The sequence below is a fragment of the Carica papaya genome, chromosome 9 (genome assembly GCF_054855325.1).
Source record: "Carica papaya isolate Zhongbai chromosome 9, ASM5485532v1, whole genome shotgun sequence".
Taxonomy (NCBI): domain Eukaryota; kingdom Viridiplantae; phylum Streptophyta; class Magnoliopsida; order Brassicales; family Caricaceae; genus Carica; species Carica papaya.
Window position 1 is genome coordinate 31137513 of NC_142317.1, and position 71361 is coordinate 31208873.

General features: G+C 32.6%; 9 protein-coding genes and 1 non-coding gene across 11 annotated transcripts; 3 read left to right on the top strand and 7 right to left on the bottom strand.

Annotated features, from left to right (window-relative positions):
• Positions 1-4420: 4420 nt before the first annotated feature.
• On the bottom strand, positions 4421-6301 carry LOC110823604 (GDSL-like Lipase/Acylhydrolase superfamily protein). The gene is made up of 5 exons (XM_088211909.1): positions 5932-6301; positions 5708-5838; positions 5344-5583; positions 4865-5114; positions 4421-4742 (listed from the first exon to the last, which is right to left on the bottom strand). Exons 1-5 carry the CDS (start codon positions 6173-6175, stop codon positions 4501-4503), a joined length of 1107 nt encoding a protein of 368 aa, XP_088068035.1. The 5' UTR covers positions 6176-6301; the 3' UTR covers positions 4421-4500.
• Positions 6302-7794: 1493 nt separating this feature from the next.
• LOC110823599 (Pyridine nucleotide-disulfide oxidoreductase family protein) lies at positions 7795-9747 on the top strand. The gene is made up of 2 exons (XM_022054008.2): positions 7795-8553; positions 8907-9747. The coding sequence occupies exons 1-2, from the start codon at positions 7861-7863 to the stop codon at positions 9606-9608; spliced, it is 1395 nt and encodes a 464-aa protein (XP_021909700.1). The 5' UTR covers positions 7795-7860; the 3' UTR covers positions 9609-9747.
• An 807-nt stretch (positions 9748-10554) lies between these two features.
• MDH (malate dehydrogenase) lies at positions 10555-13181 on the top strand. The gene is made up of 2 exons (XM_022053996.2): positions 10555-10775; positions 11616-13181. Exon 2 carries the CDS (start codon positions 11622-11624, stop codon positions 12855-12857), a length of 1236 nt encoding a protein of 411 aa, XP_021909688.2. The 5' UTR covers positions 10555-10775; positions 11616-11621; the 3' UTR covers positions 12858-13181.
• Positions 13182-14417: 1236 nt separating this feature from the next.
• Positions 14418-17072, bottom strand: LOC110823621 (Pentatricopeptide repeat (PPR) superfamily protein). Its single transcript, XM_022054048.2, has one exon. It carries the CDS (start codon positions 17028-17030, stop codon positions 15099-15101), a length of 1932 nt encoding a protein of 643 aa, XP_021909740.2. The 5' UTR covers positions 17031-17072; the 3' UTR covers positions 14418-15098.
• Positions 17073-17686: 614 nt separating this feature from the next.
• Positions 17687-19686, bottom strand: LOC110823582 (protein RKD1-like). Its single transcript, XM_022053983.2, has 4 exons — positions 19364-19686; positions 19081-19238; positions 18633-18988; positions 17687-18219 (listed from the first exon to the last, which is right to left on the bottom strand). The coding sequence occupies exons 1-4, from the start codon at positions 19480-19482 to the stop codon at positions 17866-17868; spliced, it is 987 nt and encodes a 328-aa protein (XP_021909675.2). The 5' UTR covers positions 19483-19686; the 3' UTR covers positions 17687-17865.
• Positions 19687-20927: 1241 nt separating this feature from the next.
• Positions 20928-23811, bottom strand: LOC110810089 (DCL-like protein). The gene is made up of 2 exons (XM_022036155.2): positions 23304-23811; positions 20928-21421 (listed from the first exon to the last, which is right to left on the bottom strand). The coding sequence occupies exons 1-2, from the start codon at positions 23679-23681 to the stop codon at positions 21095-21097; spliced, it is 705 nt and encodes a 234-aa protein (XP_021891847.2). The 5' UTR covers positions 23682-23811; the 3' UTR covers positions 20928-21094.
• A 4995-nt stretch (positions 23812-28806) lies between these two features.
• On the top strand, positions 28807-34283 carry LOC110810108 (uncharacterized). 2 transcript variants are annotated; one of them, XM_022036181.2, is made up of 8 exons: positions 28807-28954; positions 29857-30137; positions 30556-30627; positions 32072-32139; positions 32491-32647; positions 33040-33120; positions 33201-33290; positions 33751-33890. In XM_022036181.2, the coding sequence occupies exons 2-8, from the start codon at positions 29859-29861 to the stop codon at positions 33766-33768; spliced, it is 765 nt and encodes a 254-aa protein (XP_021891873.2). In that variant the 5' UTR covers positions 28807-28954; positions 29857-29858; the 3' UTR covers positions 33769-33890. The 2 variants fall into 2 exon arrangements, with proteins under 2 accessions (XP_021891873.2, XP_021891872.2); XM_022036180.2 differs by having other exon boundaries at positions 28808-28954; positions 33773-34283.
• A 2752-nt stretch (positions 34284-37035) lies between these two features.
• Positions 37036-40570, bottom strand: LOC110810114 (Exostosin family protein). Its single transcript, XM_022036186.2, has 3 exons — positions 40410-40570; positions 38899-40194; positions 37036-37794 (listed from the first exon to the last, which is right to left on the bottom strand). Exons 2-3 carry the CDS (start codon positions 39847-39849, stop codon positions 37276-37278), a joined length of 1470 nt encoding a protein of 489 aa, XP_021891878.2. The 5' UTR covers positions 39850-40194; positions 40410-40570; the 3' UTR covers positions 37036-37275.
• Positions 40571-45577: 5007 nt separating this feature from the next.
• On the bottom strand, positions 45578-46214 carry LOC110810102 (uncharacterized). Its single transcript, XR_015816232.1, has 4 exons — positions 46060-46214; positions 45936-45971; positions 45791-45824; positions 45578-45646 (listed from the first exon to the last, which is right to left on the bottom strand). It is a non-coding gene; the product is annotated as an uncharacterized LOC110810102 (transcript).
• Positions 46215-62741: 16527 nt separating this feature from the next.
• LOC110816952 (mini zinc finger protein 3-like) lies at positions 62742-63428 on the bottom strand. Its single transcript, XM_022045338.2, has one exon. It carries the CDS (start codon positions 63162-63164, stop codon positions 62886-62888), a length of 279 nt encoding a protein of 92 aa, XP_021901030.1. The 5' UTR covers positions 63165-63428; the 3' UTR covers positions 62742-62885.
• Between the last annotated feature and the right edge of the window lie 7933 nt (positions 63429-71361).

Consider the following 71361-nt stretch of genomic DNA (forward strand, 5'->3'; position numbering starts at 1 on the left):
ACTAGAATCAAACACTTTTGTGCAAGATAGCATCAGGGACCAAGTGATGGGTCAAGATAGCCTTGATATGGAGATTAAAGACCTCACATAGATAGAAGAAGTATCCAACAGTCAAGAAATGATTGATGGGGAAGGAGAAAGAAGAAAAGATCGTATGAATGACGATGAGATTCCAAAGAAAAAATCAACGAAGATAAAGAGACCACCAGAGTACTTAAAAGACTATATATGTGATCAGATTCAAGGGAACAACGATTGCATAGAGCTGTATAAACCACAAGTCCGTAATGGTGGTGTCGTTCCCCTATTAAACATAGTTTCATATAATAGACTTATGGGGGGATATAAGAAGTACATACTTACTGTAGCATCCCATAATGAACCAAGTTCATATGAGAAGGCCAGCTAGGACCCAAATTGGAGAAATGCCATGAAAAATGAACTCCAAGCTCTTAAAGAAAATAAGACTTGAAAATTAATTGATTTACCGACAGGGAAGAGAGCAATAAGATGTAAGTGGGTCTACAAAGTCAAATTCAAAGCAGATAGAATCATTGAAAGACACAAAGCTAGACTTGTTGTTAAGGGCTTCACTCGAAGAGAAGGTCTAGACTATCACGAGACATTCTCACCTATGGCCAAAATCGTCTTCGTAAGAGTATTGTTGGCTCTGGCTGCAATCAGAGGATGGCACCTTCAACAGTTATATGTCAACAACGCTTTTTTACATGAAGATATAAATGAGGAAGTATACATGGAGCTTCCTCCTGGACATCTTAAAAGGAAAGAATAGAAAGTATGTAGACTTCAAAAGAGCTTGTATGGCCTTAAGCAAGCATCCAGATAACGGTATGTCAAATTTTCTGAGTTTATTACTCAACAAGGATTCAAGCAATCCAATGCCAACTACAGGTTGTTCGTGAGGACCAATGGCAAAAGCTTTACTATGCTACTCGCATATGTTGATGACATTATTATGGCAGGTAATGATGAATCTGTTATTAAAGAATTAAAGATAACATTGGATAATAAATTTAAAAGGATTTAAGAAACTTAAAGTATTTCCTTGGTATTGAAGTTTTTAGGTCAAAGAGAGCCAAAGAAAATATGCCATATACCTTTTCAAGGATACAAGGGTTCTAATAAGTAAGACTTCATCGCTCCCCTTGGACAAGAATATTAAACTTTTGAAGAATGAAAGAGAGACAATACTAGATCCAACGATGTATAGGACGTTGATTGGAATGTTGATGTACCTCGTATTGACAAGACCTGATTTGGCTTACTCTGTTCAAGTTCTAAGCCAGTTCATGGAGAGTCCTAGAGACTGTCACTTAAGGGCTACATACAAAGTCCTAAGGTATGTTAAGGGTACACCAAGCCAAGGTTTATTTTACTCAAATACATATGAGCTAAAACTAAATGCTTATATTGACAGTGACTGGGCGAGATGCCCGGACATAAATAAATCTATTATAGGATATTGTGTTCTTTTAGGAAATTCATTGATATCTTGAAAATCTAAGAAATAACAAACAGTTTCTAGATCTTCAGTTGAAGCAGACTATGGAGCCATGGCTAGTGTGTGTTGTGAGCTAACTTAGATAAGATACTTGCTTGATGACCTTAAGGTATGTAATTTAGGGGCAACAAACTTATATTTTGATAACAGGGCAGTCACACACATAGTTGCTAATCATGTGTTTTATGAAAGAATCAAACACATTGAGATAGATTGTCATTTAGTTAGGGATAAGGTACAGGAAGGGAGTATAGTTACAAGGCATGTGAACGACAAGCAATAACTAGCAGATATTTTCACTAAACTTAGTTGGCTTCTTAAGGAGCATATGATCAAGATGGGAGTAAAAAACGTCTATTCTCCATCTTAAGGGGGGATGTTATCAGGCCTGTATAAAACAGGTTGACCCTGCTCGCGTGATAAGAGACTAAAACGCACCAATTCACTAAAAAGTGATCTGGTGCATTTGAGCTCATGTAAGCTCGGGGATAGAACTGGTATTTAAACTCGTCTTCTTCCCCGAAAAACCCTAATTTTCTCTCCTCTCTGCTACCGTCGACGAACACCGAAAGCTTTTAGTTTGCTTTATTTTCTTGTATTTTGTTTTTGGTTGTTTGCCGGATCCAATCAGAACTCCGCAGTTAAGTGTGCTTGGGCGAGCTTAGTACTCGGTTGGGTGACCTCTTGGGAAGTCCTCGTGTCGCACCAATTTTTTTTCAGACGGGTCGTTCGACGTTACGCGCGTCTGGAACTAGGGTCCGCTGGTTTATACGCAAATGTGAGTCAAGAAGCAGGGGCATTTTAATCGATATTAGAACGAGAATGAGAGGTGAAGTGTGAACGCACAAGGAAAGAAATGACGAGAGGGGGAAGAAAGGGGAAGGAGTGTATGTATTTGCAGCGCAAAATTAAACAGGTGCGATCATACCAGCACTAAAGCTCCGGATCCCATCAGAACTCCACAGTTATGCCTTCACCGAGCTTCTCTCTCCATTCGCTCGCCTCTACACCTTCCGCCTTATTCAAGTTTCTCTCTCCATTCACTCGCTTCCGCGTCTTCCGCCCTCACTGAGGACCACCTGTGCAATGCAGTATTTTACTTCAACTTTGTTTGTTATTTTTTATATAAAAACGTTGATTTCTATATAGCTTGATTGACGAACTTCATTTTCTTTCATTCAGCCATTCGATTCATTATGCTCGTCATTTTGACACAAAGGTAATTTTGAAAACTCAAGCTCAAAAATAGAGGTGTATAAACGCTCTTTGCTCTGCCATTTTCACTTGTCTAAGTCCATATTAGGTGCAGCCAACTGAGAAATAATTTTTCCAAATTGCATGGAGAGTTTTAACATTGTATATGATAAATAAACTTTAGGATTTTTCTCTTTATTTGTTGTGCGAGAAGATTACTTCAAGGTATTGTCTGAAGAGTTTTATCTAGGCTAACTAGAGTGCATATTTTGAAGAATTAAGCTTAAAGATAAAGATTAAAAAGATTTTGTTAAGACCTGTATTTTGAGTTATTTTGTTAGACTTTTTACTTTTGCTATGAGTTAGATATAAAATCATATTTTATTTTTTTATTTTGAGTTTTATTATTTGAGTTTTGGGTTTTCCAAATAAAATTGTGGCAATTTGCTATCTGTCACGAAAGCTCTTAGCTACTAAAAAACTGTCGCTAAAAGCCCAAAACATCTGTCGTTAGTTCTCTTCTTTCTTGTAGTGAGTGTTCACATATATAATAAACATATGTGTTGGATAAACTTGCATTAACATGTAATTAATGGCAAATTAAAAGAGCCTGAAGTGAAATCAATTAACTTTTATTAGTGCAAAACATAGTAGGAGTTGTCAAATTGATTTTCCTAAAGCTTGATTACATATATTCGGTAAATATATACAAATTTAAAGCTCTTAAGGTTAAAAAAAAATTAAGAATGAAGTATAAAATTAATTATGTAAAGTTATTTAGCATTTTCAATGCAATTGAAGATGAAAGATACTTCAAAAAAGGTTTTAAATAACATGAATAAGGAGAAAAATAAATCTTTAAATCAATACCTTCTTATACGCGTTATTAGACACAATTATTATATTCCAATTTTATCTACCATAATAATAATAGAAATTAAATGTGCGACGAATTAAAAACCTAATTTTGTGCTTTATTTAAAATATCATTTGAATGACTTGTGGAACGGGAATAAATAGATCTATTGACCTATGATGAATTATATTTTTTCGATACACTATTTATATTGCATTGAATGCTAGGCCAATCATTAAAGATAAAAATACATCAAATCTATACGAAGTTTTACCATGAGTGGATTAAACCGAATTGAAAATCTTGAGCCCAAAACAAAAAAGAAAAAAAAGACCCAACAACAAAATATTAATGATTAAAAACCCAAAATCAAATCCCTTATTCAAGCTTTTACTTTTGTCTGGTCTAAACCTCTAATTCAAACTCAACCCAACCAAAAGAGCAAAAAGACTAAACCATATGTCGCTTAATCCAATTTGGAATCAACTCAGACCTACATGCAGCTTGGCCCAGTCCAAAGATTTCAGTAAAATGGCGGCTTTTAATTCATCTTCCTTGTTTGGCCATCGAGCTTGAGAAACACCAGATTCTATGTCTCCTTTTGGAGAAGAAGACATGATAGCAAAGGTAGCAGAAAGAAGTGACAGAAAGGAATTTGGTGGGAGAGGAGAATTCGTGACAGAGCATTTAGAGCTTAATCAAACAAAGCTAGTCTTGCCTTAGACGATCATGATACTTGTGTTTTGCCTCAGACAACAATCACGCATATTGATTTAACAGAAGAAATTTTGTATACTTTCATTTCATTCTATTTATCGAAAATGTTCAATTAATATCTTTAAAAAATAACCGAAATGCAACTTAATTATAGAACAGCAAGATAATATTAGTTGTTTAAACAGTACAGATAAGTTGACAGACTAAAGCGTTATTCCTCTGGAGATGGAGCAACTTCCGGTGGTGAGGAAGGAGTATTTGCATCCTCTCGGAGAAATCCAAATTTCTTGATGAGCTCATTAGCGATTAGCTCGTTAGCTCGATCAGAGGGATGATACTCATCCCAAAACACATACTTGCTTCTATCTTTACACAGTGTTGATGCCGGTATACATGTGAGAGCAGGTCGAATCCTTCCGAAAGAACAGCATGGGGAATCTGAATTATTAAATCCTAACAACAAAGAAAACAAATTAAACTCATGATACATACATATTAAAGTGATTCTCAATATTATAAGAGCTACAAATTAATGTGTGTATATATATATATATATATATATTATATACACTGACCATATTTTGATGGATTGCTAATCACATCACTAACAACATCGTAAGCATCACCAAATTTGTAGCTTGCATTAGGAAGTCTACTCCCAAGATCTTGCAGTAATTGGCTTGCAGCTTTGTTGAAACTGATAGCAAGTTTGTTTGTCCTTTCCCGGCAATCCCCAGAAGTACTCAGGACCCTTTGTAGGGGAATGCAACCCATTGGCCCCAACCCAAACACCATCAGCTGCCTCGCTCCTAAATTATGCAATATCTGTACATATACATACAAGGATTTTAATGTACAATTTTTCCAAATTCTGATAAAGTTTATCTTACTATTAAGTTGTTGGTATGTACAAACTTTTCGAATCCTAATAAAGCTTATTTTACTTTTCGAGTTAAAAGAAAATACTAGTTGAGTTGTGGGTGCATACAAACTTTTCGAAATCTGATAAAGCTATCTTACTTTTTCAAAAATATATTGATAGATAGATAGATACCTTGAGTTGTCGAGCAAGTGTTTCCATCAAGTATTCGACAAAAGTTTTATCATTATAATTCCAAGAATCACTGTAAACAGGCATCAAGTAGTTGTTGATGAAGTCATTACTCCCTAAGGCAACCACATATCGAGCTTCTTGAAAGAATTTATCAGCTGCTTCTTTCCCAATCTTGGCCTTGATCAGTTTTTGTGTCCCTTGGAATAACTCAATTTGTTTGTATAGACAAAATCTTTGAATCTGCAAAATAAATTACCTCATGAATTTTTCTCTTTTTAACCTTAGGATAAAAAAGTTTTTTGCATGATCAATATCTGGAATGTAATTATAATCGATTGATTGCAAAAAGGATGAGGAAACTTACGAAGTAACCTCCAGTTTCATTCAAAATCCCACCACCTCCAGAGGCATAATTCACACCATTTTCCAATATTACATCTTCTGTAAGAGATGGATCAAGAAATGCTGGTGGCCTTGGAAGTCCAGTGTTGTCACCTGACATAATTATCACCATGCCAGTTAAAATTAGCCAAGTTATTACAACTCTAAAACATATATTTAGCCCATAAAAGAATTTATAGACCTTACCGATTATATCAGCAACAGTGCGACCATTAGTGAATCTGCCATTAGGCAATCCATTGCCAAAATCAATACCATAATAAGGAAGATTAGCTTGAGCAAGGCTCCGGCGGAGGTACCAGTTGTTACCCACATCGGAAAGCGAGTCTCCGAAAATGAACTGCACAATCTTGCAATGGCAACCATTGAAGCCAGCTGCATAAAGAGTCACAGTAAATAATAATAGACTGAGAGCTCCACTAGGGTTCATGTCACGTATGATGAGCTCCACGATTCTTTCTTTTTCTGAGTTCAAAGTTGATGAAGTGAAACAAACGACTTTCTTTTGGATTTAAACTCATTTATGTCAAACAATTGACGAAGGAAGACCTGGATTAGTGTCTGGAAATTAAGGTAATAGACTATCGTTTGATCAACCAACTATTATATATTCAAACCTACTTCCACCTACCTTGTTAGGATCCTTCTTGTTTTTCTTTTCTTTTCTTTTTTTTCAGCTAATTTTTAGTCAGTTTTCGTAAAATCAAGATTGAAGTTAGAATATTTCGAGTTAATACTCAGTGTAATAAGATTATGTTCTTTAGTCTAATTAAAAACGAAATATTTCTAAGTTATTTTTTATGTACTAAGATTATATCTATTTTTATTCCCACCAAACTATACATACAAAGATTAAGAATGGAGTAATGGGGTAAGAGTTAAAATTATGGAGGAGGAAGTGGGTGAAGATTGGTTTTTGTGAATTGTTATGGTGAGTTTACCTAACACTCTGGTTTTTCTTGAGAACATAACTTGTTGGGTTTTCTCTTTTAAGTTGTTGTGCTACTAAATAAAATATCTCAACAATCAAGAACTGAAATTTTGAAAATTAAAATTAAAATTATATATATATATATATATATATATAAGAATTAGATTAACCCACTGTGGACATTTATATACAATTTTACCTATTCGTTTACCCATTTCCCTTCCCAAGCCTACTAGCCCAATTGACAATGTTAAGCATCAGATTTTAGTTAAAATTTTTAAGCCCAAGATAGATAGATAAGGCCCAAATAGTTTGTCTGGCTCATTTTTTATCTATATATAAAAGACAAAAAAAACATGATCATAGTTTATGAATATACTATTTGCCTTAATTTTTTAATTAAATACAATAATTATTATTATGAAAAAGCTGTCAAATTAATTTATAATTTCTATAATTTTATTTTATTTATTTCAAACCTTGAGTTTTTTTTTTCTATTTTCTAATTAAAAAATTTAAAATGGTTAGATTGTATTTTGATACATGAAAAAACAGTTCAAAAAAATAATTTTGATTAATTACTTCAATTAATAAAAACAAATATATATATATATATAATGTTATTACTAATTTATTAATTTAATTCATTAGTAAAAAATATTCTTTTAAATTATTTTTTGAAGAAACGAAATATAGTTGAATATTTAAAACTCTTTTTCATTAAAGAACCAAAGAAAATTAAAATTTTGAGACAAATATAAAATATTATTGATCAAATTATAATTAAAAAAATATATAAATATTAAGTTTAAACGTAAAGTTTGTCTGAAAACTCTTACCGAATAAAATCAAATATCAGACGCTGGAAGATATTGCACGTGCAGTGTCTGCACTTGCATGTAGTAAGGTGACGTGGCTTAAAGTACATTAACAAGTCAATGACGTGTCAAAATCTGAACCACCCACCATAAATACATCCCACATACTGCCAAAATACCTGCACTACAAATCTCATCTCATTATCCAAATCCGATCCTCACCCTTCATTTCCTTAATCCAACGCTCCATAATCATCCTGAATCTCAAACCATATCCCAATTTATTACTAAAAAAATCACTTCATTCTCATAAACCCTTCTCTTCCTGCACCACTATTCACAGATACTCCCACTCTCTCCACTCCAATGGCGTCCATTTCGCTCAAATCCTTCACCGGACTCCGCCAGTCCACCGGAGAACAAACCCATTTCGTTACCCAAACAGCGCGCATCTCGCGCCCACTTCCCCGGCGTCTCACAGTCATCGCCGGGAAGAATAGCCCCAAGTTGACTAACCGGAATCTCCGTGTGGCGGTAATCGGAGGTGGACCGGCGGGAGGAGCGGCGGCTGAGACGCTTGCCAAGGGAGGAGTGGAGACGGTTCTAATCGAGCGGAAACTCGACAACTGTAAACCCTGCGGCGGTGCGATCCCGCTCTGCATGGTGGGGGAATTCGACCTGCCGCTGGATATAATCGACCGGCGAGTGACTAAGATGAAAATGATATCACCTTCGAATATTGCGGTAGACATCGGACAGACCTTGAAGCCCCACGAGTATATCGGAATGGTGAGGAGGGAAGTGCTGGATTCCTATCTTAGGGATCGAGCAGCTCAAAGCGGTGCCAAGGTCATCAATGGCCTGTTTTTGCAGATGGATATGCCGAGAAGCTGGGACGAGCCGTATGTCCTGCATTTCACCGAGTACGACGGGAAGAAAGGTAGCGTGGGCGAGAAGCAGACTCTTGAGGTGGATGCGGTTATTGGAGCCGATGGAGCTAATTCCAGAGTGGCTAAATCTATCAATGCCGGTGATTATGATTATGCCATTGCCTTTCAGGTCCCTTCTCCTACTACACTTAAATTACTTGATGGGTTAGTTCTAATACATGCATATATATGTTTGAAGTGCTTCAAGATTGGATGAATTGTGGGAATGCAAGTTCTTGTGATGAATTGGGATTGACTAACAGCAAGTGGGTCTTTGTTTTCCGGGAAAATTGTTGTAGTAATTTGGCTGAAGAAGATTTGTTTAATGGTGTTATTGTGTGCTTGAGCTAAAAGATGATTACCCTTGTCTTCAACTTTTCAGATATGTTTTGGGGGTTTTGTTACAGAAATTTGCAGACTCATCTTAATTTGTATTTGTAGTGATTATATGTATTGAGTCCCTTGTGCTTTACATGGTTGCAGGAAAGGATCCGAATCCCTGATGATAAGATGGTGTACTACGAGAATCTTGCAGAGATGTATGTTGGGGATGATGTTTCCCCTGATTTTTATGGATGGGTTTTCCCCAAATGTGATCATGTAGCCGTAGGAACTGGAACAGTCACTCACAAGGGGGACATCAAGAAGTTCCAATCAGCAACAAGAAACCGAGCAAAAGACAAGATTCTTGGTGGCAAGATCATTCGGGTTGAAGCACACCCAATTCCAGAACACCCTCGTCCACGAAGGTTATCAGGGAGAGTGGCATTGGTTGGAGATGCAGCTGGTTATGTCACAAAATGCTCAGGGGAAGGTATCTATTTTGCAGCGAAGAGTGGGAGGATGTGTGCAGAGGCAATAGTGGAAGGTTCGGAGAATGGGAAGAAGATGATCAATGAAAATGATTTGAGAAAGTACTTGGAGAAATGGGACAAGACTTACTGGCCAACTTACAAGGTGTTGGATGTGTTGCAGAAGGTGTTTTATAGATCGAATCCAGCAAGGGAAGCATTCGTGGAGATGTGCGCAGATGAGTACGTGCAGAAAATGACATTTGATAGTTATTTGTACAAGAGAGTGGTACCTGGGAATCCATTGGAGGATTTGAAGTTGGCTGTGAATACAATTGGGAGCTTGGTGAGAGCTAATGCACTTCGGAAGGAGATGGAGAAGCTTAGCATATGAGTGAAATTAGTGAAAGCTTTGAATATACTAAATTTGCAAGATTTTATATTATATTATGAGTACAGTAAGCTAAAAACCAATTGTGATGTTGGAATCTGTTTGTATTTTCTGTCAATCTAGCTACTGATTCAGTTCTTTATTCTCCATTGTTACTCTATCTTTCTCCTTCTTGTATCAGCAAAACCTTATTTCTATAATTGATGAGAGCACTAGGTTAGCCCGAGGGAGATTTTTTTACATAATTAAAAGCGAAAAGCACTTTTTAAGATCATAATGTATTGACAGAAAAAAAAAAAATCAAGTGTTTAAATCTGATCCAGACTGGAAACCCAGACTGAAATGGCTTGTCCAGTTAAGAAGATCAAACTAAACGAGACAGTATATGGTTCTCTCTTTGTCTACAGAGTCTAAGAATCAAAAGAATTAGTCTATTCTGGTTTAGTCTCATTCCGATCTCAGTTCATAACTAAACAATTAAAAATCTTAAATATATATGTTAAAAGAATTAAAATATATATATATATATATATATATATACATGTATATAAGTGTGTGCATTACATGTATGGAGAGAATTGCTGGGAGAATCGAGGCTGTAATAAAATTATTTTTTATTTTTAATTAAAATAGAAAAAATAATAATAATTTATTTAATCTGGACCGAACTAGACCCATTTTTTATTTGGGTCTGGTCTTAGTCGAGTTTCGGACCGTTACATAGCCCCTAGACATGAGTATTGTATTAGTCCATGTGGCCAAACAGTCCCCACAAAATGAGTTCATAAAACATCTGTAGCCAAACAGTCCCCACAAAAAATACTAAAAGCACCCAAAAGTGGTAGACGGTGACGGAAAAAGCAACGGCCAGGATTGGTTAGGTAGAGGGGAGGGACAAAACGGGTAAACAGACCAGGAACTAACGGTGTATATTCGCTACGCAGGAAGAAAAAAAAATAAGCTTAGTTGTACGGAGGGAGTGATTCATTCAATGCTCAGTGGCGGAGAAAACGAAATCTGTCAAACAAATCCTTCACCCAAAAGCTCTTTTCGCTCACGTTTTCCTCTTTTATAACAAGAACAAGTATAATAATCCCCTTTTAGCCAATAAACAGACGCAAAATCGCTTCTTTCTGCCACCCATTTTGTTAAATCGAGAGATCTCTCAAGGTTCGTCATCTAACAATCTGAAATCTGGTCTTGATTGCTTCTTCGGTTTACGTTTCTTGTTGTTTTTAAGATCTTCTCGCCGATATGGGGTTTTTGTTTTGTTTTGTTTTCGTGGGAATGAATTCATCTGGGTGTTAGCTTTAGATCTGTGGATTTTGGTTTCATTTCTTTGTTTTGTGATATTTTTTGTAATTCTCCTTATTCGACTGATAGATTACCTGAGATTTTCTTATTTATTTTTCTGAATCTTCTTGAATCTGTTTGCTTCTTTTATTGGGTATTTGGTTTAATGGTATGCATTTGGATGTGTTTTATTTGCTTCTGGGTAAAAAAATGAGTTCATTTCTTTAACTGAGAGAATGTTTTCGGTTTAAGGAGAAATAATTTTGTTATATGATTAAAGCAGCATATCTTTAATGCTTTACTATGATTGTCAGATAAGAAGAAAATAACCCCACAGATTACCTGTAATTATTTTGTTAGCTTGACTGAAAGTTGTGAGAGATTGAATCTTCTATAATTTTTGAAGAGTGTAAAATTAACCACTAAAACAGGCTAGATTCTTTTTCTTCTTTCGCGGTTGAAACCATGTACAACTGAGTATTGCTCTCCATAGAAAAGTTATCCCTTAAATTTTGCAATTCTCTTGTATATGAGCTATGTCTTTAAGTTTGAATGGTTGATGTTTAAGAAGAATCCTAAGATTAAGTCTGCGTTGTTGGTGGCTATGGACATGCATCTTAAATATATGCTTGGTGGTGTTACTTTTAAATTTTATTCTTTCTTAAGATTTTCTGTTTGTGTTTCTGATAAAGCCCTTGCATCTTTATCTTTTATCAGAGTAGGATGGCAGCAACATCAGCCACTACCTTTTCAATTGGATCAACTGCCTCTTTTGGCAGTAGAGCGAGATTACAGGCGCAATCTAAGCCGGCTGGTGTTAGGTTTAATGCCCCTGTACTCTCTAGTTTCAATGGTCTTAAGGCAGCAGCATCTTTGAGCTGTGAATCAGAGTCATCCTTCTTAGGAAGGGAAAGCACTGCAGCTCTTCGAAGCTCTTTTGCACCAAAAGTGAAAAAATCAGAACAGAGGTCTCAGTATGGCCTACAAACCCAGGCATCTTACAAAGTGGCAGTTCTGGGTGCTGCTGGAGGTATTGGTCAACCCTTGGCACTTCTAATCAAGATGTCCCCGTTGGTTTCTGCCCTACACCTCTATGATATAGCAAATGTCAAGGGAGTTGCTGCTGATCTCAGTCACTGCAACACTCCCTCTCAAGTTCTAGATTTCACTGGTGCTTCTGAATTAGCAAATTGTTTGAAAGGAGTAAATGTGGTTGTCATTCCTGCTGGAGTTCCAAGGAAGCCTGGTATGACCCGTGATGATCTCTTCAACATCAATGCCAACATAGTTAAGAGCTTGGTTGAGGCTGTTGCAGATAACTGCCCTGATGCCTTTATCCACATTATAAGCAATCCGGTGAACTCAACTGTGCCAATTGCTGCAGAAGTTCTTAAGCAGAAAGGTGTTTATGATCCCAAGAAGCTCTTTGGTGTTACCACACTGGATGTTGTCAGGGCAAACACATTTGTCGCCCAGAAGAAGAACCTTAAGCTAATTGATGTGGATGTTCCAGTTGTAGGTGGGCATGCAGGGATAACAATTCTACCCCTGCTGTCAAAAACAAAGCCATCAGTGAGTTTCACTGATGAAGAAATTGAAGAGCTAACTGTCAGGATCCAAAATGCTGGGACAGAAGTTGTGGAAGCGAAGGCAGGTGCAGGATCTGCCACACTATCAATGGCATATGCAGCTGCTCGGTTTGTTGAATCATCCCTTCGTGCACTGGATGGAGATGGGGATGTCTATGAATGCACCTTTGTGGAATCAAATCTGACTGAGCTCCCATTCTTTGCTTCAAGGGTTAAACTTGGGAGGAAAGGTGTTGAAGCTTTCATTCACTCTGACCTCCAGGGTTTGACTGAGTACGAGCAAAAGGCAATCGAAGCCCTTAAGCCTGAATTGAAGGCCAGCATCGAAAAGGGAGTTGCCTTCGCCCAAAAACAGACAGTTGCTGCTTAAGATATCGAAGGTAAAAAAACATATCCTTAAGAGGATGATTGACCCAATCTGGTTACTTGATTGTTGGACTTTTTCTTGCATGATTACCTTCAGTTTTGTAGAATGGAAGTTTACTCATTTTCTTTGGAAAGACAATTGAGAACATGAAATTTAGAGCCATATTCTGGTGTTGTAGTTGAGAAAAAGAATATGTAATCATTTCTCAGTTTAGAGCCTGTAGCAGTTTGAAAGTTTTGGAATAATGTGACTGGTGCTGCTGGGTGCATCACCTTTATTCAGAACGATGATGTGGTAAACGAATATCAACTTTTACATTTGAAGCTATGCTTGCTCATCCTATCTGGGTGCTAAATCTGACTTGTTTTCAAGATTTTTAGTACTTTCCTCCTCAATGAGGGGTTGTGTTTTTTTTCATTTTTATTTCTGGTTTTTACATTGATCTTGATGTGCTTATATAGATATAAACGTACAAAAAGACCTCATACCAGATTAAATAGTCATGTCTGATTCTATGAATAGGATCTTTTCACCACCTAATTCTGAATATTGATATATTAAATTGATTATTATAATATGGTAGTATAGTTGACTTAATTAACCTAGTATGTATGTATGTATATATATATATATATATATATATATATTGTTGGTGTAGGTGTTCTTTCCTGTGGTAAGAAGGGACAGTTATTGAAACACCCAAGTTTGAGATTTTTTGAGAGTGTGTTTGGCTGCTCTCTTTTTGCTTTTGAAAAATACTTTACAGACAAAATAAAATATATTTTTATTCAAAATTAAAGTAAAATTTTAATTTTAAATAAATTTAAAGAGAAAAGTTAAAATATTAGTTTTCTACTATTATCTTTAATTAAGTTAAAATAAAATACACATTCGTATTATTACTATTGTCCGTTGCCGTGGTTACTGTCCAATTAATTTTTTGTTTTATTATATTATTTTACAAATTATAGTTTAAATTAAACTTAACCTTTTATACATATTATACATATTTGTGCATATATACATAAATAATGATGTTATATATAAATATACATGTATATTAAGATTATTGTATAAACAATAATTTAAATTAAATTTTTTTATTAATTTAGTTATTTCATTATGTCCAGTTACTTTAACCGAATATATATAACTTATTTTTTTTCTTATACTTTTTTGAAGTGATTTTATCAATTATTTTAATTAACTACACAATAGTTATTTGTATCAAATATCAATCAACTTATTATAGATATTTTGAATTATTAAAAATATAATATAGTTTTTAACATATATCTTATTAACCAGTCCAAACTTAATGCAATGTGGTATACTAAAATATTTTTTATTTTATTTTCTAAATTTACATGTATTTTATTCACAAAAATATATAAATTAATTAAAAATTAAAAAATAATAGAGAAAATGGTATAGAAGTAGAAATTTTAAATTATTATTTTTAATATTCTCTAAAAATTAATTTTTATGCTTGATTATTCTTAAAATACACAATTCTCATACATTTTATAAATAAAGACATATATATATATAACCCAATATAAATTTAAAGGATTAAAACTAAAAAATATATTTTTATGTACTAAACAGAACTTTATTAGTTTCAAAAAATAAGTCGATCATCACATGTTCCCAATCCTATTTGAAGAATACAAGAAAGTTTCTTCTCACAGGCTACTAAATACTTAAAACTACTTTTAGCTTGGTATGACAAACAGGAATTCATCCATAAAAAGATATGATCTTTAGACCACTAAACACCAACATGATGTTGAGACTACAAATCCAAAAAGAATAAATGAGTAATGCTGTAGCAGCTGCAATCCCATTGCTCTATAATCAGAGGTCTGAAGTTAATCAAGATGATAGACAATATCTATGTCAATTATATGAGCTTTCCAAGCGACAGAATATCAATGAAGTTAAGGTCTGTGGAGAATCATCTCTGCAGGTCACTGGACTGTTTGACAGAGTTTTGAATCTGCATTTCCACTCTTAACAACAAAAAGCTTGTAATGTCTAATATAGCAAGCTAGCAGGTAGCTTACCTGACATGCCAATATGACTAATGATTCAAGGAATCCCATTTGGAATTGAAGAAGCTTCCACCCGGAATCGTTAAGAACGGCAAATGATACTCAAGCCATTCCTACCCACAGAACATTTCTCAATTTGTCCGTGCGTCGTGCATCTGCTGAGCTGCTAATCTGGGTTCTTTCAATATACCTACCAATAGTCGTTACAAGAGCAGTGTCCTTCTTTGAAATGGTGAAACCGAGTACGATCTCTAATAATTACTTCTCGATTATATACAGCTGATAGGATTTTGGTGAAATTATGACAATCAACGCATATGCGCAGATTCTTGGCCACCCTAATTGTTGTGCCAGGTGGAGTTGCAAGAATCCCAAAAGCAATAGCTAATTTCTCACTGTGGTAAGAGAGAGCAAAGCCCTTCTCTTCTGGACTTAAATTGTGCAATTCAGATTTGATTTCAGAAACATAACCAGCAATCTTCAGCTGGTGATTTATCTCATCCAACATCTGATAAATATCATTTTTTCGTGGATGCAAAACATCATCCACAACAAACTCATGCACAACTCCTTTCAACTCAATTGTACTACAGCCAGGTGTGGTCTGCATTCCTTTCTCCTTCATAAACTTCCTCAGTTCTGCCACCATCTCCCAGTTTCCGGTAGAGGAATACATATTCAACAATAAAACATAATCCCCAGCTTCTTGAGCCTTAAGTTCAATCAAATGCTCAACTACCCTTTCCCCAAGGGTAACATGGCCATGAATTCTGCAAGCTCCCAGTAATGTTCTCCATATTGTTGCATCTGGCTTGACCTCCATTGACAATATAAGCTGGTAAGCCCTATCCAACAAACCGGCACGACCCAAAAGATCAACCATGCACCCATAATGCTGTACATTAGGCTTTAATCCAAAATCTTTGCTCATTTGATCGAAAAATGCCATTCCCTCGTCAACCAATCCAGAGTGACTACAAGCAGAAAGAACTCCAGTGAAAGTTTGATCATCAGGCAAAACTCTCATCTTCTGCATCTCTCTGAATGCATTGATAGCATCTCTTCCATAACCGTTCATAGCAAAAGTAGAAATCATAGCACTCCATGAAACCACATTCTTCTCTCGCATTCCATTGAACACTCCATAAGCCTTATCCAAACACCCACACCGGGAATACATCGATATAAGTGAGTTACACAAATTAAGTTGATCACCATAGCCATTCTCAAGTATATAACTATGAACACCTTCGCCAAACTCCAATGCACCCAAATTGGCGCAGGTTTGAAGTAGAAGCAAACAAGTAACATCATCCGGTTTACAACTAGAAGATGTGTTTTTCATAGTATCAAACAAGCTTAAGACATCCCGTGTCCGACCATTACGCATGTAACAAGAAATCAACACATTCCAAGCAACAGTATCTCTTTGCGGTATTTCATCAAACACTTTACATGCTTCACCACCCTTCTCACAAATTGAATATAAATCCATCAGAGTAGTGAGCAAAAGACTATCTAATTGGTGCCCATATCCGAAAATCATACCATGAATCTGTTCACCACCAACTAAACAAGAAAACCTCACACAACACTTGAGACCGAACGATGATGATACAGGGTCCGGTGGCAAACCTTTTTGCCTCATTTCTCGGTATAGAAGAAATCCTTCCTCCGGAGAATTACTCATCGAATAAGCTCTAATCAACGTGTTGTACTGAGACACAGATGCGTTTTCTATCTGAGAAAAAACTTTGCGGGAATATCGCAAATCGCGCAGCGGAGAGAGTGAGATTCGGGACAAGAAGTGGAGGGCAACGGTGGGATCCAGAATGAAGGATGTACGAAGGAGGTAGGCGTGGATTTGGAGCAAGCGGGTCTGATGGAAGCATGATTTTATGAGGGAAATCAATTGACTTTGCAGCTTCTGTGTCTGCTTTGGTGTTGGGTCTGCGTGTTGGTGGTCTTGTGATGATTTGCTTACTGGATTCTCGGGACGAAGAAAGGTTTGGGATATGGCTGAGATACTGAAATGAGAAAATGAGAGATTGTGAAGGAGATGGAGATTGTTAGATTGATCAGAGAGACGATGAGTGGTGGAGAAGCGGGAAATTGCTGTCATTTAGGCGGGTTTAGCATTTTGGCGTTGCATGTGATTTGTATTTGTATATTTTCAGTTTAATCTGCCATTTTTTTTTTCTTACAAATTATTGAATTTATAAAATAATTTTAAAATTTATTATTTTTTATATAACTGTAAGAATTTGACAAAAATAACAATTTTTTTTTTTCTAGTTTACAATAATTTTATTTTATATGAAATTTGGAGATCATAACAGAAAAAATAACATTAATAAATTAGGAACAATAATTTTTTTATTTTATTTAAATAATTGGAATGATAATAATAAACATACTAGGATATTGTTATGGAAAGTTAGACATTGGCCAACTTTTATGTATATAGTTGTATATGCACCTGAAATTATGTCAGTACCCACAATTGTAAATTAATCATAATATACATTTATAGATAATTGTATATACACCTGAAATTCGTCTGAAAACCGATTTTCAAAGTTATATAAATATATATATACATATATAATGATCATCTTGGAAACCCAAATTGATTTCTAATCATTATAGCTATTTAATAAGCAGTTAAACCAGGTATTTATGACCCTTAATGAATTCCCAATCAATTTTCTAGTCAAGTATATATACATATATATATATATAATACTGAATTATTGAGAATTTAAGATGGGTAATTGTAATTGAACTTGACAGATACTTTGAGCAGCCGTTGTTGAAAAATCTCAATACTGATCAAACATTATACAGTTCTCGAAGCAGACATATCAGAGTCTGTTTACTGGGTAAACTCATCATCAATTCAACTCTAGGCTACCAAGCTATCAAGCTATGGAGAAAAAAAAAAACAACGGACCAAATCATAACATGATGTTTGTAGAGGAGAAAGAGTATTGAGATAAGAGAGAATTGATGAGTTGATCGTCTTCTTCTTGAACATAATGATTGCTAGTAGTTGCAGAAGAAGCAGCCATGGCAGCAGCATGATCATGAGATGAAGTTTTTTTGTTAGTATAAGATGATGATGATGAATCAGACATGGTCATCATCTTTCTCTTCTTGTAATTAACCTTGAAACAAGCTTGTCTTAGCCTCTTTGTCTTGTCTTCCAGTTGCAGATCAGGCACCTCCTCCATCATCTTCCTCTCCCTCTCCAATATCTCTATTGCTTCCCTCAGCTTCCCTTCATTCTCCTCCCCTTTCTTCCCCAGCTCCTGCATCCAATATTTTAAATACATATATACATATACATATGCCCACTTCATCATACTTCCTCAATATAACTTTTTCCACTCAAGCTAATCACCATTCTATAAAAGGTTTGTAGTGATTATGCTTTCCATTTTTTTTTTGTTTATCAAAGAGACAATGTAAGCATAGAATAGGAATAGATTTATGCTAAACCCATATAACTGAAAATGTAAATCTATATGCATTTTTTTTAGTAACTTCATATTGAATACACATATCAATTACAATACAATTAAAATGATTTATAAACGAGAACACACACATGAACATATCTCAATTCGAACTCTTAACTTAATATTTCTTAGAGAAGAAGTCACATGTCAATTATTCAGCTAAACATAAATTCTTATGTACGTATATATAGGAAGATAGTTACCTGAACGTTCTTGATTAGGGTTTGGAGGCTCATGAGTTTGCGATGAGGCCATCGGCGGATGCCTAACTCTCTACACCTCTTCTTCAGTAGAGTCAAACCTACGTTGAGTTGTTTAGCAGCCTGTGTTATGGGCATGTAAAAGTACTGAGATATCGTCTTCCTCGATAGCATTTTTGAAGTAGAATTACAAGTAGAAGTAGTAGCATTATTGCATCTTTTCACGTTAACCTTCTTCTCTTTCCCCAACTCATCATCTTTATTATCATTTTCTCCATTGTAACAGATCAACAATGGCTGCTTCTCCGCCTCCACTTCGTTCCAGAATCCACACCCATTTCCATTATAAACAAAGTTCCCTACAACAAAAAACCCCCTTCAATCATAGAGGAAACTCAATAACATGATTATTTATATATAATGAAAGTATATATAGAGTATATGTTATCACCTTCTGGTACGAATAGGTTTTGCTCAAGATCAAGTGCGGTATGCAATGAATCGGTAGGCAAATTCCCCGTCAAAGGAAGAGAATCAAAGCAGGTGTTGTCTTGAACTATCGGCATTTCATTTTGCCAATCGAACCATGGATACCCACATGCAATATTACTGCGCATATATATACACATATATATATTAGTTCGATAGAACAGAATCGACAGTATTGAATATCTTTATCCTGTTTTGCAAATATATATATATATATATACACTTTTGATGTGTATTAATATTACCTGACATCGAATGAATGCAGAAAGGTTGAAGTAGATGAAAATGGGTTTACTTGATTAACTTCTTCTTCAGCCAGAATCTCGTACTTGGGTAAACCTCGGACTGATTGGCGATTAGCCATTTTTGCTTAGAAGTAAAGAGAGAGAGAGAGAGAGAGAGAGAGAGAGAGCAGAACCATCTGTAAATATGTAGAGTGAATAAATGGATGAGATTGAGTTGGCAAAAAATGGAGGAGGAAGAAGAAGCGTTGGAGAAGAAGTAAATGAATCTAACTGAGCATTTAGATTGGAGATCGTGCGCCGCTATTTATTTATTGATTAACGTGTTTATGGGTTTGTGAGAGTTACTGTAACATATCAAGAAGTGGCATTCATTGAATTAATCATGATTATTTTGATAATTAATCCCCGTAATTAATTAAAATTATGCAAAACCTATACTTACATATCTCGGATTTTCTTTATAATTATTATAATATTTTATTAAAGATAGTATATAAATTACAATAATTTAATACATACACATAGTTAGAAAAAATTATGGGGTTTATAAACTTAATGACATGAAAGTTTTATTAATGTATTTATATTTTTTGTAAGCAGTGTATTTGCATATAATATGATATATAATTACTGGTTTGGTTCACGTTTTTCTTATAATTATAATATGGAATATTATTTTTAGTAAATATAAATATATTTATATTTAATAAGAGACACCAAGCGTGGTGTCCGTAGTAATTATGTACATAGGCACTGAAAACTCAGGATATATATCTGTGTATATATATATTTATGAACTGCTGCTCGTTTCACCAAAAGATTTTTAGGTTAATCATCAAGTCACACATCACCTCATTTCTCTCTCTAATTATTTCCCTTAATAACCAGATCTTCTCTCTCTCTCTCTCTATCTACTATATATATATATATATGTGTGTGTATGTGTGTGTCTATAGATATATATTCACAGACACACCACCATATTCCATAGGATGAAGACGCATGCAGGTCCATTTTTTGGAAAAAAACAAATTCTGATTTCTTATACTTGAGCATTAAATTGAATATAATTCATACTTGAGCATTAAATTGAATAGATAATCTAATTTTCTCAAAGGATAAAATAAAATGGCTTTCCTAATTCTGTGTCATATATAATATAAAATTAAAATTATTTGACTATAATTTTCATAAAAAAGATTATATAACATATAACGTACTTACAAGTTTACATATTAATAAATAATACGTATGTGAAAAGAATTGATTACAGTCACATTTTTTATGTAATTTGGTTCTGCGAATCATTTAAAAAAATTATTACATAAGCTTTTCTATTTAAAATTTTTTTACTTCATTTTTCAAATTGTGGAGTAAAAAAAGTAATAAATTCTTTAATTTAATTTGGGTTAAAAACCATAACTGAACCCGAATTAATTTGGTTGGGTTAAAAAGTGAGACTCCATAATACATTGATTTGAAAATTACGTTTTACCAAATAAAATATAATGTATATATACTTTTTCTGTATATAAAGATACTTCATATAGTTTAATGATAGGGGTTGACCACAAAATCATAACGAACATTATGCAAATTGCATCCAAGACAAAATCTTAATGGTTCATCAGTTTTACCTGGATAGAAGATTCATTTAAATGATTAGAAAACTAAAATACTGCTTCCACATATCATCCATATACTCCATATCGACCACCTTCTTCCACTGCATTAATGTCTGGATTTACCACCTCTTCCACGGCCATGCCCACCTTTGCCACCACCGAATTTCCCCCCACGACCCTTACCCCCGCCACCATTCTTTGTCCTGTTGTTATCAGACTTTATCTTCATATCGTCTGGTAAGCAAAGTATTTGGTCCACGCATTTCCTGAAGCTAAAATCGTCCACACTTTCGTCTTCTCTAACAACAAAGAAGCATCTACTTTTGAACAATGGATGAAATCGAACTTGGAATGCTTGGATACCTTTGCCAATCTTTCTGTCAGGCTCAGGATGACCTTTCTTAATCAAGTCCAGCAACACCATGTACTCGTACTGTTATGTTTACCAACAATCAAACATAGAATCAATGAATAAAACAGTGAGCTAGATGACTTTTATTCTGGGTGTTTCTCAGGCAAAGCTTTAGAAACATCTGAAAGATTAACACAAGCTGGGGCTTCAATACTAGAGACAAAAACCACCTAAACAGATAGCAAAGAGATAATATTCTCTGGAATTTTGTACAGTTCCCCCTTCCCCCCGCCTCTCCTTTATATGCTCAGACGAGCAAGCCAGAAGTAACATTTTGAAGCACGCTTATAAGGTCAGAAGAAGTAATTTTACCTAAATCCAGATACTTAAATAAGACAGAGTCAGATGATAACGCAAGTTTTAAGGGGACCATAATTCAGAATTTCAAGGAATTTAGCGGCATAATTGGCATTGACAATCCAATATGTCCACCCCTAATTCATTCACCTACAAATAAATTTTACATTACACTCTGTGAGGCTTGTTTTGCTTACCAATTTTTATGAAAAACCAGATTCTGGCACTTGTAAACAAACAGCAAAATTCAAGATGCAACCATGATGCAAGAAGACAGAACTGATAAAGAGAGCAGAGTGGCTGCTTTTACAAATACCAAGCATGACAACTATGAGACTATGTCTTATTACCCCGCAGTAGTGTAGAAAGAAAACCCTTAAAAACTCTCAAAGCATGAGGAAGATGGCCCAATAGAAAGCTGTTTTCAAAGAAGAAAAAGGATAGAGCCTAAAAAACAAAGATAAGAAAACAGAAAGGAGATATTCCTAGTAAGCATTGCACATCAAAAGTGGTGAGAAGATCTGTGGAACTGCAAGAAAAATAGAACCCCAAGGACTGCTTAAAATCTTAAAAGTAGGCCATATCCACCTGAAGATCTTGATCTCTTCCAAACTTTCATATTCAATATCAAAATATTCTCAACAATATTATAACTATGCAAACCCTGAAAAATCATGGGCTGTCCAATTCCCTAAAATTACAGAGACTGTTAATTCATTTGTTTCCCATAGCCACCTTAAGTCATGACTCTCTCATTCAAGAGAGCCTCATTTCAGATTAAGGACCATCCATCAAGTCATTCTCCCCTCCCTTCATTTGATGCTAATTAAGTACATGCAACTTTACAAAATTTAAAGCTCAACCACAAACCACCAAAATCTAGCCATCGTGAAAACCAACTATGGAAATTACAGTGCCAACTTTGGGTTCCTATTGCTTCAACTAAACTTTGATATGTATCAACCAAGTCACTAACTCCAATAATTAGTAATGTTCAAAATAAATCTTTCTTCAAACTATTTGAAAGAAACTAGATTCCACTCAATCTTCCAACAAATAGAAACCCAAAGAGTATATTGTAAAATATTGTTGTCAACAAATAATTCTAGTTCCTCAGAAGCACCTCACACTGCTAAATGTGCCATAGCAGAACCACTAGAACAGAGAAGGATTGGAAACAAAGTTAAGATCAACCATTGGCAATATAAGTATATACTGAATAAAGATGGTGCAAAAAGGCATCAAGCTCCTTGAACAATACTAGTCATTACTAATCGCAAAGGATTGTTGGCATAGGGATACAAATTTAAGTCTGTTCTCTGTTCTACTCTCATTAGAAAATTTAAATCAATCAAACAAATAAACTTCTACCTCATCAGGACATCAAAATTTCATCTTTTATCAAAATTTCGTCTTTCTTTCGTTTAAGTTTAGATTTGCACATTAACTTGATTAAAATTAAAACTTCAGATTGTTCGGGCTCTTTTGCATTAGATTGATCTAACTTCTCATTCTTTTTCCAATTAATTTCTATGCAATCAAACACACCAGACAACACAAACACAAAGTGAAAATAGGGAGTAAAGTTAAAGAAAGTTGTCCCTACCTTGTTAACGTTCAGACTGGGAGGCCAGAAGTGCAGGAGCTTGTAGAAGTAATCGAACATCTCCACCGAAGACCCAAACTCCTTTGGTCCCACTTTCACCCGGTCCGACCCATTCTCTCCTCCTTCCTTCACCTTGTCCAACCTCTCTTCCTCCACAGACCTCTCCGCATCTTCCGCTCCCTCATCACCAACCTTCTGCTTCTTCGGAACACCATCATCCCCCTCTTCTTCCCTCGAACGCTTCCCGTTTGCATCACCATTTGCACCAGCTTCCTGGTTCGAAGCAGATTCGAGATCCATATCCTCAGTTCCAGATGGGTTTATTTCGTCGGGGTTCGACTCGGAGAGTTCAGGTTGTGCTGCCGGTTCATCTGCCATTACTAAAACCCTAGCTTTACTGCTCCTACAGTCGACAATGAAGGTTTTAGGGCTTTACTTTCAAATGCAAGACCTTCATAATTTCCTTATAAACGGGTTAGCAGGCAACTATTCGGGTCCCGATTGCAATACTATTTGCCCTTTGGCATATTCAGTTTCCTTATAAATTTTCGAAAAAAGTATTGTGACATCCAAAAGTGTTAATTTAAGATAATTGAGTATTAGATATAGAAACAGAAAAAACGAGTGCATAATAAAAATTTATGAAGTGAAATTAATTAATACAAATTTCTTACAAATATATATAAGTTTCAATTATATATATATATATAACTAAGGTTAAAAGTGGCTACAATTATAAAATTAAAACACAAAAAAAATTTATTTTTTTCATTATATTATTGGACTCATTAGAATGCGGAACAGTCATGCACTTAAGTTTTATGGATCCACGAGATCCTCATAAATTTTCAAGAATAGGTCAGCCTACAGTTCTCCATTTTCTTCATTATCTGTGGGAGAGAGGGAAATGACATAAAAATAGTAAATTTCATATACTCAGTAAGAAAAACAGTATTTAAATAATATCGTAAGATTTTAAATGTGAATTATTTTAACAAAAATACTTGTCATTTGACTATTTCATAAACCTATCTTAGATTATGAAAATAATTTATTTATTAAGAAAATAATACGTTAACATAATCAAAACAGACACACATTAAACTAAATAATATAGAAAATTAAATAAATCATGAAATTTCATATTTTTGTGTCGTGCTTCGCGAAATCGTTGCAACTTCCATTTTTGAAGACAGATACAGATTTCTAACTATCTATATGGAATGACCAGATCATATACAAATACAGATAATGATAATTTGCTCAGGTACAATTCCGGCTGACCAAACCATTATACGATATACAACTACGACTGTAGTAATTATAGTAGTCCTATCAAATATCTACAGTCACAACAGTACTTGGCCAAAGGTGATCCCTAACAAGTATCCGCGTCACCACTTTCGTCAGAGGGTAGGCTGTCATCCACAAAGAGCAATCCTTTTACATATTTCCAGACCAGATGGGGGAAGGGGACATAGATACCCTGAATGGAGTTAGATGAACAGATACCCCTCAAAGATAAAAAGTCTAATGAGACATTTGATGTATTATGCATGTTAATACTGATACATACTTCGGACCATTCATGCTTCATTATATTTTTTTTTATATTTTTTTTATCTTTCCATATAACAATACCGAGTTCATATTAATTTTATTACATGCAAAATATCAAGTATTTATAAATCACATACCATGCTTGAAAATAAGAATAATTCAGTTTATAAGACCTACAAACACACGAGCATGCAAAACAGGTAAAGTCATAATTATCATAACTTAATAATTTTTCTTTATCTAAAAATACTCCTTAAGATATTGAAAAAAATACTAAATTCCTTATCGAAACCTTAATATTTTCTTTTTTACCGTTCTTCTTTTCTTTCTCTCATTCTCTCTCTAAATCACTCTCTCTCTCTCTTTCTTTTTCTCTCTATAAGTCTTGAAAAATGGAATAACGGAAGTGTGGGGAATAGTGGGAAGGGAAGACCTATTTATTGAAATTTAGAACCGTTGGATTCGTGCCAAGTGGTAAAATCCAATGAAGAGAGAAGAAAAAGATATTCGGCACAAAAAATAAGGGAGGACGGCCTCCTCTGTCGGCAACGACAGTGGGGCATGCCAACCAAGGCAACAAATAGTAACAGGGCTCGTCAACCAAGGCAACGACGACGACGGGGCATGTCGCTCGAGGCAACTACGGCAGTGAGGCACACCAACCGAGACAGCAGCGACGACGGCGCCCTGCCAGAGGTGGCAGTGGCCCGCTCGGCATACTATAAGCTAGCCTGCGCACAGGGACCTATCCGCACAGGCCTACTGTGCGGATGACGCATACACAGTATGGAGCCTATATGCGCGTTAGGTGACATGTGCGAGTTCTAACCTCGCATCGTACGCGCAGATGGAACGTGTACACAGCGTCTATTGTGCGCGTGTAAATGCACGTACAGTGCATAGGCATCCCACACGGGCAATTTTCCTTCCCTACGAAATTTTTTTTCACATTTCGTCATTTTTTTCGATTTTTCTAATTTTTTTATTAAAATAAAATAAATAATATAAATGTAATTAAATAAAAATTATTAAAATAAAATAATATAAATTTAAAAATTAGCAAGATTCACATTTTACGATAAAATAATATGATGAGTAGACTAAATAGGTTCAATGCGGCTTAAAAACTCAAACAAATAGAGTTTTTCAAATTAATTAAGTATAGCAACGAGCGAGGTGTTATAAGTATGATAACAAAAATTTAAAAATATTTAAAAATATCAAAATTTTAAAAACTAATAATTACAATCGAAAGTAAATCATGTATTTTCTTTAAAATAAACTAATAAACATCACTAATTAATGTATGTTAATTATTCATGCACTACCCTTTTTTTTTATTTTGTATTTTTGAAAAAGAATCTTAATTTTTTTTTACTTGGTTATATCAATTATTTATAAGAGTTCATTTTATGAAGTAACTACGAATATAAGAAAATTTATTATCCTTATTACATTGGTGGAATGTAATTATGTTATCACTTGCTTATTCATTTTACAACTATCAATTCTTTTTACTGCTCTAAGTGTTTTGAGCTTAGTTTTAATGGACTAAAAAGATTGAACCGTTATGCAAGCATCCACCAAGTTTAGGGAGGATGAGAACTAGATCCATCAAATTTAATATATTTTATTACATGAATTTAAGTCACTCGGTCATTATTTTATATATATATATATATAATAAGATATAAGATGAATTGGTTCTACTCGTACCATCTTACATAACCCAACAAGAATTATTTTAAAAAAAATAAATATTTTTACTAAAATATACATTGAATTTGAAACCTTAGACGCACAAACTATATCCATCAAACATTCAAGTTCATCAAATTGAAATATCATTAATCTTTTAAAAAAAACTCATCACATCAAAATACTATTAATTTTTGAAGATATTTAGTAAGTACATTCTAAATATATATATTTCATATACTTTATAATGATCAAAATATTTTAAATTTTTGTAAAGACTAACCATCATCATTCAAGAAATATATGACAGATTAGCTCATGTATTATTCATCAACGATTATTTATATCAAGAGAGATTAATCAATTAACTCAAATGTTATATTCTTTCCCTAACACATGCATCATCTATAAATAGATTATTTTTTAAAATTCATAATTATCGAGTACCAAATATTAAAATACATAACATCATAATTATTATCACTACGCATCATAAAACAGATAATTATTAAGAATATTTAAAACAATTACTTACCCATTTTCTTCAACTTTCTCAGTTTCAATAATTATAATCAAGTACAAGAAAAGTTAACAAAAAAAACTTCATCAAGAACCTTAAAAGGGAATCAAAGTTCGTTATTCACCGGCTCAAACAAAATTCTTAAAAGAAAGAATACAAAGTTTAGAAACGTCAACATCTTTTCACATGAATCATATTGTTCCATATGATGCGTATTTCCTTGACTCAAAATTTCTTCAATAAAGTTTTGAAGATATCTCAAAAATTTTCAAAGTTTTGAATATGATGCATATTCATCATATGATGCATTTTTCGTAGTTTTTTAATAAGTTTTCATACCCATCTTAATCGTTCTATATTTTCTTAAATAACAATTAAAATTACAACTGTCTCAAATTTTCATCGGTTCACCTCGTTGGATTAGGAATAATTGATATCCCAATCATGTTTTGTTTAAATAAATCAAATATTTAAACTATATTTTGGACTTTCCAAAATTTTCTCCCTATTTTTTATTATAAATTAGAAAGCACATAGAATAGCCTATCAAAAGGGAAGGAGGGAACTAAATGGGCCGAGAAGAAAAGAAAATTAGGATTTAGATTGGGCTTTGGGTTTCTTCATCCGGTCCAGAATGGGCCGCTCCGGGCCAGCCTCCTTGGTTTTTTTTGTTTTTGTTTCTTCATCCGGTCCATAATGGGCCGGTCCGGGCCAGCCCCCTGGTTTTTTTTTGTTTCTTTTGTTTTTCTATTTTTTGTTTTTTTTTTTATTTTTTTTATTTTCCCCTTTTTTCTTCTCTTTTCTTCCCCTTTTTCTAATAGATTTTTTTTTTTTTTTGCTTTTTTTTTTTAAAAAATTTTTCTTCTTTTTGTTTTTTGCACCATAATAACAACTAAAATATAAGGTAAGGATAATGAATTTTTCTTCATTTTTGCTTTTGCCCTTTTTTTTTTAAAAAATTAAAATATAAATCGCAACAATAATAACAATTAAAAAATTCATAATTAATATTAATAATAAAATAATAAGATTTTATTATTATTTATAATTAAATTTATTTATTATATTTTGGGTATTGGAGTATAATAAAATCAAGATGGAGGATCATAATTGATTAAAATATTTTTCTTGGTAAGATAAATTGTTAACCTCATAATTTAGTAATCATATTTTGTCTCTAAAATCATATTCCAATTTGCTACGAACTTGATTTTAAAAATTGCAAAATGTCAAAGTCAGCAAATGGAATTGGTCTTACCTAATTTATAATAAACGGAATGGATCTACGAATATATTACCTATTATAATGTTTAATATGTATATATTTTAATTTTTTTGATTATTTACTAAATGAATAACAAATTTTCAAAACCCATTATTATTTTATATACATAATTATGTTAAATTTTCAGTATTTTACAAAGATATTAGTAAATCTCAATTAAGGATATTCAGATCACATGAGATCTGAATAAATTAATTACTAATTGGTAATTAGTTTCTTAAAACTATGTTTAATAGTTCATAATGAGAATAAATTTTATAAAAAAAAAAAAAAAAAAAATCTCTGTGCTTTTTAAAATATATTTTATTTCAAGTATCCTCGTAATCTAAGATGACGTCCGTTTGTAACAAAATGCTAACGGTGACTAACATTAACGTTTTCTTTCGACGGCGGTTACCTAACCCAAACGCGCTTCGGTTTAAACCGGACCCGAAAAATCAACCCTTCGTCTCTGTGTCTGAACAATATATAAACAAAAATCGTCGTCGGGTTTTTTCATTTCAAAGCAAGGAAACAGGAGCTTAGACTTTTTCATACAGTCTGCAATTCGTAGTCTCGAAGGTTCAAATTTTTTGAGGGCATTTGCTGGTACTCCTCTGTTTATGCTTTCCTCGCTATTTCTTTGATTTCATCGTGTTGATAGTGTGTTGCTATTTACTGTTGCTTAATTTGTTAACTCTCATCGTGATCTTGGTTTTTTTTTTTTTTTTGAGTTGTTTCTTTTCTGGCTATTAAATTAAATTTGAGACTCACTTATAGTTTTTGATGTTACGCATTAGGTTTTGTTTTGGTGGGGAGGGGGGAATCTTGGAATTTGGGGTTGGGTTGTTTGGTTGTTGGCAAAAGGGAAGTGAATGAAAGGGGGATTTTTTTATGCTCCTTTTCTCTTATCCCGTGTTGTTCCTTTGCTTCTTAGATGATATCAATACTTAACTTGAAGAAATGCCTGTAATGGTTTTCTTGACTGCTGCTTTGTTGATTTACTGGGACCCTGACGAGCTCAAGGTCTCTGTAATCGTACTACAATGCCTTTAGTGATATGAAGGTTGCTGCATAGGTTTCTGGTAATGAGAATGAAATAGGATTTTTGTTGTTCTGAAAGTGCGTGTGTTTTATTAATTCTGTGTGCACTTTGATTGCTTGCTGGCAAAGCCAAGGAAAAGGACATAAAAGGGGAACTTTGATTTCACTTTAGGTTTATGTTTACCCTCTAAACTGGTCCCCAGCAATGGAATTATGGAAATTATTCTGTTATTAATTAATTATGTTATTATCATATCATGTTTATAATTAATTATGATTTAGCTTCAGATTTCTGACAGCTAACTGGAGAATTATGTTATTATTGTATCCCGACAATTAATTACAATATCATGTTTTAAATTTTATCCTTTAGACCTTGCATCTCATGAAAATATACTTCCATGTTATTCTGAAATTTAATATAGTTTTTCTTCACTTTGGTGAATTACGGTATTTCCTCCAAATAGGAATGGGTGATCATCTGCTATTGTGTGTGGACCGTCTAATAACACCAGAAAGTTTGCAATCGCTAAAGCCGGCTAAGGTCCAAGAATCTTCTGGGGAGGGTTCTTGCTCAAACACATCTGAGCCATCCACTTGTGTGATTGAAGTTAAGAAAGTGGTTGAACACAGCGTTGCTGAAGAAGAAGAAGAACCACTCATTCAAATGGTGGAATGTCGCATTTGCCAGGAGGAGGACAGTATTAAAAATTTGGAGGTTCCTTGTGCTTGTAGTGGCAGCTTGAAGGTAATTTATTCACTGTGTCATCTTTGCTTTCTTAATTGAAATGCACAATTATGCAGGAGAATTTTTTGATAGTTTATTTTTGGGTATTTATTTTCAATTGTTAGAACTTTTTAATCGAAGGACTTCATTGTTTTTGTAAAAGATTTATTGTTGTGGGGAGTGCTTCAATCTAAATACAGTAGGTTCTGTTAATATTTTTTGGCCAAATAGGCAACATGGCTTCCTCCACTTTGGTTCCTTTTTAATATTACCTCCTTCTTTTCTCGTAGAAAAAGAAAGGTACAATTATTGGCTAAAGTCTTGGGGCATCAATCTCTTTTTCTGTACAATAGAGATGAATTCTTCTTTGCATCATGTATTTCAATGTTTCAATGATTATGTGATGCAATTCACGTGGCTAATAAGTTTAATTATCTAGTTTGCCCATAGGAAATGTGTTCAACGATGGTGTGATGAGAAGGGGGACATAACTTGTGAAATATGTCATCAGGTAAGCCAACTTTCTGGAACTGAGAACTTTTACTATCTTAGCCTACAAGTTACTGCATGTGTACGTGAGTTTCATATTAATAAGAAATTGTATCTTTTAATGGATTTAAGCAGGTAGTTTAATTTCAGGTTGTGAGGTTTTTAATTTATTTTTGCTAAATCATGCTGTAGTTGTGAACAATAGTTTCTGCTGAACTGAATTACATGCTAAATTTGGATTTGAAATTTGTGAAGTTATTTGGCAGTATTTGAAACGGTAGATGTATCGTTATGTAGCACTACATTGTCAGAAGCAACTCTATCTTGCCATTTCTTGTTTTAGTGTTTGGCTTTCTTTGTTTCAATATTAAGTGTTTTATGTCTTGAAAAGGTTTCCATATTTTTGAATTTAATTAAGATTTTGAAAGAACATAGATTTTTCTTGTGTTTCTCACTTATTGCTGCAATCACTTAAGTGATCTGGAATTTTTTTTTACCGATTGCTATGAATTTCTGGAAGCTCTTGGGGCTTGCCACAACTACCTCAGTATTCCAGTAGGGAATGAAGTTATCCATTTCTCGATCAGTTTACTTTTTATCTTCTGTACACATTATTGCATTCAAGATTTTGTATCAAGATTCATCTTGGGACATGAACTAATTGTGGAAATCATGCCTGTAGCCTGCATTGATATATCTACGGATATATGTTGAAAATTAAAAAGTTAAACATGTTAGATGAGTATTCATATTTATGAACTCGAAAATCTGAATTCTCAAATGGACTTCTTGTAATAGTTTTATTTAAAGCTTCATGATACCCAAGTTATTGGTGCATATGCATGATACTGATTGCAACAAATAAGAAATTTGCTAGTGATAAATCTTATGACTTGATGCTTTCTGTCAATTAATAGCATTATGGCTAATTTGGATTAGTTTTAGTTACATTACACTTAATTCTATTCTCATTTTCATGTTAGTGTTAGCATGTAGAATTATATTATAATTTGTTTATTTGATGTCACTTAATTCTATTCTTAATTACTTTCCACTTAATCTCTATCCCCAATTTTCATGTATTCTTAGAATGTAGAATGAGAATATGATTTTTATGTTTAATGTCACTCCCACCCCTAACTCCATCTTGAACTTTTTAAGGTGGTATTTCTATTCTTAATTCTCAAAGAGGAATTTAGTTCCTATATTCAGAAATTCAAGATGGTGTTATGATGATATTAAACATAAAAGTCATATTCAAATTCTACATGCCTAGATTAATATGAAAATTAGAGGAAGAAATTTAGTGGGGAATTGAACTAATATAAAATATACTATCATATTTGCTTGCCTTTGCTGAAAGATTTATTTGACAAGTTATTGTTGGCAATTTTAACATCTTGGGCTGCAAGTTGTGTGATGTAATCAACATACTGACATTATGAAACAAACTTCCTTGTTAACAGCCGTACCAACCTGGTTACACTGCCCCTCCACCTGCCTCTGAATCAGATGACACTACAATTGATATCAGGCAAGTTTTTAAGACCTCTGTGCTAGGCCTGGCATAATCTATTGAGGGATTGGTCTGATTCTGATTGAAGTTTGACTGGGGGTTCACTTAGTAAACACAAATGCACAAACACAGGCACTTTGAGATGTGCTTCCCACTTAAGCCAACTTCCTAATGTGTGTTAGTCATTTAATCCAATGTATATTTTAATAATTTTTACGGGTCTATCAAGCAGCTTTTATCTCTGACATTTTTTTTCTCTGTGGGTAAAAAACAAAGTTAATATGGAAACTTCATTAGGATTGAGAAGTTGCTGTTAATTTTCATTAGTTTTGGTCTTTGATTCTCTTGTTTTCCAATATGTATATGCAGCGAAGGTTGGACAGTATCTGGTGCTCCATTGGATCTGCATGATCCTCGTCTCCTGGCAATGGCAGCTGCAGAACGTCATCTCTTGGAGGCAGAATATGAAGACTATGCTGATACCAATTCCAGTGGAGCTGCCTTCTGCCGCTCTGCTGCTCTAATTGTAAGACATGATCTCTATGAAAATAAAGATTCAAGTGTTTGAGATGCATGGACACACGTAGTATGTTGTGCTATATAGTTATTATTGAGCTGAATGACTTTTTCATTACCACTTCTTGGTTTTATGAGGCTGCCCTTGGGCTATTCAGTTTTAAAGCTGATGTTGGTTGGTTGACCATCATCTATCTCTGGACCCAAATACAGATTGCATGGTTGGAGCACAATGCACAAAGCTTCACATAGTGCAAATTGTTTGTGTAACTTAGTTAGATATAGACTTCTGTTTTTTTTTGTTTTTGATTTGTTTGTGTTTTCATTTTTTTATTCCTACTTTTGGAATGTATTTCAGTTGTAATTTTGTGGTGCAATCTTGTTCTCTTTGTCAATTTGCAGTTAATGGCCCTTTTACTATTGAGGCATGCTCTTTCACTCACCAATCCAGATGGAGAAGATGATGCTTCTACATTTTTTTCTGTATGTCTGACGCAATTCTTAAATCCATGATTTAAAATGGTTTCACTGTTGTCTAATGAAATGTTTTACATCTTCAACAGCTTTTCTTACTCCGGGCAGCTGGTTTTCTCCTCCCTTGTTACATCATGGCCTGGGCCATCAGTATATTGCAACGTCGTAGGCAAAGACAGGTAGCCCTTGGGTTTTGCATCTTTACTTTGAGAAATAATAACTTGACAGTTAAATATTCCCAAATGAAGGTATCTTGAGATTCTTTTTCTTTTCTCTGAGTGTTTTTCATTTCATACTAGAATGTTATGGTTAGTTACTAGTGCTTATTTGTTACATTTTTATATTTTTGGGAAACTAGTAGTAACATTGATCTCATTGATTGGCAAAATTTGCAAAATTAAGAGATGCTATCTTTGCCCGAGAAAAGTTGATGTTTTCATGCGCATACAGACCCGAACCTACTATTTTTTAAAAATTTTCATTTATTTCATAAAAATATAGTTTTTCACCGTCATTGATTTTTAGCATATAGCTTTTCATGAACATTTTCGTGTTGCACGTTAAATACTAATGTTGTTTAAGGATTTTAGTTGATGAAATAAGATTTCAATGGTTGGCCATGTTTTTAAATATATTTAGTTGGCTTATTTGTATTGATCAGGAAGAGGCAGCCCTTACGGCTGCTGAAGTTGCATTTATGCTCCGCGCAGGACAACATCAGGGCGTGCAGTTTTCTATAGCACCAGGACCTGCAATCAATCAACATCAGGAGCTACCACATTGATATGGGTAAAGATAATAGTTTGTGATGAGATCATGACGATATTGTTATGCTCAACGCCATAAAAAATGGGAGGCATGTATTTCCCAAGTGTTATCTGGTTGTATGCTAATTTCTTCTACAGTGAGATCATGAGTATCGTTGTCTTGCTCATGCAACTAAATCAAAATAGCATCCTTAAAGTGATGTTTGTACATAATTATGGGTTCTCAAATCTTCTATTCCTCAGCCGTATGTAGGAGTATTTGCACACAGATGAATATAATTTGAAAACTTTTCTGGATATTTCATGCCCTGCATTAGTTTGTAATACAGCTTATTTCCATTTTGTATACAAAGCAGTCCCCTTTTTTGTTCAAGCTGAAATGAAGCAGTCAATTTTTGAATTTTATACCATTTGTCCTCATTTAATTTGTTGGTGAATGATGTTGATGTTTATATTTATAAGAAATAACTACCACTGAAACAGTAATGTCAGTATTTTCTTAAACTGAAGCTTTAAACTATAGAATTTTCATTTCTTGGGTATTTATCACTACTATTTCACCTGGTGGAAGTTGTTGATGTTTATAATATTTCTCTTTGTTCAGTTAGGAATTCTTTAGTTCTTTGGATAAGGTGGACCCTGATTAGTGATTACACTCTTGAGATTATAATTGAAGCCACATAGGTGGAATACTATATTTTGTTTGTTTGCTTGCTTTTTGTTTAAGATCCAAGACCAACCTAAATGATCCTAATGGTGTACATACTTGTGGATGTATAGCTGGTGAGATCTCTACTTTGTGATGAGGCTGTAAGGAGTTTCAAAACTGAATCTGAATGTGAAGAATGATGTTCAATTTTGAAAGCAACAGATGAGGGTTTTCTTTTGCTTTAATAATATGGTGTAAAAAGCAAAAGCTCAGATTATGTTTGAGTATTTGTGAGCTGTTGTGTATTAGGTTTGGACCATAACTGGTCCCCATCTACCTTCCTAAAACAACCTACTTCCTCTTTCAAATAAAAATCAGAAGCACGCATGAAATTGCTGCAGCAGCCTGCATACACATACACACCCATATTTATATATACACAGCCATTTATTTTATTATTTTCTGGTCTCTTGAAGCATGTTTTTTTTTTCTTTTTTTTAAATTTTTTTTTGAGAAACTCGGAAACAATTTTTCTGTCTGGGTACACCCAGAATATAAGAGGAGGAAGAGGGAGACATAAGAAGATCCAAAAATAGGGAAGGACTGATGGTTGTTTTCTTTAAAACTTTGAATACAAGGGTGTTTTAGAGTAGGGCAAAATCCAAAGAGAGAGCAAAAAAGAAAAGCATAAAGGAAATCCATTTAGCACAAGGAACCAAGACCCTTATTTTTGCTGCATGGAGAGGAGAGCTTGGAATTCTAAAGTTGGTATTAGCATAAAGCAATTGCTTGTTTTTTTGTTTTTTGTTTTTTTAAGGGGTTTTTAGATGGTACTATTCTTCTCCCTTCATCCAACATCTCTACTTTTAATGGCTTTCTTGCTACTGAACCCAATCTGAATCTCTGGCTGTCTTATTGCTTTGCTTTTAGCAGCCTCCCGTCTTTAGTTATTTCTTGGCAATCAGTAATAAAACACATAGAAGCTAAATTTTTAACATGGAATTAACTTAACCAAGAACAAAGGAATTAAATATTTCTCAAAGCTAAATATTACAATAACAACCATACAATATCAAGTGTTAAAAATCCAAAAATCTCGTTATATTATTGGCACCTTTTGTGAGACTTCCAGCCACTGAGGTTTATTAATTACATGTGTTAAGTTTTATGTTCTCTGCTTATTAAAAATGATAAAATACATAGTTATGAGGAAGAGGGTAGATGAAGATATATAGAGGTGTTGGATGATGTGGCAAGTGAGGGTAAGTAAAGTGTTAAACAGGTAAAAAAAAAAAAGAATGGCAAATGATAGGAAAACAATGAAATGAAAAAGATACTTGGCTTCTCAGGGATAGTGTTCAAACTAAAACTTTTTGTTCAAACCTGTCAGAGTCTTGTAATACAGCCTTTTATATTTGCTTCTGTGGCAGGCTTATGATTGGGGTGAATCTTAAAACTTCCCTACATGTTTCTGGGGCCTCCTTAGTGCTTTATGCTTTTTTTAGTCTTCCAAATCCCATAAAAGATCAAACTCACAATCTATTTCTGCAGAGGATATAAGCCAGAAGGGTGGTATAACATATTCTTACTCTACTCGTAATTCTCTCATCATTGCTCCCACCAGGACATATTTCCCCTCATTCTCATAGGCCCAAAAAAAAATGAGTGTTTTGTTTTCTAGAGGGATTGTTCTTCTTATTTGCTTTGGCTTTTTACTTGTTCAGCCTGATAATGTTTCTGGTTTAACAAGCATACAGCTTGCTCTTAGATGGGAAAAAGAATTGTTGTTCCCATTTGTCCGAAATTCGCGGATTTTAAAAGTTGTTCCTCTGGAGGATTTGCACCCAAAACAGAGTCTGGCACCAGCTCCTTTGATGAGTTTTGATCCCAATCAGTCCGACAAAAGGAGAGTTCGAAAAGGATCTGATCCCATTCATAACCGATGTTGAGATGCTGGAGCAAAGCAGCAAGGGAGTTTTCCAGCAAAGGATGTGATGGCTTCAGGCTATAACTGATGCAGAGAGAAGAAGCATGGCTTGATTTTTTCTCATCTGTTTTCTCATGCAGTTTGTTGAATTTTTCTTCTAGTTTTGATTTTGTGTTAGTCAATACCTTTTCTCTTTTTTGGTTCCTCCTTAGATCTTTACACCTATAACACATCCATTACCCACCAATTTCCCCCTCTATATCTGTATAAACTTTAGGTTCTAACTAACCAACAGTCAAATGATGCTTTGTTGTGGAATACAAAAATATAGACATCATCAGGTAATTTCCTCTATCAGGAAATACTTTTATGTATTTTCATGTTGGTCACTGATTAGCTTTTTGCATTTCTTAATGAAATATACAGTGGAAGCTTTAGTGCATCCTTTAGTTTATTTATTTTTTTCTTCTTAATCTGTTTCCTTTGTGTTTCTGAAAGTTATATATAACAGTCTCCAGAGATCTCAAACGTAATCAATGAAATTTCTCTTAAATGTTCAGTTCAAGTGTATTCTGTAGGAGTGGCTAAACTACTGTTTTATAGGAAAAATAAGAAAATCCTACATAAAGGTTATGGTGATCTCGGAGACAAAACTATATACAACTAAACTAAATGATATAAGTGATCAGAATGGAAGTGACAAGAAAAAAGACCTTAAAGATCCTGTCCTGTTCCCTATCAAATTGGCACAAGCGAGCCAAGTTCTCACATCATCCCCATGATGCATAATTTTCAAAATTAACATGTGGGTGATTCCCATTTCAAATACTCTTTTCGGCAAGTTGAGACCTGTATCTGTTTTTCCGGTGAAGTTTGAATTGCATTGAAGATATCTTCCGTGAAACAGCCTCCCAAATCATATCCACAGCATCTCCAGGTTTGGCTGGAAACTGATATTCATAATGTGGTAAAACTTCCGTCAATCTTTTCCACATCTTGGTCCACTGGCCTTTGCTAATTCCGCGAAGAAGATTCAGAATGTATCCATTTTTTACAGCATCAGATGCACGGATAAATATACAAAATTCTGAGTAGTCCAAGACATCTTCAAATGGTAGCTCAATATCATCGCTTATAATCACAGGCACGCAATGGCTCACGATAGCATCAAAGAGGCGATTGGAAGATGGGGTATCACCAGCAATGTGCAGGCAGAATTTGGCTGAGCCCATCCCTCTGCTTGCTTGGCTAACCCCCTTCCCCTGCACAGTTCCAAATGCAAAGTGCACATCTTTCTCATCTTTGAGAAGGTAATATAGTTCTTGGCGAATGATCCCTCCCTGCAGAAAAGTCAGATTTTAAATTAGATTGGTAGTGAGTCTTTATAAAGAATAGCAATTACAAAGATATTCAGTAGACAGTAAAACCAAGGAATGGAAGCACCTGCATAAATGTTGATTTAATTGAAGAAGTGACAACCGTGAGAGCAATGCAAACCATACATAAAGAACCTGCAGCTCTCATTTATAATATAGGTGATGAAATTTGGAATATTTACTTTATTTCCAATTGTTTTACTTCAAATAGGCTAAAGATTTCCACTTACAAGATTATTTAAATTTTCTTAATTAGTTTTTGGGTATAATCAATCCCAAAATCAAATCAAATTGTGCTTAAAAGTCATGTGAAAAGAAAAAAAAAATACCTCTTTCCTTGTTTTAGTAGAAACGATAATATTATCTACACAGATACAGATTATCAATCCAAACACAAACTATTAATTGAAACCTGGGAATCTACTCACTTTACCACCGATCTAACTCTGATTCTAAATAAAAAACTGATGTTGTTTGTTTCATATAATCTACAAAATATTATAATATAGAATTATTTCAAAAAAAAAAAAATTATAATATAGAAGATTCCATCAAAATTACTTGGTCTAAGATACTCATTCAAACTGCCAAGAAATTTGTTTTTTTTTTTTAATTTCGAATATAGGTCTAGCCATCCAGTTTTGTGGAATGAAAGCTCTATGATAATCAGCCAGAATCACACATGAGGAACAAAACATGTTTACCAGAATCACACATAAGGAACAAAACATGTTTACTCCATTCTCAACTTTACAAATGGATTATTGCTCTTGTTCTCTATTGAATTATTATCTGGTGATATCGACAGCTAACATTATAGTAAGATAAGAAATGCAACTGGAATTTCCAATTATATATGTCAACCAAATCCGGCAGTCAGGAAATGCTATATTACATTATCTGAGTTTAAAGAAAAAAGATTTCACTGAAAGAGGAATATATCTTATGGCAGTATCAAAATGCTGGCATGCTGAGAGTTCTAAATAAAGGTATAGATTTGGATCAAGAAATCACAAGCATGAACAGTTTAACAATTCAGGAAAAAAGGAAACGTGATGAGAAACTTACATCTTTCCTATATATTGCTCCTTGGAAATATGCTAAAATAGGACGCTTGTGGAAAGGGGCTGATTGACCAGCTGAAATGGTCTTTACAATATGCTTGTAAGGAGCAATTATATCCTTCTGCAAATTTGCAATTTCAGTAGGATATCTTCCAAAATCTGCTAGCACAAACATTGCAGAGCCTAATTTCTTTCTTGCATGCAACATGCTATTTGGATGATGAGCTACAATTAAATGGTCTTTTCCCCCCAACCGCTTCCATTCATCCTGACTCATCAGAAATTCCACCAATTTATTCTGCAAATAACTATCAAGAGAAATGTTCTGGTCTCGATGAAGCTTAGAATGTCGGTTGTAACTCACAGAAGAGAAGAAGGGTACAAAGACAACATTTGCTTGACTTGAATTCTTCACTCTAATTATGCTGCATGGTCTGGCTGTACTTATGTTGGAAGCAAGAAGATCCATGGTAAGCCAGTATTCCATACTGTGCTGTAAATTCAAGCCACCCGGGTATGGTGGGATGTCATCTGGGTTATTGACATTTGGCCAAGTCTGGTTTGGCTTTCCCTTCCATCCCAGTAACCCAAAGTGAAAATCTGGGGGCAAGTCATACATAAAAACCTTGAGTGGAGCATAGGCGTTGTTCATATTTTGTCCAGTAGAAGGCATATATTTTGCAGAACAGGAATTCCCACAATTCAATCCTCCACTAATTAATGGTGCTCTAGCATTAGCTAGTGAAATGTCAGAAGAGAATAAAGGAAGCCTAATTTGTTCCCTATTTAGGCAGACTGATGAATTGTTAAGAAGAATTAGCTTGAAAACTGATTTTGGTATCAGAGAAGAATTTGTAAATCCAAGAAGGAAAACGGAAGAGAGGATCAAAATGAACATGGAAATCATTATTATACAAAAAAGAAATCTTGAAGGAGGCAAATTCTTCTCCGACATTGTTGGTAACAAGGATAAAAATAATTTTAAGAAGAAACTCACTCTAATCGTTGGCTAAAAAGTCCTAAGCTCCTGATCCATCCATTCAGTGGGGTTTCACTTCTAGTCTACCAACCATAACAAAAATGGAACTCTGGTTTTAAAACCCTAAATAATGTTGAAAAAGACCTGGGATGTCTTTTTTTCTCTGTAACTTTTCCGTTCAAAAATCTCAGCTATCTATAACTATCAACATCCATCAATTTGAGAAGCAAATTTCCACAGATTATAATCCTCGGCTCCTCTCAAAAGCACACTAGATTCTCTTCTTGTATTCATCGACAATACACGTGATCAATCTGCAAACTGAATTAAAAATAAAATTCAAACAATAAACTATTTGAAAAAAAAAAACAAGAAACAAACAAATAAATCCAAAATAATTACCAATCAGTAAGAAAAAAAAAAAGAGAGAGAAGAGATTAGAGAAGATAGTATGAGAGACGAAACTTATGAAAAAAAAAAGGAAAAAAAAAAAAGAGAAAGTTTGTTTACACGACAACTCGCAAAGTAAAAATTACCTGAAGAGCTTGGGGTTTGAAGTTCACCCATGGCGTAGTCATCGTTTTCCAGACTGTATAGCATTAAGTGCGGTTGACAAAAACCAGTCGTGAAGGAATAATCATGACTTGAAGTAGATTATCTCTGAATTATGATTTCCAGTGGATTTGTAAATTGCAATTTATAATTTATAATTAAAATTAGGGATGAGAAAATAGTTTCGAAAACACAAAAGGCTCTTATATTTTTATTTAATTTTAACTAATTAATTAAGTTTAATTTTATTTTAAATAAATTGATTAATACTATTAAATTATACTCTAAAATAATTTTTTAGCACATTGTAATATATAATAGAAATCAATAATTAAAATTCACTCTCCAACATTATTTACTTTTTATTTTTTAGTTAATTAAAAAATAATAATTAATTAAAATATTTTAATTCTAAATTATCTAAAATTTTTAATTAAAGACTTAAACATTCTATTCAAAATTATAAAAAAATAAAATAAAAGATCTTAAAATTAAATATTTTAATAACAAAATCAATAGTTTAACTCACGTTTCGTCACCTTCAACTACTTCATTAGGTAAAATTTAATTATTTTTTCGTGTGGTTGGTTGGATCATCCTAATTTCAAGTTAAAAACATGCCTCGCGCATTTTAATAATTGATTCTTCACTTAAATAATTTGATGTGAGATTAAATGTAATTAAAAGTTTAAATTTACTTTAAAATTTATGTATTAACAAAATTTTTAAACATTTTAATGTCATGTGGATAAATTTAATTGTCAACGATTAAATTTAATATATATATATATAATATTTGTAAATAGATAAATATCATTAGGTATTATTATTTATACAAAATTAGAATTTGTTTTATGTTGAACAAAATGTGATAATATGTTAATTTGACGGATGACATAAATATATGAATTTTGGAGTTAGCATGAGAAATTTAATTCAACCTACATAAACAATTCGAAAAAAAAATATACTAACAAAAAGATAAATAAATAAAGATCAAAGATCATGAGTTGATTTAGATCAAAGTCTGCTTTGATTTGATTCAGACTGTTACTATGTGTTTGACAGTTTAGATTTAAGATATTTATATAAAAAGAGAATCGTTGTTATGATTTCTTAACTGATCATACTTGTTTGGACTCTTCTGGCTTCTACTTCCATTGCTAACTTAATCGGAGTGTTTTGTCTTAAAATATATAACATCTAGGCCTTGTTTTATATCTTTTTATTTTTTTAATAAAAAAAATAAAGACTAAAGAGTAAAATTATTTTAGATTTGTCTATCTTCTGTGTATAAAGTAAGGATTCAAGATTTCGAGACCTCAAGAATATTTTCTTTAAAATCTGTTTAAAAATGCCTTTAAAAATAATTGATACTAAAGTGAAATATTCTTAAAAATCCAAAAATTTGTCTTAAAACAAAATTTCCATTATTTAAAGCCCAACAAATTAAAGGCCCAAAGGAAAGGAAAAAAAAGGAGCTGAGCCCATTCCAGCAGCTAGCCCACCTTCTGCTAAAATACCTAAACGGCACCGTCTAAGTTTAGTCAAAACGGTGCCGTTTACTAAGGGCAAAACATCACAAATGTGGTCAGCGTTTACCACAAACCTCAAATGTTTAAAATTGGACAACAACGAACAAAAATATTTTTTTAAAAAGATATTCTAAATTTTTCGTGCAATTTTTGTTGTTAATTTTGATATTTTTATTTTATTTATATTCACTAAAAAATAAAAAATAAAAAATAAAAAAGTGAAAGTATAATTATCTTTAAAGAATTCACGAGGATTATGTGTGGTATTTATATTTTACGTATATTATATTATATGTAACATCTAATATTTTATTTATTTTTATTATTTTTTATATAAATATAATGATTATTTAATTGAATTAAATTGAATCGACTTTAATTTAATTTAATTTAATAAAAATGATAATAAAAAGGGTGAAAAAAATAATTAAGGATTTAATTGAAAATAATTTTAGAAAAAATAAGTGAAAATTTAGGTTTTATGAGTATTTTTGAAAAAAAAAATCAGAAATCGGAGGTTAAAATATAATTTAAAAAAGTTACATCACATCAGTTGTCCGGTCAACAGCCTCGACCAACCAGGACGCGCCAAGTGGGAGAGGCGCTGACGCGGGAGGCCACGCAGGGGGAGCTACGTCAGCGATCCGCATGCACGTGATCGAATGACTGAGATCCGTTCCCGCGCGCACGGACGACTTATATCAAAAACGCGCACGGACGGCCCAGATTGCATCACGCACGGACGACCCAAATTGAATCGCGCATGAACGACCAAGATTGAATCGCGATGAACGACCCAAATTTACTCCCTATTTAATCACGATCGGATGGTACAGATCAAAAGCGGATGTGTATAAATAACCCCATCCGCACCCAAACTCAAACCCTATCCGCCAGAACCTCGCGCCGGAGAAGACAATCCAGCCGTCGGGGAGTCGACCGCTACCACCCGCTGTCGCACCGGAGCAATTTCCAACCGCCAAACGAGATAAAAATTTTTTCACTTGCACGAAATTCGATTTTGAACCCACCCATGACCAAATTGGAGTGAAAGAACCGGCTAATTGGCCGAAAAACGCTGCCGAAGCTTGGTGGCACCGTCGTGGAGTGTTCAGAAAATGCCTCCGATGAGGCTCTTCCCGATTCCCGTTCGATGCAATTTTTTCACCGTTGTGATCGCTATTTCCTTCTCTACAGGCTGACCGAAGCAAAACATCCAACCACAACGTGAGCTAGAGGAGCCGCCGCACCGGAGAGCCCCATCGCCGGTGAGTTTCAATTTTTTTATGTTTTTTTGGCCCACTGGGGGTCTTAAGTGTATTTTCTCGCAGGAACCGATGCAAGTTTAGCTGAATTCAGCCGAAAACAGCCAACTCGAGGCGGTCGCTGCCGGAGCACAACGGAGCCGTTGTGTCGGATTTTCGAAATTGACCTAGTGAGCCCTGGGACTAATTTTTGGGTTTATTTGGGACACTTGTAGGTACTGTAAGTGCGTTTCAGTTTCCGAAAGAAAATTTAGGAGAACCTAGGGACCGCCCGTAGGTGCAGTAACCATCTAGTTTTTGGCGTCGAATCAAGTAAGTACCCCTCACCCTATTTTCCATCATTGAATTAAAGTTCAAATAAATAATAATATGGTCCTTTATACAAATTAAATGGATGTGCTTGATTAATTACGGATTGTTAATGGAGCCCAAATCGGACATTATTTTCTGTCGATTACTGTTGATTTATTTTACAGTCTAAAAGTATGATGATATCTAGTTTATATATTGTATGGTTTAAATGTATGTATTACTGTCTTATTTGACTACTGTTTGATTTTGGGAATCTAAGATATGATTGTATTGTTGGATACATGTTACTTGTTTATGTATTTATGTTTGATTTGGTGACGAAGACCAAGGACAAACAGGAATGAGATGTGATCAGATAAATGGATAAAATGATAGCCTCACTAGATATCCTGGGAGATGGTGGACGGACCGGGTTCATAGGGAACCCTACCGTGAACGTTGTGTCATACCGGACGGGGTATAAAGACTTGGTCATTTAGTGCTCATACCGGACGGGGTATGGGGACGACCCGCTTCACCCTTATATCGGACGAGATATTGAGGATTAATGTCTTGGTGCTTATACCAGACGGGGTATGGGAACGACCTGCTTCACCCTTATATCGGACGAAGTATTGAGGGGTAATGTCTTGGTGGTTATACCGGACGGGGTATGGGGACGACCCTGGAATTAAGATTGCTAAAGAAAATAGTTCACGTGTAGTGGGGACAGCCCTATGGATACTAGTAGGCTGGTGAAACGAGAAACAGTGATGATTAGTTATTGTTAATAAATACGAATTTATGATATGTTCTATGTTACTGATTATGCATGAAATTGTGATCTGTATGATATTATTGCTTCTATAATTTGTTTTCATAAATTCCCCAATGGTAAGAAAAATGGTAAATGGTTTTATTTTATATAAATGTAGTAGTTTAAATCTACTGCTCTATTGTTTGTTTTGGTTTTCTACCAACCTTTACTTCTGTGACGGTGATATAGTGTGATGTCCTTAGTGGGTTAGTATAACTCATTCCTTATTTAAGCATTTCAGATCAGGAGGACTTGGTTCCTGAACCCGATCTACAAGAAATCTGCAAGTAAATGTTAGATGCTTTATAGTTTCATTTATTTTTTTCATTTCTCGTATTTTTTTCAGAGAATTTATTCTGTGATGTTTGTTTATTACTTTTAAATTATTGCGTAAGAGATGTTAATTTTAACATTTTATTTCGCTTCCGCACTCAAATTATTATATGTATTTTCTTTTGAATTTTCGGGGTCGTCACATTATAAACTTTAAGTGAAAGAATAAAAAACTTGTTATATATATTCTAAGTGGGTTTCTATTTATTGTATGTTTATTATTTTTCGAGAAAGTGATATAATATATACCCATTTAATTACTGTGACTAGACAATATTATTATTATATATATTTAATAAAATACCAACTTTGGGGGAGAATATATAATTTTCAGCTGTTTGTTCTCGTGCTTGTCTCTAGCTCTTCTATTTATTAAATTTTAAGATATTTTAGATTGCTAAATTTTGTTTTATTATGCCACTACAAATAATACGATCTTTAAACTCTTGTATTTCTATGGATATATATATATACACACACACACACACGGATAAAGAGAGAGATTGGAGTGGATATATATTTCGATCATAGTATATAGTTGAAAGAAGGTTGAGATTACAGCTCATAGGCCCCATAATTTCAACTGATACGTACATATCTTTTCTTTTGGGAGGGGGGGACACAACTAAAATCGGTCATGAAATTGATGACCCACAAAAATATATACTATATCATATATATATATATATATTATATTATATTATATGTAGCCCATATATTTATAGAATCAGGAATAACTAATAAAAGCAATAATAATTATAATAAAGAGTAAATAAAAAGGGTAATAAATCGAAAAAATCAAGGGCATTTAGGACCGCCACCCTTGGTCTTCCAGTTGTTATAGCAGGGACAAACTTGTTTATTACCGTAGAAGCCAGGTGGAACACAGAGACATTTACTACAACACTTTTGACAGAAGAACATGCATGGCTTGTGGTACTGAGTTTTACTGCATCTCCTTGAACATTGCGATGGACATTCTGCATGTATATGTACACACATGCATCATCATCATCATCATCATCATCATTTCAACCGTATATAATTATATAATCAGCTCAGTTCTTAACATTAATGTTAGTTAAACAAATTGATTATATGGGCATTCGTAATTATATACTCACGGTAGCTCTTCAGACTTCCAGGCCCATAATTTCCCTGCAAATGGTACTCTAAATTATAAACTGTTTACATATATATATATATATATATATATTTCATGTATAGAAAAACTTAAAAATGCATGGTGATATGGTGTTGAGTACTCACACTGTGAAGTTGGTATTGGGTTTCGTTGGCCATAACCTTCATCAGCAAAAGCAACATTATATATTATTTAGTGAAATATAGTAAGTGTACGTATATATATAGACAAGTAGACGGAGAGAGATACCTGGGAAATGGCGAGGAAAAGCAGAAGAAAGAAGCAGGCGAGCTTAGTCATGGCGAGCAAATTCCGTATGTTGTTTGAACTGAAGTTGTGGATATACATATACACTCACACACGTATATATAGAAAGGGAGATTTAGTTGGTTGATAATTCAATCCATGAACTTTTCAAAAGTTGATGAAAAGCACTACTTCTGTGCTGCTCCCACCGCATTTTCCCAAAATACCCACTGCATTATCAATCTCTCACAACATGTAATTCACTTGTATACTAAATTAGAGTTTCACTATTGTAAAAACGCGTGGATGAGTACATGACCGCATATATAAATATATATTGTTGATATAATTTGACTACGATCTTATTTTAGATATTTTCGTAATTATCCTGAAAAATTTGTATCTATTATATTTATTATAAAAATTATTTTATATATATATATCTTGAATAGTTTTATATGGGAGAAAAATGATCATAATTTTTTATATACGAGTTTATAAAATTTATTTTATATTTTATCCGTAAATATAAACATAACTGTGCCAATTTTGGAAATTGATTTTCCCAACACACACACACACACATATATATATATATATATATATATATACACACATATATATTTATCGAGTACGTCTATATTCACAATTGTTATATATGTATAAAAGAGAAAATGATTATTAAACTGAAAAAGGGTAGAGAAGGAAGTTTGAGAGAAGAGGGAAGTAACATGGGCAAGGGGCCCATTTGCAAATTGGTTCACGTTCATATGGTCCCTACATCAACACTGCTTTGTTTTTCAATTATCCACACTCATTAATATTGAATTTCTATTTCTAAAATTTAAATTAAAAAATTATATAAAAATTATACAGGATTCAATTATAAATTCACTATAAAAATGCAAAATAATAATAATAATAATAATAATAATAATGAAATTTAGAATTTATTGTTCCAACCAATGCTACATTAAAACCTAAAATGACATTAGGTTTTATTAATTTATATATGAAAAAGTTTTATAATTTATTAGTTTAAGTTAAACATTACATTATAAATAAATTCAATTAAAATTTTAAACATAAATATAAGTTAATATTTTATATGAAAAAAAAATGTAAGTTACGTATATATTTATGTGAAAGTCACACTCTCTGTACACAAGTACAGAATTAAAATATTAAGTTCAATTAAAACAAATAGTAATTAGATATATATATATATATAAGTTTTTTTTAAAAAAAAAAATTTAAAAAAATAAAAAATAAAAATCTAAGTTTTTTATTACAATATATATATATATATATATATATATTACAATAGAGAAAATTAAAGAAACGAAATTTATGAGCTTGGGAAGAAAGAGAATGATAAATATGATTGAGAGAGAAATGCATGTGCACCCATGTGGAAGGAAAGTTGAGCCGACCCAAGACGACAAGAGTGCGCCCCTCATTCTGTAAACCATACGAACTTGTCTGCTCCTTATCTCCTCTCCTCTCTACCCTCTTCTTTCAACCAGACATGCGTATATACATATTGCAGAGACATTAATACAATTGGTGGAATCGTTCTTCCCACCTTATATTCAGTGTTATAGCCACTATTTATAATACTATATATAATATATATATAGTGACTGCATAAAAGTATTTACAATTGAAATTTATATAAATTATAACGAAAAATACGAATGCTCTTATCAAATTAATGATTCGCATGTAAATCATATTTTAAACTCAGTATTAACAAAAACACACAACAGACATTCTCTCCATGCTTTGGTTATATGTATACTTGCTTCCTCATTAATGGTACGAACTTACTATATCTACTTGTTTTATCTCGTACGAGATTTCTTCTAAAATAATTTATTATTTAGAACGATTACATGTCGTGAACATATTTTTAAACTTAGTAATCTAAGCATGTTCTTTTGTCTATATATATACATGTATATATTTCTATATTACTAATGTTAATTTTTTTTTGAAATTCATCTTTAAAACACAAAAATAATATAAAAATATGTATTAATTATACAATTTTTTTTTTTAAAAAAAAATAAAAAATTAAAACTAAGAGAAGAGTATAAATTTGTCAATGTGTATTTTAAGTTAAGTTTATGAATAATATTAATTAACTAGTTATTAATGTAATTTGGTTTAGATGAAATTAAAATTGAGTCTAAATTAATAAAACTCATTCCCCACCTAAATTTTTATTAGCTTAAATTTTAAGTGTAAACCTTTAAAATAACAAGTTAGGCTTGAGCGAATATGCAGTTAATTATGCTCCTTAATTTTGTGAGATAAAATAGACCTTTGTAAAATGGAGTTATTTTTTTCTTTTTAGTTAATAAGATTTTTTATATATAAAAAAAAAAAATGAGTCTCATAGCTCCATAGTGTACCTTTTCCTTAATATTAATACATTTGACCTTTTATGAAACCCTTGGGGTGAAGGGAAAAAGCAAAAAGAAAGAAACTCACTAAATGGAAAACCACCAATTTAAGATAACAAACAGACTAAGCACTACTTGACACTATTGAAAGTGAGTCATGTACTTCCAACATATTAGAGATCTATATAACAAAATTTGATGCGTAAGTCATTTTTTTATTGAATCCTACACATTTTAAGGAAAAAAAAAAATAATAGGAAGTTATAGTTACATATCATTCGAAAATGATGTAGGTATAACGTGATTGAAAGATTTTTTAATACAAAAATGAAGAGCTTTAACTAATAGAAAACTCAAATGAAAGAAAAATTTGTACTCTTTTTATAAATGAGAGAAGAGAGTAAAACACATTCATGGTAATTAAATGTGTTGATAACCGTTTCTATTATTATAGTTTAATTATCATAAAATACAATAATTACATAATTTATTTTAAGGTTATCTACTACGTCAATTTATCTTTTCCTTTATAATGGTCATATATTATTTTAGGTATCTTTTCAGTTAGCTTCAACCACTATGAGCGGATGAGAAAAAAATAAAAAATCAAGTTAGTAGTCATCTACTTAATTACTGGAATTAACAATCTAGTGATAAGTTTTTAGTTTTTAGCAATTTTTTTAAATAATAATTAGATATTTAGTGACAAATTTTACATTTAAATAATATTTCTTCATATTGTTGAAATTATATACAATAATAATTGAACTATTCTGAGTTTCATACATAATAACATCAATTATTTTTTCCTAAAAAAATTATTGATCATTATCTTTCTTTTTATTGCATTGATTGCACAAGTAAAAATTTTAATTTTGGTCATATATAAAAGTGATCCAGTTAGATATTCCTATTATGTGGGTTCATGTGCTTGCAGTGTCGTGACTATTATGGATGTATAAATCACTTTGGTTTATTAATTAGATGGATAGGAAATAAATAGCACTTGTTAGGATTGGGAATGTCTTTATTTGGGATGGGAAAAATGTAACTTCCAAGATTCATGAAAAATGTGTATTCTTGTCTTAATGATTTTTATATGATCGAACAGATCTTCATGATTAGAAGATATGAAGGAGTCATAATAACTATCTTGATTTTTTTAATTGTTGACAACATATGAATAAACATATCATAGTTTTGACAATTACATTTTTTCTTTGTTTTCATATGTGATCCCAAGGATTATGACAATTCAAGGGAATTGAATTGGATTTTAGAAATTTTAAAAAATTATGATAAGAACTTGAGCATTGACTAAGAAATTAAAAAGTAAACTATGTTTGTTCATAATTATAGCTAAATGTCAATGAAAATTAAACAAAGTAGAAAAAGACATCATCAACTCTACTTACAATATTTTGACACACCTAGTATATTCCCTCGATTCAAGTGAAAATTTTACTATATGCTTCATTTTCTGTAACAGACCCAAAACGACGTCATTTTGGAAAACATCGAAAACGACGCCGTTTTAAGTAAATAAAAAAAAACTAGAGGCATTCGCCTCTAGTTGGGGAAGGGGGAGAGGCAGAGGCGTACAGCCTCTGCCACTAGCCAGGAAATGTGGGAAGGAGACCTGTACAAGGAGGAAGAAGAGTTGTACAGGGCTCTTCCCGCCCCTCCTAATAAAAACGAAAGGAGGGGAGGCGATCGGTGTTGGAAGAGAGAGAGAGAGAGAGAGAGAGAGAGAGAGAGAGAGAGAGAGAGAGAGAGAGAGAGAGAGAGAGAGAGAGAGAGAGAGATAGAGAGAGAGAGAGATCAGCACATGTGGAGACACACAGACTTCTGGTGGCTGGGTGTGGTGAGTTCTAAGGACCTAGTTCGGGTAGGTGAGTTAAAAAATCCTTATGGTTTACTATTTTAGATTTAGGGTTTATTAATCCTATTTAATTCTAATACAATAAATTACGTATCCAGTTTGTAATTAGGAACAAATTCAGATATGGTGTTTGAAATTAGGGGATAACTTGCTCGTTACTAACACGATACATATATCACTGTAATAGTTTGATCTTATACATCAGGGATAATTTCACGAGCGAGATTTAAACAAAAATCAGGTAAGTGCGTAAGTGCTTACAAATGTAGTGTAATCTTTCTAAGATATTAAAACTATACGTTAATAATTGGTGATTAGGCACCTAATTCTACGGAATTTTATTACTGATTGTCGTGTTCTTATTTATGTTCATTACTGAAATTACTGATGAATTATTTTGCTATATTTTGGGTAATTGAATTCGTGTATGTATTGGTTGCCATGTAATTAGGAGTATACTAGAAATATGTAGAAGAGTCTAGGGTGATGAATGGTTACAGTATACGTGTGGTAGGTATAGAATATATTAAATAATAAAAATTAAGAAATTTATTAGTGAGATGAAATAAATAGATAGACAATAAAAGATTTGGAAAACTCATTTAACCGGTATTACTAAGTGGTGAGTGTGTGTGTAGTTTTTTGGCATGTGACTGTGGTGAACCCGACTCGTGGATTCGGCTTTAGTCAGACATGGCGAAGAAATAAGAACTATGAACTGAATACTGTGCACTGCAAATTATAAACTATGAACTGAATCGTAACGTGTTCACATCGTAGAGGGATCCTTTTACTGGCAGAAATGACACTGCGCGATGAAACTATTTTGATATGATATAAACCGATAGGAACGAACATAAAGTTATGTGTAAAGTCTATGATACTGAAGCACTGAATGAGTATCTACTGAACTACTTACTGTTTAAATCGTGATACTGAATACTAAATTATGTTATTTATTGAACTGTTTATGCCCTGAGTCATGATACTGAGATGATGGATTTTGGATGCTAATGAACAAAATGTTATCCTCGCCACCTTTATGCTTGAGGGAGAAGCAGAGCGCTGGTGGGAAGTTAAGCAAACTACTCTACCCATGCCCATCACATGGGAGCACTTCTTGAAGGTGTTTAATGTGGAATATTTTTTTGATCACATTCATCATCAGAAGGAGATAGAATTCGCCCAACTTAACTAGAGAAGCCTCTCAATCATTGATTATGTTAGAAGATTTACAAAGCTTAGCTGCTACTCTCCCGAGATTACATCTAATGAAGGGAAGATGGCCCAAAGATTTTAGTAGGGTCTCCGTTCAGAGATTAGGAATCCCCTTGTAGTACTGGAGCTTTATACCTATCAGCAGGTTCTGGTCAAGGTGCAACTCATTGAAAGGATTATTGGGACCTCTGTACCAACAACAAGTAGTTCCAAGCCTCTAGTCCCCTACAAAAAGCCACTTTCAAGTCATGGCCACCAGAATAAAAGATCTAAGGTAGCATACCCTATCCCATTGCAAACTTTGCCAGCCAGACAAAGTTAGAGTTGCGTTCACTGTGACAAGAATCATGAGAACGTCTTGTGTTACTAGCTCAACAATGTCTGTTTCATATATGAAAGTACCGATAATCAGATGCACGATTGCCCCCAACCTCAGTCGCAAGCTAGACTAGCAGTCTCAGACCGAGTTTATGTCATCACAGCTAAGGATACAGAAGCTGCTCCCAATGTGATTCAGGGTACGTACCTTATTTGCAAGCACATAGCACGTACTTTAATTGATCCTAGAGCCATACATTCCTTTGTTTCATATGTATTTGCACCATATTTAAGTTTTGTTCCTATGTATCTTGATTTTGCTTTAGTAGCATCTATCCCGCAAATGGTAATACGGTGGCTAATATAGTTTACAAGTCATGTATTGTAGAAGTCACAGATAAAGAATTTGAGGTAGATATACTATTATGAGATATTAGAGATTTTGATGTGATACTAAGGATGGACTGGTTAGCAGCCTATCATGTTACTATTGACTGCTACTACAAGAAGCTTGTATTCAATATTCCTAATCAAGTACCATTTTTGTGCTAATGACCTTTCCTTTTTTTTCTTAATTATTTACGTATAAGGAATATAATATGTTGATTTTAATTTATGTGATGTGATATAACAATCTTAATATATGATAAGTAAGATAAGTAAGGGGGCTGATGTCCTAGAAGTTTCAGTAGTAAGGGAATCTTTGGATATTTTTCCTGAGGACCTACCTGGATTGTCTATGGACCGAGAGGTGGAATATGCTATCATTCTTCAGCTAGGTGCTCAACCAATTTCATTGGCCCCATACAGGATGAGCCAAATTGTAATGAAGGAGTTGGGAAAGCAGGTTCAAGAACTTTTAGATAAGGGTTTCATTCAATATAGTGTGCCCCCTTGGGGTGCTCCAGTCACATTTATAAAGAAAAATGATGAGACATTGAGATTGTGCATAGATTACAGGGAGTTGAATAGAATTACAATCAAGAATAAGTATATCCTTTCCAGAATTGATGATCTCTTTGACTAGTTACAGGGTGCACGAGTCGTTTTTAAGATTGACCTACGTTCGGGGTATCATCAAATAAAGATAAAAGCTGAAAACGTTCTGAAGACAACTTTTCAGACTAGGTATGGACATTATGAGTTTCTTATCATATTGTTTGGGTTAAATAATGCACCTATAATCTTTATGAACTTGATGAATAGGCTCTTTAGACCTTTTTGGATCAATTTGTCATAGTTTTCATCGATGATATCTTGGTTTACTCTAAGAGTGATGAGGAACATGCTTCACATCTGGCTCAAGTTTTGCAGATTGTTAGAGACAAGAAGTTGTATGTGAAGTTAAGTAAGTATGATTTTTGGTTTGATCAAGTTACCTTCTTAGGGTATGTAATATCAAAAGATGGTGTATTAGTGGATCCTCGCAAAATTGAGACCGTGTTAACTTTGAAACGACCTACTGCAGTTAAAGGTATCAGAGAATTTTTGGGATTAGTTAGGTATTACTGTAGGTTTGTGAAGGAATTCTCTAAGATTGCATCTCTTCTTACTCAGCTTACCAAGAAAGACGTTAAGTTCAAATGAGATAAAGCATGTGAGAGAAGTTTCACAAAGCTCAAGCAACAATTGACCACAACTCCTATGCTAGCTTTACTGAATGGGACTGGTGGGTATACCGTATACAATGATGCTTTTTATCAGGGATTAAGATGTATTTTGATGCAGCATAGATGGGTTATAGTGTATGAGTCTAGACAATTGAAGACACACGAACAAAGTTACCCCATTCATGACTTAAAGCTCGCTGCAATTGTCTATGCCCTAAAACTCTAGCATCATTATTTGTATGGTGAAACATTCGAGATCTATAATAATCATAAAAGTTTAAAATATATTTTCACTTATAAGGATCTCAACATGCACCAGAGGCAGTGGATAAAACTACTGAAAGATTATGCCTGTAAGATCTTGTATCATTCATGAAATGGTAATGTAGCAGTAGATGCATTCAGTAGGAAGAATACAGTACACTGGCTTATATGATGGTTTTCGGGTGGAAGCTTTCAGAGGCTGTACAAAAAATTCAACTTCATGATCAGGCTGAAGGTGTTTACTTGACCAGTTTGAATGTCCAACCTGCAATACTATAACAGGTCAGAGATGCTTAGTTGACTGACTCTATATTATCGGCCATTAGGAGAGACACGGAGCAAGTTTTGAAGGCAAGGTTCAGAGTGTTGGATGATGGGTTACTCAAATTTAATGACAAGGTATGTGTCCCCAATAATGATAAATTAAAGAAAGACATTTTGACTTAAACTCACTATTCTAAATTTGCCATCTACTCGAGAAGCACCAAAATGTATAAGACTTTGAGACCTCACTTTTGGTGAAATGATATGAAAAGAGACATCGCTAAATATGTTTCTAAATGCCGTACTTGTTAGCATGTGAAAACAGAACAACAGCGTCCTGGTGGACCTCTCCAACCTTCGCCGATTTTCGAATAGAAATGGAAACACATCACCATAAATTTCGTGATTGGATTGCCCAGGACCCGAGTGGGCTCTGATGCTATCTTGGTGATTGTGGATAGGTTAACCAAGTCTTCACACTTCTTAGCAGTGAAGATGACAAACTATTTAGATAAGTCAGCTAGAACTTATGTCTGCGAGATCATAAGACTACATGGGATTCCAGTTTCAGTGATATTCAATAGAGATTCTAGATTTACCTTTAGATTTTGGACAAGCTTTTAGCAAGCCTTGGGTACCCAACTATTCTTCAACACTATTTTTCATCCTCAGACAGATGAGCAATCAGAGAGAACCATTCGCACATTGGAGGATATGCTACGAGCATGTGTTTTAGATTTTGACGGATCTTGGGATGATCATTTGCCATTGATATAATTTTTTTATAACAACAGCTACCAGGTAAACATTGGTATGGCCCCCTATGAAGTATTGTTGCCCGACCCTATAGATCACCATTTTGCTGAGAAGAAGTTGGAGAAAGGAAGTTGATTGGCCCAAAGTTAGTAGATAAAACTACCGTAAAGATTGCTAAGATTAGGAAGAATATTCAGGTAGCCCACAGTAGACAGAAAAACTATATGGATAACCGAAGAAGGGACCTTGAATTCAAGGTAGGTGATCATATTTTTATGAAGATCACGCATCTGAAAAGCATCAGTAGATTCGGGAAGAAAGGAAAGCTAAGCCCTTGATTTATTGACCCATTTGAGGTTTTAGAGAGAATTGGAGCAATTGCCTACCGACTAGCATTTCCCCTGAAGCTATCTTGAGTTCACAACATATTCCACTTATCAATACTACGAAAGTACAATCCTGATTCATCTCATGTGATACCTTATAGGCCTCTTTCAATTCAGAAGGATCTATCATATGAAGAAATTTCTGTCACTGTCTTAGGCCGGAAAGAGAAGGTGCTTCGGAACAAAGTGATTCTTCTAGTCAAGATCTTGTGGTAGAACCATACTTAAGAGAAAACCACTTGGGATCTAGAAATAGAATTTCGAGATAAGTATCTCAATCTATTTAATGTTTTATAATTTAGATTAACTTTATATAAAGATATTTTATATTAATAAGATAAATTTAGAGGACTAAATTGTTTCTAAGGAGGAGAGATTGTAACAGACCCAAAATGACATCGTTTTCAGAAACTGCCAAAATGATGCCGCTTTAGGTATTCGCCTCTAGTCAGGGAAAGAGGAGAGGCAGAGGTGTACATGCCTCTACCACCAGCCGGGAAACGCAGGAAGGAGACCTGTGTGATGAGGAAGAAGAGTTGTGTAGGGCTCCTCCTGTCCCTCCTTATAAAAACGAAAGGAGGGGAGGCGATCGATGCTGAGAGAGAGAGAGAGAGAGAGAAGAAAGAAACAAGGAGAGAAGGTTGCGATTACCATCAGTCGACAACTAAGAGAGGAGAGGAGGAAGAAGAAAAGGGAAAAGGGAGAAGAAAATGGGGTGTTGCGCGCGGCGGTGTGCGGGAGAAAGGAGTGGTCCGCGTAGCGATTCCAGGCACGTTTAGCAATTCTGCAGCTCCCTCGGGCGCGATTCCATCAGGTTGTGTCGGATCCGAGGGTGCGAGGTGTTCTGCGGTGAATTTTGACCATTATGCAATGGCGATCGACAGTGATCGGTAGCGAGCGGCGACAGTGCGTGACGGTCTCGTGGCAGTGCATGTGGAGGCGCACAGACTTCCAGTGGCTGCACGTGGTGAGTTCTAAGGACCCGATTTGGGTAAGTGAGTTTAAAAATCTTTATGATTTACTGTTTTAGATGTAGGATTTATTAATCCTATTTAATTTTAATATAATAAATTATATATCTGGTTTGTAATTAGGAATAAATCCAGACATGGTGTTTTAAATTAGGGGATAACTAGCTCGTTACTAACCCGATACGGATATCACTATAACATGTTGATCTTGTAGATCGGGGATAATTTCATGAGCGAGATTTAAACAAAAATCTATTAAGTGTGTAAGTACTTACAAATATAGTGTAATCTTTATAAGATATTAGAACTGTAAACTTAATAATTGGTGATTAGGCACCTGATTCCACTGAATTTATTACTAATTGTCGTGTTCTTATTTTTATTCACTAAAATTGCTGATGAATTATTGTACTATGTTTTGGGTAATTGAATTCGTTAATATACTGGTTGCCATGTAATTGAGAGTATACTAGGAATATGTAGAAGAATTTAGGGTGATGAACGGTTACAGTATGCATAAAATATATTAAATAATAAAAATTAGAAAATTTGTTAGTGAGATGAAATAAATAGATAGATAATAAAAGATTTAAAAAACCCATTTAACCGGTATCACTGAGGGGTGAGTGTGCGTGTAGCCTTTTAGCATGTGATTGTAGTGAACCTTACCCGTGGATACGACTTTAGGTAGACGCGACGAAGCAATAAGAACTGTGAACTGAATACTGTATATTGTAAATTGTAAACTGTGAACTAAACTGTAACATGTTCACGTAGTAGAGGGATCATTATTGCTCTTGTTGATACCCGTAGAAATGGAACCATGCGCTGAAATTATTTTAATAGGATATAAACTGGCAAGAATGAATAGGAAGTCACATGTAATGTCTGTGACACTGAACTACTGAATAAATATCTACTGAACTGTTTACTGTTTAAATCGTGATACTAAATACTGAATTATGCTATTTATTGAACTTTTTATGCCCTGAGCCATGATACTAAGATGATAGATTCAGGATGTTTACTGAATAAACTAATTTATAAGGTTTGCTTAATGAATTAGGGGTGTAAATATCATGTGTTTTCTGAATTAAAAAGAAAAGTATTTTGAACCATTTTCGTTGGCAATTTTATGTTTTCTACTAACTTGGATAGATTATCTTATTATTTGTCAGTTACTTACATGTTTACTGAGCATATTAAGCTCACTCTATTTATTATTCATCTCTTCTAGATCAGGATACTTAGAACCCTGCTCCTCAATAGTGAATGACTTGCTAAGAGGTCGTTCAATTTTTATTTTAGTTTAAACAGTACTTAATATTAAATATTTTTTTTTATGAGTGTTTATTTTAGAATTTAGACATGTTTTATGAATACTGGATATTTTGATCTAAATATGCAAGGGATGTACTTTTTATTATTTAAAAATCTGTTGCGTGAAATATTCCTATATATTATTTTATCGTAATGTAGTGAGCGTATGGTCGAGACTCTAGATAGGAGTTCGGGCTGTTACATTTTCTCTTATAATATTGAATTGATGATATATATATTCACTATATTTTTTTTCTTTTACAAGGTCCTTAGAAATTGCCAAGGATTCAAGAAGAATTTTATATTTTCTTTCTATAAGAGCATATATTCAAGATAAATAGCAATAAAATTTTTTAAAGTTTTTTACTTTTTCCTCATATAAGTAATATACCTATTCTAATTTAACTTTTAGGTTAGTTATTACCACTATTTTGCTTTATTGCTATAAAGCTTTACTTTTAAAGTTAAGATACATAAGTTCTATTTTTACTCAAATAATATTAAGAAGCGGAGAAGAGTAAGAAGTAGATTAAGTTGGAATCTTGATTTTTTTTTTAGGTAAGACCAAATTACTAGCTATTAATAAAGGGAGACCATGACTAATGATAATCTCTTTTAATGTTTACCTTTGATTGAGACCATTTTCCTGTAAGTTCCAGAAAAAATAAGTATCACGATAAGAGAAGTTATATGTTTTTATGGTAATTATTTTGTTCGAGCGTAATAGACCATCATAGTTACAAAAGTCTTATAAAAGACTTGTTGAAAATGTCTTAGATTGTTATTTTTCTTCATAAAGAATCCATGGTATGATATTCAAATCATTTTATATTTTAAGTATGATAAAATCAAATTAAATATTTTTATATCTGACAAGATCAATATTTAAAAACTTGTTAATCTAACTAGTTAAAATGATACTATTAGGTTTATTCAGTAAACTAAAAGAAAAATTAGAAGATTATTATATGTCAATAAATGGTAGGAAAAGTTCTAATTTATATTCTTTTAAAATAAAAAGTATTCCTCAAAATCGTGTTTATTATTTACTTTTTTCTTACTAACTTATGGTTAAATTCAAACTATATTTGTTAAAGAATTCGCTACACAAACAAAATGTTATATGATTTGTTAAATCACTTTTGTTAAGATTGTGGATTTTTTCACCAACGGAAGAATTTCAATAAAGTAGTAAGAGACCTCTAACTCTTATTTATCTAGTTTTTCATGCAATAATACTGAAAGATCACCATAGTGTTTTTAAGCAATGACTAATATTTATTCTAAAGACGATAAAATAAAAATACTAATCTAGAATATGGTAATTTTTTTTTTTAAAAAAAAAAAATTTATCAAACTCAAAGAACAACAGAAGTTAATAGTGCTCTTCTACCACATAATTGAATCATCTACTTGTTAATTTTAAGTTTAATCATTATTATCATAAGTTTTTAGCCATCAAAGAAATTATAAAATCATGAACTACAATGTTTGTTTACTCCTTACTAGTTAAGTTAAAATGGGTAATAGAATTGGGCTTTGGCTTAGACAATTTACTGGGCATTGAATTTTTAGCCCCATTGAAATGTGATATAAATGTCCACAGTATATTAATACCCTCATATAAGTTAATTTAATTAGTCCAATCCAATCAAGGATCAGGCTTGATTTAAGTCTGCTACAGGCTAAGTAAGTCCAATAGCTATGCTGTATGGTCTAAGCCCATTTTGCATTTATGGAGTCTTTGGGTAAAGACAGTCTTTAATTAAATATCAAGAGGTTGACAATTCATGGGTATTGAATCCATATATATATATATATATGTATATATATGCACAATTCTTAGTTTGAAATTTCAAAAATGAATGTTGGGGACCCAAGAACCATTATTATGATTTGATGAGCAGCAGCCACCATAATTTCATATGAAATAATTATTTAGCTTATATGTTTGTAAACACACATATATATACATATATTAAATATATACACGTGTTGCACCATAATCTATTATCCCATTTCAAAGTCATGAAAGGAAAGGCCAAGCATCACCCAATGAATTAAATCTAGAACTCCTGGAAATTTCAGCCAACCATCCACCTAAAATGAACATGCCAACTACAATTAAACAATATTTCAACATATATATATATATATATAACATACACATATACATGCCTTTCTTAAACAATTTGGATCAATATTATAAACAAATAATTAAATTCTTTTGTATTATCTTAAAATTTTGAATAAGGAATTCATTTGGTGTTAAAATCAGATCTCTAAATTTCTGAAAGCATATTAATGAATAAAGGAAATCAGGATGTATATATATATATAATATTGAGACAGGCAGACAATAAGTACAGATCGCTTCTGGATCCTGGCATTCCACTGTAGGCACAATCTAAGCACACTGGCATATCCATATAAAGACACAAATATATATAATATATATCTATATGTATGTATGTATATGAGGGGAGCTAAGGACATGATCTCTCTCTTATGTTCCTCGATGATATATGTGTGCGTAAATCAATATATGATAGTTTATATAAACCGCACATGGACAGCGCATGACCTCTACCTTAATGATACAGAAAGCAAACAAAGAAACCAAGCAAGCTCAGCATCCTGGGCCACTTTTGTATACTAATGCATTATCATAATTATTATAACTACTTATACATGCTCCATTGTCTATATCACCAGCACGACGGCTGCTCACCAGTATATATACACATACACACACATATGTATAGCTGAATTCATGTTATAATGACCCTTTACTCGTTATATTTTTGAATCTAGTCTTTTGAAACAGATCTCCCTTTGCCTTCTTCTAATTTGCTTTTTGATCTTAATTGGGCTATACATTAAAAAGAATTAATGATATAGAAAGAAGTGTTATATAACATAATGTGTGTGTATATATATATATATATATATATTCATAGATCCTTCATTGCAGGCAAGTAGATGATAATATTCCCAGCAGCAACAGTCAACAAACAAAATCTATCTAATCAGTTGTGGGTCTTTTTCTTTTGTTTCATGTGTCTGTATATTTGAAGAAGAATTAAAAGGAAGACATTTTCATACATACATATATAGATATATTTATATATATATATATATGCCAAAATATCAAATTAGTTGCTATACTATTTTAAAATATTAAAAAATAACCATCTTTCTGTTCCTCCAAGGAATTTGCAAGACACAGAGCTTCATTTAACTTCGCCTGCAAGAAGGTCTGGCGTCTGAGTCGAGGCTAAAAGATAACAGAGTCTTTCAACGCGTCTCCTTCCTCCACCTTGTTCTTCTTCTGATGACTCCACAAGGATGAAAATTTAGTTTTTTATTTTAATTATTAGTCGTATTACATGAAAGCCATGTTTAAAGTAATTAAACATTGGTGGATGCTTATATACTTACAGTGTAAGAGGAACTGTTTCCAATTCTTAAAAGACTAATAATTAAAATAAAGATATTTTCTCCCAATGCATATATTTAATCTTTTCTTAATTAGCAAGTAATTACAGTTACCACTTAGCACAGAGGAAGGCCAATAGTTTTGATTCTTGAAGCATTACTTATATATATAAATATATATATATATTCATAAGCTCAAATATGTTCAATTACTTACATAGATACCCCCAAAACTGAGTAGCTAGCACTACAAGTTTACACCTTCACTAGACCCACATGAGATACAAAACCATAAGCTTTCCAGTTCTGATTCTTGGAGCTTTATTTGTTAATAATTAGTTTATTGAAGAAATTTTAAAACATTATTGTAATATATATATATATATATATGTATGTATCTTTCTTTATTATGAATATATATATATATATGTGATAACATGATTGGATATATGTGGGCCTTCTGAAATTTTTAAAATTCCAAATTCTACATGATTAGAACAAAGATAAATTAAGAGTATCCCAGCACCACAAAGATTTTATTTTTCTAAAAGAAAAAAACAAATGGATGCTAATTCTTTCATTCTGTAGTGACACTACACTACACTAGCTAGCTATTTTGCTAGTACATATAGCAAGCAGCATATGTATATGGAAGACAAGAGATAACATTTTTTAACCATTTGGTTCCGCTCATATATGGATTCTACTTTGCCTCAATTTATATATACCCGTATAGATATATTTATATATGTTAATTTATATCTTTTGCAGTCATGTTAAATCATGTCAATAATTTACAGCAGAGAGATATGGAAAAGGATTATACCCAGAGGTTTGTTTCTACTATATATTATAAAGTTGATATGTAGATTATCTAATTTTTTGTTTATTCAGCTAAGCAAAGTAATTTTGAAAGGGTTCAATATTGACTGTATTCTTAATCAGCCTGAACATTAATTAATTGGCTTGTACAATTAAATCTGCATTCAAAGTTTCTCCTATACATATGTGTGTGTGTGTATATATATGTTTTTCACTCTGTCTGTCCATTTTCTTATTATTATTATTTTTTTCTGATTTCATTTATTAATCATAATATAATATAAATAATTTTGAAAAAAAAAAAAAAAACACTCACAATAGTGTATCATAACTCAAACTTATAACTTCATTTTAAAAAAAAAGGATGTATATACGAACTAATAAATTAAATAATAATTAGTATTTTGTCAAACTGATTTGACATAAATTAGACAGCTAGTGATTACATGCAAGAAAAACAAATTGATATATTAATTAACCCAACAACTTCTCCAGGTTTTCTAAAGTAAAGATTTTGAATTAATTGGGTTCTTGCGTATATATATGGCTCGTATAATAAATAAACAAGAGAAACTCACAATATACAGGCAATTGGTATTAGATATATTTTGGGTATCTGTAGATAAACTAAGACATACATATAATATTTTACGTGTATTGCATATATATACTCATATATACATTCATCCTTGTTTCTTAATCTTTTTTTTTTTTTTTGGTCAAATCTATTTATTGATTTTCTTTTTGATGACAAGAATTTCAATTTTCAATCTCATATTCCTCAGCAAGTTCAGTTGATATCGTTTAAGTAGTAAGAACCCTAACATGTTTGATGGAAGGCCACAAAGAGAAGGGTAAACAGAATTAGAGAAAAGAGATCACCATTGATCATGAGAGAAAACGCCTCTCTTTAGTTCAAAGTTTAATTGATGAAAAGTTCATATGTGTGTGTATATATATATATATATATGTATTCCAAATATTCAAAATCAAAAGTTGAACATGGAAACTTTAAATTTCTTGATACATATCAATAAATTCCAATTGCTTGTATTAAAAATATATTAATAGAACAATTGATAACAATTGCAATTATATTTAGAGAGTTTTACATCATATAAAATGTTTGTTCCTCTTTCTTTCGTATTCTGAGTTTATAAACTTTTAAAAGATTATCTGCCACTAGAATTAGGAGGAGAATACTCACAAACCACTTCAGTTTCCACTTCTCTCCGGTGAAAATTCCGATGACACCCACAAGCTGCGCAAGTCAACGCTCCGTTGCTTCCTTCTTCGCCGCTCGCCATGAATTCTCTGCAACCATCAACAGCATATCCTCCGATATTCGCAGCGTGATTCTTTTGGCACTCTCCATATCTCACACTTCTCACCATGGATGATGATGTTGTAGAGCTTCTTCCAGATTTCAGCACCACTTGACGTTTCTTCATGATGACGGTCTCCTTATAATCAAAACCCTAATTTTTATACAAAGGTTTCCGTATAAATTCGGGCTTTTTAATCACGTGTTTATCCTTCAAAACCTTGAAGATGTGAACCAAAGGAAGAAAACTCAGCTTAATTTATATGTGGAGTCAGCTACAAGGAAAATCATAATAATACTAATTAAAGATGACAAACCCTAACCCTACCTTCCATATTTATAAGGTTTTTCTTTTCTTTTCTTTCTTTTTTTTTTTTTTCGTGAATTTTCCTTTAAGGGGTTTAGTTAGTTTACATATATATGTATATGTATATATATTGTTTTATGGAATATAGAAAGAGGCACCAGCAGCTTCTTTTTCCCCATTATTTTTACGTCTTTTGCTTATATATAAGACTCCAATTTAATCTTGTCAACCAATGAATTGAGAACACGTCATCACATAGTGGTATAATTTGGATTTTTCCCCTCCCATCCCCCCACCTACAATATAAATATTGAAAATAATGCACTACAGAATTATTCAAGCAAGCATTTAGACTTGGAACTATAACGTAATTAATTAATAATTTAGAACGGTCAATATTAATTTTAATTAGTGCTAATCTGAGCTTTGAATTTTAATAACCTGTTATGATATATGATTAATTTAGAGAGAGTAATTAGGAAACGCAGTTGACTTGACTTGAGTATTAAATTACAACAAAAGTTGAAAGAAAATAAATTAATTGTAATTACATATTAAATATTATTTATAAATAGATTATCCTAATATTTTAAGCTAAAGAAAAAAAAATTAATTAATTACTTATATTTTATTAAGTTCTATCACATATAAATCCACGAAATTGATAGTCTAGATTAAACATATATAGACCCACCAAGCCCTTGTACACACTTAATTTTTAATGTAATTTTTTTTTTAACGAATTATTTAACCCACAAATTTAAATTGATAAAAAAATTTAATTAATTATTAACTCTAATAAAACCATATATATATGTATATAAAATAAAAATTGAATAATAAATGATTATTGGAAATAAAAATTCAAAATTGAAGTTAATTATGTTTATAAAAGATTGGGAATTTGTAGCCGTTTAAGGTGACCCTATACATAATTATGAAAGAGGATAGCTTTATGATGAATTATTAGATATATAAAATGAGTAATAAACTAAGCTTGACTTATTATTTTAATTCGTGGGTCCAAGTTGATACTTGAAAGGCAGGTTGCCATGGCCCTGCAACTGTGACAACAACTCTTGTCTAGCTAATTACATAAGATTCTTAATTACAATTATCTCTGCATGCCAATCAAAGAATAAATTCAATTAATTCAACAAATTCAATCCCTTTTTCTCTCAGCTATCAAATCAATGAATAGGCATATTATGACTTTACAGAATTTCAACATCAATTAGATCTTATATGTATAATGTGTGTGTGTGTATTAATTTCCTTTGGCTGGTATTTTTGGAAAATTAGTCTCAGTCAAAAGTTCTGAATTGAAAAAAAAAAAAAAATAATAAGAACAAAATATTAAACTAAGAATGCAGTCAAATGCCATTTCTTACTTATGCAGATAGATTCAGATATTGAAAGAGGCTGAGATTATAGTCTTCAATGTGTATCCCAATAGTCAAATATCTTGAAATCAAGTATAAAGTTTTTAAAACATTTTCAAAAGGATTTCCACGTTTTTTTTTTCCTTTTTTTTTCTTTTTTTGAAAAGTAAGAAGCTTTATTAAAGATATAACAATGTGTACATAATGAGAGAATTTAATGCCATTTCTATTACTCTCACATTTGTGCATTAATTTTTATGATGTTACAAAAAAGTATCATAAAATACAATAATAGAGTTTAAATAAAATAATTAGGATATGGAATTGTAAAGTTCTTGATGCTAAGAAGATCAAGCACAACAATAGAATCCTAAACATAACACTTGTATCAATCATATCAAAATTGAGAAAAGAACAAAAGTAGACAGAGGTCTAACTCTCTATAACATAAGTCCTTATATCTGGAGCAATACTAATAGTTTAGAATAATAAAAAATAAAAGTATCAAATATATTGTTCTTTTTAAAATAGAAGTATCATTTTTCTTAGAAGTGTTATTTACGGTTAGGTGTAGGTTTCATTGTCTAAGGTTGCCCCTCAACTGTATTTTTTTCATACCTAGGCATTGTTTTGGTCACATTGCTTCCATTTAATGGTACATATGTTCGGGTAGTCTATGTCTCTTCCTTATTAGGGTTTCTCTAACTAGTGTAATTTTCATATGAAGCATCTTTATGATATTAGGTGTATATGCTTTGATGTTGATTTTTGTTAAGTAATGGCAGTTGAGTGATGTTGTGCTTGTGTCATTTTTTGTGGTTGTCATTCGGTGTCCTTTCTACCCCCCCCCCCCTAAAGTTAATATCTGGCATTATTGATCTTACAATTATCCACTTCATTTTAAGTTCAGTTGCAATTTTAGAGCTTATGATCTTTGTCTTTTATTTTTTATTTCTATTATTCAAGTTTGTTACGGGCCACTTTAAGGGGCTACATTTATATTAGGTTTCTTTATATTGTGTGTTTCTATTGGTTTTTATGTTTATTTATATTGTGTGCATTTGATATATTACACCCGAGTCTCTAGGTTTCTTTAGGGGGCTAGGGAAGAAGGCTATTTTTCTTGTATTGATTTATTTCTACATTATTTATTTTTGATCGTATCTTATCAAGTTATTGATCTTTTATTAATGTTGTTGTTGTTGTTGTATATTATTACTTCTTAATATGAATTTTTCTTTACCTTTAAATAGTTAGCAGGGCATTTCAAACATTATCCCATTTATATAGCATAACCAGTTATACTACATTGATCATTCATATCACTACCCTAATCACCATTGGAAAAATTTGAAGATTAAGGAATTATTTTGGAAGAAAAATAACGTATAACAAAAGTACCTTTTAAGTAGTAAAGGACACATTTTAGGGTCTTTCCATGTTCATTAATAGGAGAATGCATGAATCAGAATAAGTTATTGATTGATGAAGTAATGTCCAATTATGTAAGGATAAAATATTGTAAAGTGTAAAATTAGCAATTATTTTTTTATTTTTGATTGTTTACTTCTTCAATCTCTTTCGTTCATCCCATTCATCTTCCTTAATCATCTTTGCCAAACTCTAAAGATTTAGAATACACAAAACAAGGATTTCCTCATTGCCTAAGTAATGTTTTCATCGTGAAAACTCAATAAAGAATATTTTTTAAGTTCTTATCATATAGTTCATTTAATATGCATTTAAGAAGCCCGTTTTCTTTTTTCAAGAAGTCAAATTCTTTTAGGATTCTTGATGCAAGCTTTTTAAGCTCACTATTTTTTAATTATATATTTATTAGGCCACCATGAAGTTTTTCAAAAGCAAGAAATCAATGTTAGAATTTACCTTATCATTTTCTTCATCAATTACCATGAGACACAAAATTTTTACACATTTTTCTTCTTCTTTTCTATGGCTATTATCATGTTGTGACCTTCTTTATATTTCTTGGGAACTTTTTTGGCTTGACAGTAATTTGCTATGATATGGTTAAGCTTGTTTCATCCACAATATATTAGGGTTCTTTTTTTTTTTTGTTTCAAATTTGTAAGAGAACTTTTTTCCTCCAAATTTATTCTTTCTTATATATCTCTTAAACTATTTTGTGAGGAAAATAAACTCCTCATCCATATTTATTTTTCCTCATTACTCTTATCATTTGATGTAGAGGCCTTCAATGCAATGATTTTTTTTTTCTGTTTTATCTTAATCCTTTGTTCACTTCATAATCAACTAATTTTTCACGAGTGACTTGAAGAGTTTATGCAAGCTTAGCTTGTTGAGGTCTTTGGTCTCTTATGTTGCTGTCACTTTAGTATCTCATGATTTCAAAGACATTTAACAAATTTCTTCATAAATTTATTGAGTATAAATTGTTCAATAGAATTTAATACATTTACAGTATCAGTGAATCTAATAAATATATCAAAGACAATTCATTTTCTTTCATTTTAAACAATATGTAACCATGTACATACATGTTTAGTTTTGCTAAAATAATGATTTGGTGTCTGTATCATTTACTTATGTTCAAATTAGTCCTTACCTCATATTTTATCAAATTAATCCTTATATTTTTTAAAAAAATTCAAATTTTCCATTCAGAGAAATTAACATCGTTAACTTAGGGTGCCATATGTTAAATTTATTGACTCATAATATCTTTTTAGTGGTGCAAGTGTCAATTGAATGTCACATCAGATGTTACGTCGTATTTGACATGTTATTTTTTTAATCTAAACTAGTGTGAACTAATTCAAAATAAAAAATAAAAAAGATCCCAAACTACTCCTGTGTTTTTCCATAACTTTGCATCAAGGCAAGGCTTATGTGATTTTCTACCTTTAGTCGTCACCAAACTTATTCACTTCATTTATGAACCCATCACCTCAATCTTGGGTTACTCCCACAACTGTTTTCAGCAGCTCATTGTCGATTATATCTCTATCGTTGCTGATAAATATCCTTATTGGAATAGAAGCTCCGACTCTAATGGTTTCATGTCTTCTTGTCATGATGGGTATGTTTTTCTTTTTAAACACTTTAAAATCTTTTATGTGATCTCAAAAAGGACCAAATTACTCTCGAAAAAAATCCCATAAGAGATAAGAGACTTGAGGTATTTGAGATTCTTGTGGAAAAATTACCTGCGAGACAAGGGTAATTAGCAACACACTTTGTGTGCACAAGAAGTTGTCTAATAAACATTGACGGGAGGATGATGTCTACAAGGATCATCATGAATTTAAGATGGAATAGGAAACTAAACTCCAATAAGTATAGTTTTTTAAATCATCCCAAAAGAGGAAACACCAATCTTCTAGTAGATTTAGGTCTAGTTCTAAGAGGCCAATCCAAGAGTCCTCCAAAAATCCCAATCCGTGAGCCTAGGAAAGAACCCATAAAGGAGGAGGCCTTAATGGCCCATAAAGAAACAAACCCAATGCTTCTTGTTTTTGAGTTTATAAACTATTCTTTTTAAGCCCAAGAGACTTGAGAGATTTCAGTGAGTGTTACTGTGAATTTGCAACATATGTGAGATTGTCTTGAGATTATTATTGTAACTGGATATAGTTTTTTTAAGCATTAGACATTGATTTGTAGTGTGATTTTTCATACTGCAGTTTCAATAAGACCTATATTTTTTTGTTGTAATCAAACTTTAATTTATAGAATAACTAAATGAGTTGATTTCGAGGTTGAGAAAAAAAATTATTACTAGATTTAACAACAATATTGGCAATTATTGCTTTTTAAATTGAACTTTGAATTATATCATGAGCAATGCAATGATCATAAAGCATAAGATTCTATCTCAGATTAAAATCAGTAATGAATGAATGACAACATGATATGAGATTATGCAATATGCCATCATTAATCTTACAGGATAAAGTGATCTACTAGCAGCTATATTTTTGTCTATAATGGGTTTGGCTTGTTTGAGATATTAAAAGGCATATTTATCTTTACATTGCATTTCTTAAAGAGTTACTCGAGTTTGGAGTAAATGAGTTTGAAAGATACATCTAAAAGCCTTATGAAGAGTATTACATATTTTTAGAGGTTTTAATGCTAATGACGTATAGATAGATTCCTTTTGATTGAGAGGATAACTATGAGGATTTAATCTTTTTAAAATCAAATGGTATATTCAAGATCAATAATAAATAAACCATATGAATCAATTATTTTTTGAGGAATGGAAAAGAACCATCAATGTAGCTTGAAAGATTTTGATAGTTAAGGGCATGGGGAAATTGTTTGAGATGAAAGTGAAAGAGAAATTATTTTCGAGTAAAGTTATTAGAAATAAACATAATAATTTTTGTTTCTTGTGATATCATTATTTTGTAGACACAGAATGTAAATTTGAATTACAATAAAATTCCAAACACTAAATAAAATTTATACACAATGATTACATAATTAATTTTGTAAGAATTGATGTGTATCTATATTCTCGACATTCAAAGTGTTCTTAGTCTTTTTCCTTGTATCTCAACTAGCTTCTAATCTACTTCTTGCTCCCTACGTAAGTTTGGTTAAAGATCTACCTCTTTATAACCCAAGTGTCTTTCCGCTTGCAATGACATTTTGCATTATATATCTCATTTTCTTCTTCTACATATCGGTTGCTCATACAGTTATTAAGTTTAGTCAAACATTAAACATGTTGACTAGCTCTATATTAGCTTCCTCACCTCATCAAGGTTGAATTCTATCTCTTGATTTTTCTATTAGATATGACTTATAAACTGATGATTCTTTTTATTCATATGTGACTTATCTCTATAAAAAGTTTTGGTCTGAGGGTTCTTTCATTGTTTTTCTTATGTACTTTTTTTTTTTTTTACTATTTATTTCTCAGGTTAATTTAAAATGCAATATCAAATAATGTAATTAGAATATTATTGTGGAGTATTTTCTTATTAAAATTTTACCTTACAAAACAAAATTTACTAAAAGTAATGGTGATAATTTTTATTAGTAAAAAAATTATTTCAACTATATAATGTGGGATTTTACGCAAAATATTATATATATATGACAAATGTAGACATTAAGATATATTGTGATGTTGAAATTTGTGAAAGTCTTCTTCAACGGAGCCATGAGTGATGGGAAGCAAAAGTAGTCAGAATTAGGAGCCTCCACCATATCAAAAGAATAATATAGGGACAGATACACGATGGGTTGGTCAATCAAAATCACTTGAATAGTTTATATAGTTTATGACCTTAGGAACCCCAAATACATACATATATGTGATATATATATATATATATATATTTACATAAAGGCTAAAGCAACGAGAGGGACAAAAACACGTGCCTTTGTCACTAAAAGAATGTGCTCTAAATTGTCACTAATTAATTATTAAATATTGCTAATATATTACCATAATATATAATTTGTTACTTATCATCCTGATAAGGATATATGTATATAATGTATGGTCATAATTAGTACTTGGGTATATCGGGATCATGTAGTTAATTTAAGGGCATGTGTAAAGGACAGTACTCTATATATATGTATATATTATGCTGAAAATTTAATGGTTTAAAATGATGATGAATATTATTTTTGAATATCAATAGGGAGAGTCAACAAAGAGATGAAGAAGAGTTATTTTCACATAATAATTAGCAATTATGTGAAATTGTTCTTGTCAACAAGAGCTATATATATATATATATATTGATATTCAGTGCTAGCATGTCAACAATATAATGTGGTTATATCATGATCACCATCATCATCCTATTTTTAGCTTTTAACCAGAAATCACGGGAGAATGTCGAATTATTTAGTTTGATTATTAATAATTAATCCCCTTACTCCATTACCTTTCTATCTATAAAGTGTTGACACACTTTCTGTTATATATATATATATATATATATATATATTCATAATGCTTAAGTTAGATGGATTATCATTATCAACAGTAATAATAATGATAATAAATAATGCATGTATATCCCAAAACTTTACATATCACGACTAACTAAAAGATGCCATTAGATTATTAGGTCATGGGTCTAATTATATCTTCCTTGTTTGGAGGTATTTTGGAAGTATATATATTTATAGGTAAAGGTTAGAGAATATTTGGTATGCTTTGCTTTTAAGATGGAATAAACTTGTTAATTAAATAATAATAATAATAATAGCAAAAATTGGGTCATGTTAGTTCCAAAAGTTTTTTCCTGTTAAAATGTTGTTATTAAATATAAAGTTATTTCAATTTATAATTTTTGTACAACATTTTTTTAAAAAAAAAAAATTGACAAATTTTGTGATTTCTTTATCTTGTGTTGTATAAAATTTCAAAGTCATAACACACGAAGATTAAACTTAAATAGGACTCATTAACAGAACAAAAACTCACATAGATACACATTGTTATTTCAAAGATTAAAAAATTCTAACGTAAATGTTAAATAACCAAAAATACAATGAACACAAAAAAAAAAAAGAGAGTTCATTGACTAGCTTAAGTGAAATCTTTATGGCGAACTTAAATTTCAATCACGCACATTGGACAGCTTGAGCATCAAAAGATTAACAAAAGCTCATAAAAGAAA

Bases quoted from the DNA above. Each gene is read 5' to 3' on its own strand.
- LOC110823604 (XM_088211909.1), bottom strand. From the start codon at position 6,175: ATGAACCCTAGTGGAGCTCTCAGTCTATTATTATTTACTGTGACTCTT. The intron at 5,839-5,931 runs GTAAGGTCTATA...TAATTATGTCAG, and splicing joins CACTGTTGCTGATATAATCG to GTGACAACACTGGACTTCCA. The intron at 5,584-5,707 runs GTAAGTTTCCTC...TTTATTTTGCAG, and splicing joins ATGAAACTGGAGGTTACTTC to ATTCAAAGATTTTGTCTATA.
- LOC110823582 (XM_022053983.2), bottom strand. From the start codon at position 19,482: ATGGCTAATCGCCAATCAGTCCGAGGTTTACCCAAGTACGAGATTCTG. The intron at 18,989-19,080 runs GTGATAACATAT...TTTTTGTTGTAG, and splicing joins AAACCTATTCGTACCAGAAG to GGAACTTTGTTTATAATGGA. The intron at 18,220-18,632 runs GTAACTATCTTC...TATTGGATGCAG, and splicing joins CCCTAATCAAGAACGTTCAG to GAGCTGGGGAAGAAAGGGGA.
- LOC110810108 (XM_022036180.2), top strand. From the start codon at position 29,859: ATGGGTGATCATCTGCTATTGTGTGTGGACCGTCTAATAACACCAGAA. The intron at 32,648-33,039 runs GTAAGACATGAT...GTCAATTTGCAG, and splicing joins GCCGCTCTGCTGCTCTAATT to TTAATGGCCCTTTTACTATT. The intron at 33,121-33,200 runs GTATGTCTGACG...CATCTTCAACAG, and splicing joins ATGCTTCTACATTTTTTTCT to CTTTTCTTACTCCGGGCAGC.
- LOC110810114 (XM_022036186.2), bottom strand. From the start codon at position 39,849: ATGTCGGAGAAGAATTTGCCTCCTTCAAGATTTCTTTTTTGTATAATA. The intron at 37,795-38,898 runs GTAAGTTTCTCA...ACTTTTCTGCAG, and splicing joins GAGCAATATATAGGAAAGAT to GGAGGGATCATTCGCCAAGA.
- LOC110823599 (XM_022054008.2), top strand. From the start codon at position 7,861: ATGGCGTCCATTTCGCTCAAATCCTTCACCGGACTCCGCCAGTCCACC. The intron at 8,554-8,906 runs GTCCCTTCTCCT...ACATGGTTGCAG, and splicing joins ATTATGCCATTGCCTTTCAG to GAAAGGATCCGAATCCCTGA.
- LOC110810089 (XM_022036155.2), bottom strand. From the start codon at position 23,681: ATGGCAGATGAACCGGCAGCACAACCTGAACTCTCCGAGTCGAACCCC. The intron at 21,422-23,303 runs GTAGGGACAACT...TAAACATAACAG, and splicing joins CCAGTCTGAACGTTAACAAG to TACGAGTACATGGTGTTGCT.
- MDH (XM_022053996.2), top strand. From the start codon at position 11,622: ATGGCAGCAACATCAGCCACTACCTTTTCAATTGGATCAACTGCCTCT.
- LOC110823621 (XM_022054048.2), bottom strand. From the start codon at position 17,030: ATGACAGCAATTTCCCGCTTCTCCACCACTCATCGTCTCTCTGATCAA.
- LOC110816952 (XM_022045338.2), bottom strand. From the start codon at position 63,164: ATGAAGAAACGTCAAGTGGTGCTGAAATCTGGAAGAAGCTCTACAACA.